Source organism: Argiope bruennichi, chromosome X1 (assembly GCF_947563725.1).
Source record: "Argiope bruennichi chromosome X1, qqArgBrue1.1, whole genome shotgun sequence".
In the NCBI taxonomy this organism is placed as follows: domain Eukaryota; kingdom Metazoa; phylum Arthropoda; class Arachnida; order Araneae; family Araneidae; genus Argiope; species Argiope bruennichi.
In genome coordinates this window covers 130,208,219-130,269,166 of record NC_079162.1, presented here as the reverse complement: position 1 = coordinate 130,269,166, position 60,948 = coordinate 130,208,219, and the positions used below count along the sequence as shown (strand labels likewise).

General features: G+C 30.0%; 2 protein-coding genes across 2 annotated transcripts; both read left to right on the top strand.

The window, feature by feature from the left end:
* The first annotated feature begins 1,893 nt into the window (after positions 1-1,893).
* On the top strand, positions 1,894-15,082 carry LOC129959470 (uncharacterized). Its single transcript, XM_056072314.1, has 6 exons — positions 1,894-1,968; positions 5,525-5,609; positions 9,169-9,342; positions 10,270-10,369; positions 13,155-13,232; positions 14,936-15,082. Exons 2-5 carry the CDS (start codon positions 5,529-5,531, stop codon positions 13,226-13,228), a joined length of 429 nt encoding a protein of 142 aa, XP_055928289.1. The 5' UTR covers positions 1,894-1,968; positions 5,525-5,528; the 3' UTR covers positions 13,229-13,232; positions 14,936-15,082.
* Positions 15,083-29,168: 14,086 nt separating this feature from the next.
* On the top strand, positions 29,169-37,175 carry LOC129959103 (uncharacterized). Its single transcript, XM_056071916.1, has 5 exons — positions 29,169-29,217; positions 30,560-30,606; positions 30,986-31,162; positions 31,889-31,988; positions 36,723-37,175. Exons 2-5 carry the CDS (start codon positions 30,568-30,570, stop codon positions 36,785-36,787), a joined length of 381 nt encoding a protein of 126 aa, XP_055927891.1. The 5' UTR covers positions 29,169-29,217; positions 30,560-30,567; the 3' UTR covers positions 36,788-37,175.
* Positions 37,176-60,948: the final 23,773 nt, after the last annotated feature.

Sequence of the window (60,948 nt, the reverse complement as noted above, 5' to 3'; positions counted from 1 at the left end):
CAAATCTATCGGGACGTCATTCTGGAACAACATGTACGTCTGTTTCGGAGCACCATGGGCGTAGAATTCGTGTTTATGGATGACAACGCCCGTCCTTACCGTGCAAACATCGTAAACGAATGCCTTCGATCGGAGGATATCACCTGTATGGACTGGCCAACTTTCTCACCGGACTTGAATCCAGAAGAGCATGTGTGGAACATGCTTGGCTGAAGAGTTGCAGCCCGTCAACCCCCTCCTACATGTCTACCGGAATTTCGGAAGCATTGCTTGATGAGTGGTGTAATATTCTCCAAGATCAGATCGATAGTTTGGTACTCAGCATGCCTAGGCGTTGTACGGACTGTATTGCATCATCTGGGAGACATACTATGTATTAACCATCATACCAACCATGTAACATTGGTTTTTGTAAATAAGTTTTTTTCTTTTGTAATTTGCTCCAGGGAGCAAAAGAATCGCAATTTTTATTAATTATATCAAACATATAGCATCTTTTTTGCTCTTTACCTTTTGTTTAATAAATAGGCTTTACAAATGAGCAAATGAGTCACATTTGTTTTGCTTCTGACTCTTTCTTTTCCTGAACTTGCATTATCCTTATTTATTAACATGAATGTATTTCAAGTTAGAAATTTCATTAATTGTTTAAAAGTATTGTGCATTTCTATGTGTACCTATAGAAACAACATCTGTTATTTCCATTTAAGGTTTCTCCATCAGTTAAAATATAAATTAAACGTGACATCATTAGTACACATTAATTTCTAAATGTGAAACCTAAATTCTAAACATGATTCCTTAAACAAGAACGATTATTGAAATCCTACTGATTGCTCTGTTTCTTCTTGAAGGCACACTTAAAATTTCATCATTGCCGCTTATCAAAAGTATCTCATTTATTTTATTTACTAAAGTTTCTTCACGTATTAAAATGTAAATTACACGTGACATAATTAGTACACATTAATTTTTAAAAGTGAGACCTAAATTCTAAACATGATTCATTAAATAGGAACGATTTATTGAGATCCTACTGATTACTCTATTTCTTCTTGAAGGAACACTTAAAATTTCATCATTGCGCTTATCAATAGCATTTTATTTATCATTTACTAACCTAAAACAAACTTTGGTATTGACAAAAATGAAAAATTAGCGCTTTTCCGAAAACCTGAGCTTTGAGGAGGAAAAGCTAGAATTTAATTACTAAAATGCTGGCAAATCGTACTTCTATTAGATTTATAAATATCTATAAACTACAGTAATTAGATTAATTTACGCATATTTTTTTAGTATACTAGACAGTAGAATCTTTTTATTTATTTCTTTTACCTATTAGTATCAAAATCCATTTTTTCTGAGATTCATATCGTTAGTTTCTGGGAATATTAGACAATTGTTTTGTCATCAAGAATACACATACGATTAAAAATTCAAAACGCTTGAAATCGGGAAGGGAATGACAATAAAACGCTATCTTTACCAACATTAAACAAGTTAAGTTAAATAAGTGTTTGAAAAGACCTTTCCATTTGGCACTCACATTTTCGAAAGATTTCTCAATTGGATTAAATTTCTTTCTACTCATTATTAATGAATATTTTAATTATTTGTTTTATTTCCTGCCCATATGTGTTCTCGCGCTCACAGACATGATTTATTTATTAATTTTATTATATTTTGGGCAAGCAGAAGGGTGTCACGAGTGCTAAAAACTCACCAAAGCCCTACTTTCCAAACTGTAAGCATTTTCAGTTGTCTTTCTGTGAATTGGCTTTACTAGTGTGTCAATGAAACGCAACCTAGTTTCTCCCTCCCTTCGCTGATTGCTTCAGGGTCATTACAAAAAGATTTGGAATCTTCAGGAAGACGCTTTGTTCTTTTTTGTTTCAAACACTTGGCAAGGAAGCGTTCAGTGTTACTAGCCATAAAATCTTGACAGTCGACTTCGATTTTTCGAAAGTGGTAAGTGATAAAATTTTTTAACTTATTTTTGGGGCGAAGCTATGCAGTCAGAAACATAGATAGATGTCATGCACCCTTAAGAATTTAATTTTGCTCCTACATGCATACTGTTTTTAAAAGTCTACTAAATGATTTCTTTACTCCACACATATTTTCTTCTTCAGAATTCTTCAAAATGGAAATAAGAAAATTTTTCCGTCATTTATCTCGTACATATTATTAAATAATTTAGAAAATTTTAAAACAGAATCGGAATTTTTAAAATTTTTTCCCTTTATCAACAAAATTTAAAGCAAATTGGAAATAATTTTTAAAACAAATTATCAAAAATCATGCATTTAAGAATGAGCATTTTTACAGATATGCTTTCCCATTGGTTAAACACTTTCGGAAGTGCATCATTATTATTAGAATTTTATTACTTGATCTTGTAAAATAAATATGTTTTTGGAACTTAAAAAATTCATTAAAAACGATTTTGAATAAATTTTTAATAACGCTAATATGAATCTTTAAAATAACAGTGGAAATTCTTTTTCTGCAGATAAAAAAAATGTTGAAAACTTTAACAATAAACATATTACATGATGAAATAAGATAAAAGCCTTATATAAGTGAAATGTATAAAACGTAATATGTTTTTTCTTAAATTATGAAGGCGATTGAAAAATAATGTTAAATTACTTGGGAAAATGGGAAATAACGGTGAATGTTTCTAATGATAGGATACTTAAAAGATTGAAAATGTGGAAAATGATAGAAAATATCGACTTGTACTTTACAACAGTTTAAACTAGATTTTTTTTAGAAATAAGAGATTTTATAGTGTAAATTAATTTCTCAATATCATTTCTGGTTCAATTTTAATCATGTATTTTTTTTGTTATGCATGCTTTTCTGTGTTATTTATTGTAATTTATACGCATATTTTTTTGTACAATTTATGTATATATATACAGAAATGCAAACACGAATACATACAATGGAATGAAAAAAAAAAACTGCTGAAAATAATTTTTGTATTATTGATAAAAGTGGAATTGTCATTTTAACGATGGAAACAATTTTATAGCTATTTATAAATTGTTTTGCTGTTCTTTATATGACCATTTTAAGTATTTATTGATAAAAATGATTTATTTAATATAGTTTGCAAAGTTGTACGGCAATTTTTGATGAAATACTTATACATTTAATACTTACATTTTCGAATTTGTTTCATCTTCTAATTTTCGTTTATATAATAAATGAAAATATGCAAAAATAAATTATAATGAACTGCTCATATAGCATGCTTTAAAAATTCTTAAATAGTTATAATGCTTAAAGACTAACAAATGCGTTCACCGTTTTATTACGGTTTTGAATGTGTTAGTTTGTCACCATTGTGAGTTTAGAATTTCAACAACCGGTTTAATTATCTTATGCAGTCAATATTTTCGTTTTCTACACTTTGATTTTCAATTATATTCTAAAGTAAATATTACCAAGAACTCATCAAGTATACTTCTATAATGAGATATTGACTTTCATAAATTATTTGGAACTAGCTGCCTTTGTTGACCAGCTGCCCCCCCCCCCCCCCTCGTAAATATTGATTATGTTTAATTTTGAGTAAATCTCTTATGCACAACTTGATGTTTATTATTCACTCCTTGAAGTGTTTTTAAGTATTAAATTATGATAAACATTAAAGCCTTGTTATTTTAATAGCTTACATCTTTTATGTTTGAATGCATAAACCTTCCTAATGGAGTCGAGTGGCATGAAATCATCACGCAATGAAAACCTCAGAATCTGTTAAACTATGTTCTAACGTTTTTGCAGCACTTAAAAGTTCTTTCTGTACCCTTAGTGGCACAATCCATTTAATGTCCGTATATTCTATCTTCAAATGTACGTTGTCTTTTGAGATACTCCAATTTCATTTTCGCATTCCTCATGTACACTGTGCGGATAATAAGCAGAATCATTTCCCCTTAGCTTTTAACAATGCAAAAAAAAGAACATAAATATTTGATGAAACATTGAAAATTATTTGATTTTCAATGCAACAATGAAAATTACATTTGAAAAAAAAGTATAAAAAAATAGAATAGTATGGAGGTGAATAATATCTGTAAACTAAATAATATGTGATGCTAAAATCGTTCGAAGCGTTCTGTGTTAACTCCTAAGTTAAGGCTTTTTTCCATTAACCGAAGAACTTAAATCTACCAAATGTGGCCAATATTTATTTTGGGGGACTAAGTGGTCACTAAAAAAGGACTTCTCAAATTTTTAATTAGATTCTTCATTAATTCAATATTAATAAAAATTTGAAAGTTTTTTTAAAATAAATTTTGGATCACATAATGATATAAGCACCATTTCAAAATTCAAAAAGTTGGATTTTCAATGATACCGTAATGACTTCTTTGATTTTAATAAATTAATTTTAAACACAATTTTGTAACAATCCTTTTCACTGTCGCAATGCAATTCAAACCAGTTTTATTATTTCATCGAATCTTCCGCTCGCGTGGTTTTGCCAATGTTAACATTATGATGAAAGAAAGAAGACGAATAAGACGATAAAAGCAGACAACTCAAAACTAAAACATTGTCTTCATAAAAAAATTTTAACTAGAAAATTACTTAATTGAAACAAGGAATTTCTTTTTATTATTATTAATTTGCCTTAAGGTCACGGTATGAAGAAGCAAATGAATGCGCAATATATGGCGCAAGTTATTGGATTTCCATTGATGTATACCATCATTTCAGTTTCCCAATCTTCCATTTAGAAAGTCGTAACGAATTTTAAGCACTTGGATTTATCCTGAAGAAGCGTGGAGGAAATTTCATTGACTATACACAGTCCATGGGCTTGAATATATATATTGTCTGTAATAGGAATAAAGTAGCTAATGAAATGAAAATGAAAGGTTTTAATTTGTCTCAATACCGAGTGGTTAGAATTGAAGTATCCCTATTAAAATTACTGTCGAGGGAAAGAAATGTTTTCTATCTTATGACACATTTTTTTCTCTTCAGAGCTCCGTACATAGATGTTTTAATTATAATTACGCAGTATTTTGATATATTCTTTCAAATTAATCATCGTCCTCCTGCTGATGTGGTGTGGAAGTTTGGAGAGAGGGAGATGCCAGCTCAGGTGTCGTCCGCGTTATCTGAAAATGGCTCAAAATCACAAGGTCCGTCCCAAAATAGATTTAGTGTTGCTTTAAAAACGGGACGTTAATATAATTAAACTAAACTAAAACTTCAAATTAATCATAAGTATGTTTCGCAATTTTGACAAATTTGTAAGACAGTCGATTATCATAAAAGAAACCTTTCTGACGGAAGCAAGTAGAGTTTACATATTTTGCAGGATGTATGAGATGAGAGGAAAAGAAAGGGAAAAAGAGATTATCATGGCAGTTATAAAATATTTAACTAACTCAGTTTTTATTCTATCATTCTTTATGATAGTAAGTAGTGTGAAAGCTTGTGATAAACAGTTTACTTATAGGAAACTTCTGTTATCATTTAACATTTCTTTCCCTTTCAGTACAATGACCGTGCATCCGTTAAATATACCAGTAGAAAGTCTTAACGAGGAGCCGCATAATGTGCAGCACGAGTTGTATATAGAGGTAAGTTCCATCTATTTATATGAATTTTCCACAAACGTATTTTTGAAATATTTAGGCATATTTAACAATCTAATGATATAATCACTGTGTTTGGTGTTAAATAAATTCTGAATTCTATTACTGCATAGATTTTTGTAGTTTAATACCTCGAAAGATTTGCTACAGCAAACATAAAAAATACATCATTTTTTTCTTACCTTTGTTGCTATATAAGATCCCTTTTTTTGTTTAAAACGCTAACTAAACTTTAATATTTATAACTACTGTAAAATATATAACCAACAACTTTTAATTGTAAATCAAGAAAATGAAAGTTTATCATGATTCTTCTGAATCTGATCCTATCTAACCAATTGATTCATCAAATATGAGGTATAACTCCAGAATAAGATTATTAGCTAATTTAGGAAAATAATGCTATTAAGATTTAGAGAGAATATTCATTTTATTTCAAATGAACAATATTATTTCACGGAAAAAGCGACGTCATTTTTAAAAGGATTTCAGTTGCCATAAATTTCTTGGAAACGAGGTGCAGATTTACAAACAGAAGATACAAAAGGGGGACGGATCGCGTTATTCCAAATAGAAGCGTTCTCGCTTCAGACCTCCGACCACGGTGGCCTTGTGGTAAGGTCTAGCCTTCGCAGCTGGAGAGTTTCAGGTTCGAGACCCAATTCCACCGAAGAAACGTTGTGTAAACAGGTCTGGGGCCAAACGTCCTCTCACTGATGTGGAAGCTTCGAGCTGGGATTCCAGCTCCGGTGTCATCCTTATCATCTGACCGTCATTCAAAGTTACGAGATCCGTCTCGAAACAGCCGCAGTGTTGCTTTAAAAACGAACGTTAACTAAACTACCAAAATAAAACATTCGAAGAGATTGAATGCTCGCCACGCTACAGATTTTCGGAGGAATCGGGGCTCCGTAATCGATGCAGGTCTTCGAAGTTGCATTGGTGACATCTCGGATATCAACTGGCAAGAGTTGCTTAACGATATATATTATCATCTGCTTTGATCCTTTGGAAAGTATTTGTAAATTTTTTTCCTTCAAAATTCAGTAAAAAAATCATTATCGAATGATTCTCTAAATGTTTGAATAAGTTAATTTATTTATTATAAATAACTGTCTCGGAATACAACTTTTATATAAAAAAAAGTAAACTCTCAATTAGAAGTAGAGTATTCAGATGTTCCATCTATTAATGAATGATTTTGTAAATTCTGTAAAAAATTAAATACTTAGTGAAGTTTCAACTCATTTAATATGTAGTATTAGAAGGAAGGAGAAATATATCAATATACGTCGAAATTAAAAGCATTAAGTTTCGATTGAAATGCTTATTCTATTACTTAAAGATATTTAATGATTAATAATTAAAATGATATGGAATTTTGAACTGTTAAGAATGTACCTCACAATTTTAAGTCATAATTATACAACAGTTCTCTTTAAGGTATATTATCACATCAACATACCTGCTCTGATGGGTGCCATAATCGAGGGAAAATCCTTTACAAGAGTCATAAAATTACATATGAAATTTCACAAAATAGCTTTTATCGCTCTATATATAATCATTTTAAAAGATCCTCTTTTATGGAAGGGAGTGATTTCCAGATATGTATGATCAATCCACTAATGCATCCATTTATGATCAATCTATTGTAGGTTGATGATAGGCACGGATATTGGTTCAAGTATCATCCTCATGATTTGATGACAGCAATTTTATAAGGGAGACGTTCATCTAATCGATCAAATTTCAATTGTTTCAATAGATACAGAAATTATTACCATCAATTTTTAAGCAAAATGAAGTTTTTCTTTTGGCGACAGTATATATATATATATATATATATATATATATATATATATATATATATATATATATATATATATATATATATATATAAGTGCAGTATATATATATTTTTTATCAGTCTTTCATATAATAAACTTTCTCAAGAGAATGTAATGATATCTCAAACAGTTTGTCACTGTTCAAAGAATTTAATTTTGGCATCGACAAGTTTTATGTGTTTCTAAATAATGTTGATAGTTTTATTATATTTATAAAAATGTTAATTTTAATAGGAGCATCTATCTATCTTTATATAGATATATATAGTATAAGTGCACAGAAATCGCATTTATTATATATCTTTCTTATTACAGTCAAATGTAACAAATGTAAAAAAACCCCTATTACATGAATTTCAGAGCACTTCTTTTATGGCTATGTTGAATCCAACTCTTCGCTTAGCTATTTAATGAAGCAGCAAAATATTATTATAAATTTTCTGAGGATGGTTCGCCGTTTCACTAAAAAGTACATTGAGTCACAGGAAAGAAGATGTAAAGTAAGTAAAAAAATATCGCCAAACAGAAATTTTAATAGAATTCGGAAAGAGGCTTAACGGCCGCCAAATCGTTTTGACTTCTTACGGAAATTGATATTCATATCTTCGAAAACAATTTTCTTACAAAAATTTTTTTGTATTATTTTCAAACTCAAAAATTTTCCATTTTAATGATCCTCATTTCTCTCCAGATAACCCCAGAACCAGAAATCCATAGGAATGAGTCGGGGGATCTCGGGGGCTACGAAACTGCAAAGTTACTAGAGATGACTCTATCAGCAAAGTGTTGTTGCAGCACTGGTCGAACACATTGGGCGACGTGTGGAGGAGCTCCATCTTGCATCCATACAATGTCCCTAATGACATTTCGTTGCTGCAATTCAGGAATAACAGAATTATGCAACTGTGTAAGAATTGCAAGATGCGATAACACGTGAAGTTATGCAGATTCCTCCTTTCATGTTACGTTCGGCATTGTTGTCCACAATCTCCCGAATGCAATGCGTTGTCGCCTGAGAAGATGAACACGTTGAAAACCTGTAATTATAACTTTCCATTCCAATAAAAACTTTTTTTCTCTTTCCTTTCTGTGTTGTCATTTGTCCTTTATAATGCTCTTCTTTGCATATGCTTTACGGCGGCAATTTTCGTCACACGCTAATCGTTCTAACGCCATTTGTGGTTTTTCAATACGCTGATCAATTTGCGCAAGGAAAAAGTGGGTGTTGCCATTCGAAAATTTCAAAATTCTCTCACTGTAACCGTAACCATGAACCCAGTGTTGTTTAGAATCATCACAATCTCCAGCGCATACCTTCAAACAACCATGTCTGAAATTTTGGTTCGATTGGTTGAGCGGATAGGCCGCTAGGTTTTCATATATAAGGGAAGTTTGTTTTTTTTGACCACCCTGTATATATATATATATATATATATATATATATATATATATATATATATATATATATATATATATATATATATATATATATATATATATATATATTAATTTGCAACAAGCTGTTTCAATTGACTTCATTGCTTTCAGTTGTATCAGATAAAGAGGTGAAATTTTGTTTTTAAATTCACTTCATATTAATAACTTAACAACTTGAAAAGTCAATAATCTGGATGAAAAAACTGATCACTAAAGACGGCAAGTTTTATGAAAGCATATTTTTATCTTTATTTCAGTTTTATTACGTCGATCAAGTTCACATTTTCATTACCGGCAATCGCAGACATTATTATATGACAATGAGTGAAAGTGACACTGTCTACGATGTCATGTTCAAAATTCAGAGTGATACAGAACGTTATTCTGGAGGCATCCACACTGATTGCCAAATCCTGTATAAGGATGGAGAGGTAAGCAATCTCCTTATTTTTATTTCAATAGAATATACGAACTAAGTATTCTCTGAATATTTTAATCATCAAAATATTTGTTTTAGAATTCCTTAGCTTGTGTTGACAGTGTACATTTATATTTCTTTTACAGTATTATCATTTGAAAACGATTTTCTTTTCTTTCTTTTTTTAAAACTTTGATGTAGTAGCTTCAATCAAAATGTTTTTCGCAAATTTTCCCCTTCTTAGATGACTCAAGTATCTTTTCAACAGATAAATTATCATAATTTCGTAATAAGCTTCAGAAATATTATATAAATTCTTAATTTTGCTGCTTAAATATGCAATACAAGAAATTCGATATTCGCCGATTTTTATAAAGATAAATAAAAACATCCTTTTGGGATGTTGCATAGTTTTACATTACATATAAAATAGTGACTGCACTAAAACAAAATAATCTTTTAATGCAAAAATAGCTAGATTTCCTTACAACTTTATTTATCCCAAAAAATAATAATTCAGAATACCACTCAAACTAAGGTGCACAACTATAATTTATTAATAATAGAAAAAAATGGTAACATTTTAATTTTCTGGATCCGCTATCAAGTAGTGACTCGGAAATGTTGCTGTTTTTCCTTTAAATTAACCAACAATGAAAAAATAAAGTGAATCGAATGAAAATAGCCATAACATTTCAGTAGGGAGGATTAAAAGTAAATAAAAATATTCTGACATTTAATGTGGCTAAATTAAATTTGAAGTATTACGAAAGCTTCAGAGTGAAAGAGCTTTAGAGAAATTTTACTAATGTATTTCAAATAGTTATCCAGTAAGTTAATAATAAGTTTGTTTTAAGGGAACTTACCTTTTTTAATCATAAATAGAATAATGAATCATTTCCATTATTTATTTTGTAAAGATTTGCTTTTTTACTTCCAGATCATGGATTTATTCCAACCCCTGTCGCATTTTAACATCCTTCCAGAAAATACTTCTCTTATTTCTCCAGCACGACTGCAGATATCATTCAAAGACAGTGGTACGTTTCCCTTAGGCTGATGTAGTTTCAAACTTAACACCACACCACACCTCCGTTTCTAGAGCTCATGTGGCCCCTTTTTGGTTTGGTATAGATGTAAGTGGATTAAAAAAAAGAAAAAAAAAATTATTAAAAAAAAGAAGAAAAAGTTACACTGCAATGGATTGGAATAAAGCAAACAAATGACAAAATACGAATACATATAACGTAACAAGGGGAAAAAAACACTAGAATGAAAAAAATATCTTCAGTACGATAAAACTGGATGAATGAACATGAAAATGTTCAGTATGAGTGAAAATATAAAGGAATTATAAGAATTATTTACTTGAGGGGGCTTAAAAGGTTATATTATGAATAGAATGCGAGGTGTATTAAATAATGAATTAAAAATGGATAGGGTTAATTTAATTGGAACAGTTCTCCTTCTTCAATTAGGAATCTAATCATGTTTATGATACTTTTTTGGAAGATGAATTATTAAGGACTCTTTTGTACCAAAGACTTTCTGGCGGAGATGAGCGTTTTCGGAGGTGCCATGATAGAGTGAAAGGGCAGGACGTTACAAAGTGGATGGGATCGTCGACTTCTCCACAAGAGCAATAGTTATCTTCTAATAAATGGAAAGGGTGAAGAAAAGAAGGGAATGGACCCTATGCTGTGACAAACCGGATTTCTTCACGAGTCCAGGAGAGTGGTTGCAATTTTACTGTTTTGATGACTTTATAAACAGAACGGCCAGTGTTTCCATTTTGCCATTTTCTTATAAATATTTCCTGGAGATGCTGTTTAAGATAGCACCGGGGTTTTGGAGCGTCAATGGAAAAATCTTCGGTAATGGTAATCTTCATTTCCCCGGTAACCAGCATGGACTTTGATCCATCTTAAGAGAATATCTGGGTTGGAGGACTGAACTAGTTGATGAGGAGAATGAGGATCATGTATTGCTAGCAAACTTGAAAGACTTCTGTCCAGATTTGAATCGTCTCATTTTCTTAATTAGCTCGCATAATAGGGTTTTTCAGTCCAAGCAATTCGGCTTGAAACACAGTATGGAATTCCTCTAGTTTTCCTTTCCATTCAAGGACTTTAATGTCATTTTCGAATACACAATATTAATAACCTGTTCCCAGCTCTGTTTTAGACCCATCTGTGTATAATGCCAGGTTGTTATCCTCTTCAAAGGGCTCTATTGTGGAGACTTACTTTTTTTATATCTCAAACAATGAAGGGTGGATAATAATATAATGTAGTTTCAAACTGAGTTCTTTCTTTTTTTCCCAAATTTCAGAAAACTTTCAACAACAGGAATTTAGATTTTCGACCTTCCTAACACTAAAACCAGTTCTACCAAAAAAATAAAATAATAACATATTTTTAAACATCCCATGGTAAAAATCTATAATTTGATTTATCTCTGTGTTTTTTGTAGTAATAAGAGAAGGGGAAGGGGAAGAGGAAAACAAAAGTAAAAGCAAAACAATTGCTCATGTTAAAAAAAAAAGACAGTGCCTATTTAAATATACGGTAGAACTGACATCTATAGGATTTATATTATGAACTTTCATATCGACTTCAGGAGAACGGAATATTTTTTTTTTCTTTTATGTATTTTTACTTAACTTTTCTGATTCCACGCTTGTAGAAATGGAATTCTATGATTGATTTTTAGCTCATTTGCTGACATCATAGGTGTCGAATTTTGCACATTTGAACATTTTTATAACAATAGACTATTTTTACATTTTCCGAATTAGGTTATCAGTTAAAATATCTATTTAATAGAATCTTCATCAGTGGCGCCCCTCTGCGGGGAATTTTTACAAGGGGGGACTGATATGAAGATACCGTATGTTTTATAAATTAAAGACTAAATTAAGAAAGAAATATGGAGAAATAAAAATGAATGAAATGAAATGTTATACTAATGTCTAAAAAACAAAAAAGCATTAAAATATAAAATTCTATTTTTTAGTATTCATCCCAATTATTTAAAGCATTAATAAATATGTGTTCATAAAAGCTGTTTTTATTAATATTTATTTGCACCTATATACATTTACACATTATTTATTTTAAGAAATAATGAAAGGCTCGTTTGAAAGGCTCATTGAGACGTTTGAAAGGCTCACTCGAACTTTTATTTATTTATAAGGAACTTTAAAAAGTAAATTAATCTGTGCGATATTCAAGGGATTTAAAATGCTCTTTAAAAGCATCAAGCTTCCTTTCGTTAGAACATATTTGCCTGTTACTGGTTCGATTTCAATTTCTTCTTACAGCCTCCAGGAGGATTTTCTGCAACAGTTATTTGCAATCAATTGTTCGTTTTATTTATCTAAAAAAGTCTCTATTAATCCGTGCTCGATGTATAAAAATAAATCAGTATATATCAGAATTGAATGATCAAATTTGTTTTTAAAAGTGATTCGAACGATACTTAATAAAATAAATGCACTTAGAAGGAAATTAAACTTCGATTTTCTGATACTGTTTTATGAAAACGATTTTATTTACCTAAATTTTAAGCTTACTTACCTTGTTTCAGCTTCAATCAATTGTGCATTTTTTTTATCTAAAAAAGTCTTTATTAATCCGTGTTTGATATACAAAAATAAATCAGTATATAAAAGAATTGAATGATCAAATTTGTTTTAAAAGGAGATTCGAACGATATTTAATAAAATAAATGTACTAAGAAGGAAATTAAACTTAGATTTTCTGATACTGTTATATCAAAATGATTTTATTTACTTAAATTTTAAGCGTACTTACCCTGTTTCAGCTGCAGGACGAGCCAGTAGATGCCAAAGTATTTGGAACAAGCTTCTGGAATGCCCTGGAGTAAATTGTTTATAATGCGGTATGCATGTTTTCCATTGTATATTGTATAAATGATTAACATTTATATCATCTTTGGAAAGTCGGTTAGCTGCTTTGAGTGAAATGAACCTTTCAAAATAAACTTCTATGATTGTTTATTAATTATGAAAAACGGTGGCACATATAATCTAATTTCGCATATCCTGTAACTTATAACTATTCATTGTGCGGTAATTTATATTTCCAATAATTACATTTTTTGCCATTTTAAAGAAATTTTAAGAAATGTAGTAATTAATAATTGCATTTTTATTTGAAATAGACATTACATTGCATATTGCATTTTTACTTGAAATAGATGAGCAATTAGTGTTTTATTAAAAATTTAAATACGAAATTAATTTTTCTGTTGCTTTTCTTGTCATCTTTATTACACTTCTAACCATTTACTTATAACCATTTGCTGCTTCTTTATTACTTAACCATTTACTTACCAATGAATTTTCTTAAAAAACGTGATTGAATACTAAAATGTCAGTGTAGTAAATAATATATTTTTTTAATTTATAAATACAGTTTTTTATACAGTTTATATAAAAATGGGAGCAATCGAAAATTATTTAATAGTATTATAAAGTTTTTTCAAACTAAAATTCATTCTTCTTGTTCTATTTTCAGCAATAAGATCAAAAACTGTTACATTGATACTCGTATGATTATTGAAAAATGTTTCATTCGTTGAAATCAAAATAGTTGTATGTAATTTATCCCGATTTATAAAGAGCACTTTAGAATTACTTAATCTCTTTTAATATTAAAAAAACAAATTTCAAGTTATGGTGCATTAACAGCAAATGCGAAAATAAAAAAAAATGATAGACTGAATCTATTGCAACTATGTATCGGTGCACTGTAATATTTTTAAGTGTGAATAAAATTATTGATTTTCCATGAGAAATTTTGGTCCTTGGAGGGAAAATGATGAGTCCTTGTAGAATCGTGCAGAATAATGTTGAAGTAACGGAAAAATTTCGACAATTTACATTCATTAAAATTTAAATACGATGAAAATTTATCTTGACGTTAATCTTATTTCATTTTCTTATTTATTTTCACATTTTTGATTCACAATTTTTTCCGCAGTAGAAAGCATTTAAAACCCATTTCTAGCATCTCTGGAACAGCAGTTTTATGCACTGTCCCTTCTAATTGAAACATTGGGAAGGAGAGAGAGAAAAAGTGTTACTGCTCATGCGCAAAAGAAGAAAATCGAAATTGAGAACCAACATAATCCACCGTGTTTCTCTCTATGCACTCTTTGGATAAGGAATAGAAATTCATTTTCTACCCCTGTTTCTCAAAGTGTTGCGTTTGAAAATTGAAGGCATTTGTAGAAAGGAAGATCATGTTAGACTTTCAGGGATTTAAACATTACGTATAAAAATTAAATAAACTGATGATAAAATTTAATTATAAAAATTAGGATGCTGCAGTACTTTAGTGTCAATGCAAGAGATGATATTGTTTGTTAATCTGGAAAAAAAACCTGAAATAATTGCAGAATACAATTTTTAAAATTACAAATTTTTATCATAGTATGTGCCACATACGGAAACGTGAGAAAACGGGAAAAGAAGAATATAAACAATCGAGAGTACATAATTTAATATTTTATTTTACTTCTTCTTTTTTATTATTGTATTTATGCCAGCTTGTTTTTAATTAATATTTCATTTTCTCTAGAGATCAATGCAAGAAACATCAAACTCCTAGTTTTTTGTTTGGATCCTGATCAATGGAGAAGACTGAAATCGATATTGTCAATGCTGGTATAATTTTGCAGGGGATAAATTGTTTGGTATACAAGTAACTCATATGTGGTCAATAAAAAATTCTGCATGCCATTTTCTTTGTTAAATTCGTCAACTGTTTCGAATCTACCTTCCATATTAATCATATTAGACAAGTTAATTTATCCAATAAGATTATTTTATTATCTTATATTCCGTTTATAATTTTTTTTCAATCGGGATTCGTTTTGTAGGAGGGGAAAGGGCCGTAATAGAGATTTCAGAATATAAATTTGTAGAAAAAAAGAAAATATTATAATTAAGAATGCACTAGGGGAAGTTTTAAATAGCAATTAAGAAAGTGTTCATAAAATGCGTGTCAAAACGATTTTCTTCGATATTTTTCTTACAGTTGTAAAATTTACTTAGGAAGCAACTTTATAATAATTTATTCTTTATCAACAGTGTTAAACGCCAAGGATTAGTTAATATTGGTTGGAGATAAATTGCACAATTCTATGATAACAAGAATCTCACTATAATATTAATAACTACCTATAATAATAATCTCACCATAACTGCGATGAAGGTGTAAAAACAATATTTGTACTGTTCTTATTATTAAAAAGATTTTTTGAACGCGAATAAGTCAGAGAAACTTCATTATGCTAATATATTGCTTTCATTTGATAAGCTTATGTAGTTAAATATTCAATTAATATTCATTTATCTTAATATAATTAATTAATTTCATTATTAATTTTTATTAATCCATATTGTTGAAATTAATGATTTGACTGATATCAGATATACTGCATGGTTATTATTTAAAGTTTAAATCTTTACACATTAACATAATTTGTCTAATATGTTGCTGTCGAATACAGGGGACATTTCCTAACAAAGTATTTCTACACTGTTCGTGAGCACATACCCTGTGCCGCTGTTTGCAAAAAATAGAAGATTCTACGCAAGAAAAATCAGGAAACAGTTTTCTTGACTAGTCATCCATTTATTCACATCGAGACACACCTTATTTTTATACAATTTCCAATAAGCAATTCCATATCACGGTTACGAATATTTCTTAAAGACAATAAAAATTATTTTCTTAATAAACTACTAATTTCACAAGAAACTCGCTGGGTTTCAGCGTGATCGTTAAAATAAATTTGCTCTGCTTTTCCTCACGAGCTACTGATCACTCACACTCCTCTTGAACGTCTACTTTTCCTGACTGCCAGCAAACAAGAAATCTTTTCTGCATGACTGATAGGACTAGAACTGAATAAAAACGTTAGATTTAGGAAAAATTTGAAAAATACATTTATTGATTTAAACATAAAATACAATTCTTCCTGTCATTTAAAGAATTTTTGCAGTTGAAACAATGTCTATCTATTACGATTTAGAAACCAGCAGCTCAGAAGTTTAATATATATATGTACGTTTCTTTTAATATTAAAGTAATTTATAGAAATAAAAAACAGGCTTGTTATAAACATTTAACCTTCAAAGCACGAGATAAGTTTTTTTTTTAAATATGCTATGCCTAATTTTATTGCAAAAACAAGCAAAAAATGTTTATTTTCCTGATATCTTAAAGTTTATCTTCATATAAAAAGAAAGAAATGAACACTTTGAAATATTCACAAATCAGCAATCGATAACTTTCAACGAAATGCTTTTAAATGTAAATTTATCTATAAAACGGAAAAGGGTGCTTGCTATATCAAAGATCCATTTTATTTCAAAATGCGAAGTTATAAATAACATTCTCGCCCCAAACAATATTCGCATAATTCAGAGGAAGTTGTCTAAAAGGAAAATCGCTGTTGTTTTCGTCCCAAAATATATCTTTGTGATGCTCAGAATCAACGATGGGCTGAGAATCCGCCCAAGTGCGAAAGAAGAAAAATAAAAAAGATTTTAGGATGCAAAGCGTAAGTGGCACAGAGATACTGATCCATTCCAAAACCTTTTAGATGATGCGAAACCCGATGCATTTCCCTAAAACTCGCTATCTAAATCAATGGTCCCGAGCTCACAGAGTGGTTTCTTATGCTACTGGACGAGATCTCAAATCGGATTTCAACAATTTTTCATAACACCTTTTTATTTCAGGCTCTTCGATAATAATGTTAGAAAATATTTTAAAAACTAATTGACATAAAACAATACATAAAAGCTCGCCAGATAATTATCTCACATTTTATTTCTCTTCCTAGATATGTGGTTGATGCTCCATTTTCTGATTTATTTTCCAATTAAAAGGTCACAATAGTTTTTTTCGCTCCGGCACAAACAGGATGTTTAAAACGATTCTTGGGGTGACGAAAATTCTGAAATGCGTCTATTATACGATTCATTAAAGTAAATAAAAAGGAGAAAGTAAAGCAAACATAATATAAAAAATGATTTCAATTTTTTTAATAAATTTTTTTCTCCTGAATATTATCAGATAATCATTTTTTGTCATTTTTCAATTAAACGTTCTCCAGATGGTGTCTGGAGAGGGTTTAGGTACCATCCTCATCTGTTTACGGTTCCTGACAGAAAAACCAATGTGTTGTAAATTAATGTTAAGATATGATGGTGGAAATGGTGAGAGGTTGACATTTTCATTTCCCATAGCTTCCTTAAGATTGAAGATGGAAAAATAGATCAAATTAGACGAATTAGCGTTCTATCAAACCGAGCAACTTCTTTATTTAAAATTTTTCCATACTTGCAATTGCTTAGAAGTTAGGGGCCAAAAAGGGATTTCCAATTCCTAATTTTGACTGTTTCTATCATCAACAAATTATGGTGACATTTCTGAAAAAGATGAATGAAAACTTTTGCTTTTATTTTATCAAGCGGTTGACCCTGTGCATGTAAACGCCATAATTCATAAACGAAATGACTTAAATCAATAAAATTCGGTATATTGTCTTGTGACCACAACTGTTGTCCCTTATCGAATTACGGTACCAATCGATCGGCAAAAAGGCGTTTCAAACGCAAAGATCTGTATTTCGGTACTGTCGTTCACAAGTGCCATACAAGGTATTCATGACATTACCCAAACATTACTGCTAGTTTTTATCTAAGGAATGAAAGGAATTTGAAAACGGTAACGTAGACGATAAGGAATCTATCCTTTGCCTTCCAGTTTGTTGAGTATTGTTTTTATTTTTTGCATTTTTGTGGTTTTACTTTTCAAAATAAAAAGAGCAAAAAACAAGCGATATTTTTCGTAAAATGGCTGAATACAAATTTCAAGACTAGAGAAATTTTATTTTGATGCTTTTCCGATGGTACATTACTGATAAACAACCAAGAATTGCATCTAAAATCATCCATAAATTTTGTTTAGTTTTTAAATTCTGTAATAAATTTTTGCATTAATAGAAATAATAAACAATTTTATATTCTTTAATATCAAAGACAATCCTTCATACTCATATAATTCCCCCTTCTCGAGTACCGTACAAATAAAGCAACATACTTGATAAAAAGCTTTTAAGGCTAAAAAAAGATCCTTGCTTGATGAAAATTTTGAATTCTGGACATACTCCAGGATTAAGCAACTTTATAGTAATTTTAACAAATCCTGTATGGATTTATAATACTTTTCATACATATATTAATCCTATTCCAATCTCTTCCTTTTCCTCTCATGGCCTTCGTCATTTGGTTTCCACATTCATCTGGCAATTTTGTATCCATTTAAAATGATGTGCAAACAGAGATATGCACCTAGTATTCTTTGGCAATAATTGCTTTTAATACAAATTTTAATTTCATGTAATTTCTTTTTATATAATGACTAATGTAATCACGGTTGAAAATGCGATGATTAGTTCAAGAGCAACATCAAACTCAACAAATTCCATACATAATTATTTGACGCATCCAGATTTTAGACGATATGGAGGCACTTTTATATAATATGTTAAAAGCATGCAAAAAATAAATGCATAGTTTTCGGTATATTTGAGTCCTTTAATGGATAAAAAATGGTTAAATAAGTGAAATCAATTTTTTTCCCGCTTTCTTATTATTTTTATTTTTAACATTGCGCACGTTTGATAAACATTCTCTAATTATACATAGGACGAAATTAACACTGGCACAGTTTCAATCATTTGTTCTGTAATATATAACAAAGTTGATAAATAAAAGATTAATGCCCTTAAGAGAAAAAAAATGTTCAATGATATGACGCACATCACTCGGAAATTTCTGTGTTTCTCTCAACATATGTGTTCATTCTTCGTTCCTCTCTCCTCTCTCCACACTTTTCCATCCTTTCGAAACAAAATTTGGGTCAACTTTATGGAGCGTATCTTAGAACATTGTTGTAAGTGAAAGGTATAAATCTTCCACCCGGTTTTACCTTCAAATGTCTTTCCCCTCTGTGATTAATAAGAGTTTGAAGGCGCGCCATTATGGCAACTCGGAAAGTTACCTATTTAGGGCCCCTTTAGCCTTAAGGTACCACATATCTATAGCGCTGTATTTGATCCATATTAATTATTTTCCTTGTTATTTACTGAGAACCAAGTTCAAATCACTAAAGCCAAATGGAATCAAAAAGGGAAAAAAATGGAAACCGTTGCAATAAAATCTTTGCAAAAATATTTAAAAATTTCTTTTACTGTTCAGCTGCAAATTCAGAAAAAATAAAGTCCTTACTATACCCCAGTTTATCAATATTTATCGGAGACAAATTTCTGAAATGATATATCAACCCTTGTACTTCTAAAGGTAATGTGGAACTCTAGAGTATATCACTGTTATTCATGCGAATTTTTTTTTGTTTAAACTCAACAGATAATGGTTTTTTAACCCTTTCTGGGGCCATGCTGTATTACTGAAGTAACATGCCTTTCTATGCATTTCGGCTCTTAATTTACTCTGTGGAGGGCTTCAGGGATCTAGATGAAATGTTATGTGGCTGCAAAAGAATAATCTAGATATAATTTTGATTAATTAAGTATTTTAGAAAAAAAATATGGATTAAAGGAAATATTTCAAATATGAAGTATTTCTAAAATACCTTTCTCAATTTTTATTTCTTTTCCTACTATCAAATAATTTGAGACGGAAAGAGGAAAAGATAAAAATGACATCCAGTAACTTATGACTGGTTACTGCTTGGTGAAGGTATGTAATTCTTTGAATTTTCTGTATCTTAGTGTTTAATAAGTTGAAATAATTTCTCCTAATCTCTTTCTCCTGAAATAATTGGCAGTATCTTTAATTAAATAATTATTCCACTTATTAATAAATTTGAATATAAATAAATACGAATACAGTTTTCAACGTTCTCGTTGATACTGCAAAAGTGATTCACATAATTTCTAGTCACAGTGCAATATCGAAATCAGATGAAAATCACCTAAATTAAACCAAGCTGCTTTAGTTCTTATATAATCCTAGTATAAAAAGAGGGCATTACTTTCTGCTTTTGACTTTTGACTACCTGGACTTGTCAATTTTATACATAAATGAGAATTTTATTTTTAGGAATATAATAAGGATAAATTTTTGTTCAATTAAATGTTCGTCGTGTGGAATTGATGCATCTTCTCATAACGCGAATTCAATATTTTGTAGTTGCTTCGTCTTTAGTCCCAAAAATATCAATACCACGTTTACAACCAGCAAATCTAGATTTTCTTCCATAGCAGTTATTTTAAAGATGTTACCAACTTATATCAATATTTTAAGTTTAGCTCATGCATTTAAAATGAATCAACTAATAAATGGTGCGTGTTTTATAGTACTAATATTACGAATTGCACTTCTCTCCACTTTTTAATTGCACTTCTCCATTTTTAAAAAAGAGTTCTAATGTTCGACAAATGCAAAGAGAAAGTGGATTCGAAAATAATCTTTCAGTGTGAGGGGGGAAAACATGGTCTTCAAGGAGAAAAAAGTCGAGATAGCATTTTCGAAATAAGGGACAGTTTATCTCTGAAAGGATGAAATATTCTGAGGATTGCAACATTTGACTTTTGCAATAAAAAGGATGGTGCTGCAGAAAGAAGTATTTAAGTATTTATCTAGATTGCTTCTCTGTGCTTACTAGAGATTAATTTACTTGAGGACAAAATGGAAAATAATGCCTCTCGAAATCAAGGTTAATAGCACAAGGATGGATCTCAGATAAACATTTTCTTTTTATCAGGTTTTTTTTAAAGATTTGGGATCACCAAATTACGGACTAAGGAAACTTATTCCATAATGCCATTTTTTTCCGTACAAGAAGTAAAACTATGCATTCCAATATTATCCTCGCAAACTGAAACATGATAAATGGATAGAAAATTTTTAGTTAAGACATGAGCTATAAGGATGGCGTTACATCCAAATGACATATAATAAATATAAAAAAAGAATTTCTTTATGAAATGTATCATGTTCTATTGCAAAAGCTGTTTACTTTGGCATATGCGATCGCCGTTAAAAGTTTATGCGCAAATGAGAATGGATATAAAGCAGGGATGTACTATTACGTTCAAAAAGTTCATTTATCATGGGAAAAAAAATACAGTTAGAAAATATGTACTTGCAGTTTCCTTTTAAGTAACTTCCCTGTGCTTCTGCCTTTTTTGCCATTGCTTATACAGATATATAAATGTGCCTCCTTGTACCTCCTCCACCAGTGCTTTGTCATTGCATTTCTTCGGAATTTTTGACCCTTACGAAAATTCTACTCCATTGGACAAATATATATAGGGCGATATTAGAGGAATAGTTTGGTTGTGGAAAGAAGAAAATGGGATGCTTTTGGCAGATAATTGATCATCAGCAGGAAGCAGTGAATCGGCAGATTATCGTGATGGAGAGTTTACAAATTCCCCTCGATGAAAAGTCTTGAATCCTTGTAATAGCAAGCAATGTGAATGCACTACAAATATTTGAATGGAATGAAATGAATTATTATTAGTTGATCATAAGATATTTTTCGCTTGTTTCTACGGTAATACCATATCTATTTAACATTCTTTCCCAGAACTCCGAAACTTTCTGAACGTATCATTACAAAAAGGTGATAAATTTTGTGTATAAGATAAGGGAAAATTCTATTCACAATTTACAATTCTTATTTAAACCAAAATTAAGTTATAAAAAATCATATATGAACGGCTTAGAATTGTCGTAATAATTAAGTCGATTCATTCAATATAGTCAAAGAATTTTAAAGGCCGGGATAGCCTGGTTGGTAGAGCGTTGGATTCGACTTCCTTAGGTTGCGAATTCGAACCCCGCCGGCCGAAGATTCCCCGCATGCTTGGTGGCTGACGCGCGTTAGGTCTGTCGTGGTCACAAAGTCCTCCATGTCGAGAGTAATACCACTGTTGGTACTGGATCAGGGGTGATCGTTCTCTGATTCAGATCTAAATTACGATCTGTGAGTAAACGATATGTGTGAATGAAGTCCGCCCATAAAAAGGGTTGTGACGTGTGTGTAGTTAAGTCGTTATCTTGGCCCTAGATGGCGCTACTATTGAGACAAGAGACGCTCCCCCTCAGGCTAAAATCGGCTGTCTTCGAACATCGGGCTTGTCCATGGCAAGTGCCATAAAAAAAAAAAAAAAGAATTTTTTAAAAATTTCAAGGAAACATGGTCCATTGCGAGAGATATTTTAAAAAAGAAAAACTAATACATTTTAAACATATGTTAAGACTTTTTACTGTTAAAAAGAGAATAAAAAACAGGCATGCAGGAGAATGAAAACAGGCATATTCCATGTGAATATGCCTGTTTGGAAACTTCTGAATTGACCAATATTTCATAGCCATAATGTGGCAACTCCATTAGAAAATATTCGAACGGGACTACTGCCAATAAGTTTATGCCTCAAATCAGAATGTGGCCAAGATATCGATATCCATCTACTTATTGCCAAACAGTATGGGAGCACACAAGAAGTTTCTGAAGAAGCATCAAACCACATATCAAACATATAAAGAAAAATGCCATACCTTATAAGAAAATTGGTTCTCATGATGTATGTATATGAATGATATGATGTATGTACATGTATGATATATGGATTTATACTGCACCGAAAGTGTTAGTTCTGATGCTCGATGTACTCGATTTGTTTTGCTAGTTTGAATGGCATTTCCAAAAAAAAAAAAAAAAAAAAAAAAAAAAAAGATTTTAATCGCGATTTAAAACTAATAACATTTGGTGATCTAAACTTAGTTGATAATCCAAAATTCCCATCGAATTTTAAGACCTTTTTAGGTAATATAATTCACATATCTTTATAATTAAAATTGAATATCAGTGATTTATGAATAATATCTTAATATATTTGGAACATTTCTGGAATTTTTAAGATACAATACTGAAATTTTAACATCAACCAACTAAAGTATGGGGATATTTAATTTGCTGGAAATTTATAAGTATGAAGAAGTTAATAATCTAAATTTTATATTTTTCAAGGAAACCTCTGCAATTTTCAATCTGTTTGAGAAAGACATTCAATCTATTTAATCCCGAATTTTTTGCTTAAAGAAATATCAATTTCTTAAACAAAAACGCCAAGTTTTTGATAACCTATATATCAAGTGAAATATTTTCAGACCACTTTTAATATGTGAATTACATTACATTATAGTAATATAGAGTACAATAAAGTACAAAAATAATAAGCTATTAATAGGTGAAAAATGATTTAAGGAGCTTATAAGATTTTCTGTAGAAGATCATCTCAAGAGTCCATTATAGACCTTCGAAGCTGACATAAGACATATTTCAGTAGAAAAAATGTATGCTTTAAGGTAGAGAATATATAGAGAAAATGTATGCTTTAAGGTAGAGAATATATAGAGAAAATGTATGCTTTAGAAAGAGGATAAGAAAAAGACACAATTAACCAGTTCGTTAATGGAATCTACCTACCTGGAAACTAGTTTAACCAGTAACTGATTGCCACTAATCTATTTCAGTCGCTAAATGTGAAACTTTGATGATAATAGTTGCATTGAGATCATATTATTATGAAAGTACAATTGTTATCAGACTGGTTATCAGAGTTGTTTTTACTGTGCTTTGTCCTACAAAAACTTTCGTAACTTTTAAAGCATAAGATATATGAGGATATCGTTTTGTTTTATGTTCATTTCTCTCAAGAATTCACACTATTCTGAAACATTATACCCGCTCGTGTCCAAAAGTTAAGCATTTATTCGTAAGGAGCAGAAAATTTGGAACAAATATGGATACAATGGTTCAGAATAGGAAGAGAATCGTGGAATGAAAAAAATTTGGGGTCACATATTTTACAGTGAAGATTCGGTCACAAAAACATTTAAGGGATCGACCTGAATGTGATGAAGAAGAAAACGTTTAGGACTGAGACCATTTAATAGAAAACTAATAATTATTTGCAATTTTCATCAATAATTTTGTAAGAAATGCTTGCATGTTTTTCGTTAAAATAACACGAATATTTTGAAAAATATAAAGGATTTTCAAGAACAGCACATTTTTTCTCGTGCCTTTTGTTTCTATCATGGAGGTTTTTTGATCAAATTATACTAAACAATGAATACTTGGCAATAGTCATATGATAGCGAAACATTATATTAAAATTCAAAGCATTTGAAAAATTGAGGAAATTATGAATATTTGTAGAAAGGAATTTTTAAGTTTGCACGTACGACGCACAACAAAATTATTCTTTCCTTCAAAAACAAAAAAATTCATAAAGCTTCTATAAAAATTTCAGTTGAATGCCGTTAAGAATCAGAAAGATATTGATATTGTATGAGCTGAATTTCAGTTTGCAAAAGGTTACATTGAATTGTATTAAGGTTAGAAATATACCAAATACTTACAAATAAGGTTAGAATACAAAATGCATTCTTAAAAATTAAGTTCATAATATAAATTATATTCATGCTTTAAAAATGATGAAATTTTATAACAAAAAGGGCATAACCTATAAAAAAATTTTGCTTTGTATATCAATGACGTTAATTTTATTTTGGTTAATACAAAGTTCTCTATAATATTCTGAGGTGGGAAATGTTGATACCAAAAATGCACCTGTCTCTATTCACCAAAACATGAAAAATTTAATGAAATCTATGCGTAAGTAGACAGGAACAATAAGAAGCAATCTTTGCATCATGAAAGAACTAAATCTTACCGAAAATAGTTTTAAGCCATTTAAATACATCAGAATACAAAAGAGCTTCATGTTTGGATGCTACACAGTTAATATTGGAAACCTTCCTGGATGAAATTTCCACCAAAGGAAACGAAATGAACTAGCTTTGTTTTTGATGTGCTTCAGTACAGGTGACAAAAAGGGAATCAAATATGATAACAATAAATGAAAAATATATTGGTTGATGCGAAGGAAAAAAACTGAATATCGTGATAGCAAGAAAAATTACGTGTATAGTGAGACTGGAAAGAACTGATGTGTCCTGAGATACTGCGGTCTCTTTAGAGTATAGATTTAGAATTCCGTCTACGGCATCTGCTGAAAAGAGACTAGCTGTATTTAATACACATACCACTTTTCTTGAAATTCTAGCTTGTTATTTGTTTCATGCTCTGAAATGTTCTTTTAATTATATAGTACTTGGGGGCTTGAAAACATGGCTTTGACAGACGCAGAAGTTTTGAACTAACGAGCTTATACAAGGTGGCCATAAAATAACTTTCCCTGTTTGGGGCATCTGCAGCTAAAACGAATGAACGAAATGAAACCATCTTTCATATACAGACGGTGAAAGGCGTGGGATGATAAGTTCTGCAGGGAAAAAAAAATAATACCAAAAGTTGCGACTACGGAAAATACTGGCTCTGTGGGAGTACAGTTATGAATGAATTCATGAAACTCACAGAAAATAATATTTTATTCATCCATAATAGGCTTTCCTGGAAGCCGTGCAACATTTTCAATATGCTGACTTTCCCTGTGTACAATATACTAAATGACGTTCTCCAATGCTGCGTGTAAACTGTCAGGTCCGATGTTTATAACAGCCCGTCTTATATTCTGCAAATAAGACATGCAGGTTTGATTAAGAGCAACCACGGCATTACACTGTCTAGTGTAAAACAGTTTAACCAGTAGAGCACGCTGAAGTAAGGTAGGACCCATGTTAAGAACACATCCACAATCAATCACGAACAACAGTTAAGAACACATCAATAATCAAGAACGAACTGTTAACAGGTCATTTGTTCTTCCCTTTTTAAACAGAATGCATAACGCTGCAGTCACCCACGCACTAGGAATTTCACAAAATCCATCCTCTTGCAAATTTTCTCTTTCATATGTGACAGCAGCACCAATGTTTCTCCTATCGTCAAATGTTAGTACTAATTATATTTCTGCGGATTTTATCTTTCCATGCCCTCCATAGTCTGCATAGGAAATGTGGTTTCATTTCGTTCATTCGTTTTAGTTGCAGATGCCGCCAAACAGGGAAAGTTATTTTATGGTCACCCAGTAATTTGTCATAAAAATGGGAAAATTGCCAATCAAATCACCGCATAGTTGTTTTAAATAAACAGTCAAATAGTTATTTAAATTATATTTTAAAATTTCAAAGGAGCATCCTTCTTTATCCAGTCTGATATTTAATTTAGTACTTGTCAAAAGGATTCTGCCTTATGTTTTTCATTTTTATTACACAGACAGCATTTCCAAGTATATATATCTATACTTATATAAAGCTCAATGTGTGTGTGTGTGTGTGTGTTGGCTCTCTACAGAAAAGACCATTTGACCTACAGCTACCAAATTTGGTACGTGTATACCTTGGAGGTCGGGAATGTGCACCTGGGGTCCCTTTTTTGAAATTTTAATTAGAATTTTAATTATTAATTAAAAACTAACTTTCCCGCCAAAAAAATCTTCATTTCCCCATCACCAAATGAGTAAGGTTCCCCACGCTAGTGTGGCTTAGGCTTAACATTTTTCGGCCGATTATTTCAAACGATTCTGTTTATTTTCTTAATGTTTGATGCATTTAAAATTAAACGTTGCTAATGAATCGATCTTTCAGATTCATTCTGAAGTACTTTTGAATTAAAATAAAACAGAATAAAGGAAATTAAAAATTTCTAATCTGCATAGCGTTACCCCAACTGGCGCAGAAAAATTCACTCATTTGCGTTACCTAACTGGCGTTGAAAATTCAAGCATGCGCATTGTGTTCTGATTGTTTACATCTATTTTCAACGGAAGCGGACTAGATTTAAATTATTTTTAGGTTAGTTGTATGCTTTTGCAATTATATTGTATTTATGTTAGTTTAAGTTCATCGTTTTTTAAGTAATTTTTTTTATCTGTTTTCGACCGATTATTTTAAAAGATTCATTTTATTTTCTTAGTGTTCGATACATTTAAAATTAAACATTGTTAATTAATCGATCTGCTCATGATAAATCTGAGAAAATTTTGTTGACAAATTCTTGAGATTTTGCATAAATTAAAAAAGATATTCTTTAGTGCCCATAAAGTTTAAACTCTCAGTGACTCTGTCTTCAGTAATCATATTATAAAAAAATGCTTTGTTTCAGTAAAAAATATTATTATATTAATTGCAGATTAATCCTTTCCACTTTAATTTAAAGCATAAATTCTACGGGAGCTAACAGAAAATTAGAGAGATGCAGATTACGTTATGACTGAAGGCCTTTATAATATTATGAGTGAATTGAAATTTGAAGTTTTAAAATATTTTAATGAAGAAGCTATTAAAGTAGGAATTACATAAAATATTTAATTATTAAAATTTTAACGAGCATTAAGATTGGCGAACTGGCTGGTATATATGAAAATATAAATTCCCAAATTGTTCTAAAGTAATTTATAAGATATCTAATTAGATTTTCTTTGAAAAGATTCAACAATTTAATGTTTGCAATTTGTTTTATCTCAGGGTAAAAGCATTTTACTTATTATATTTAAATTTTTACTCATTATAAGTTTGAAAAGGAATGCTTTCGGGTTTCACTTTCTTTATATGGTTCAATTTTGCTTACAATTTTTGCATTTTATAACAAAATTTTAGAGGATATTTTTATTCGTCCATGACTGAATATGTAATTTGTGTTTAATTGATTTAATCCTATTTAATTGGTTACTTAACAGTATAAAATTTTAAGTAACAGCCAGAAGTACAGTAATTTTTTAAAAAAATTTTTCTTGGTATTAAAAGTTGAGAAGAACTGGTGCTAATAGCGAAGATAATAATTAGTATAAAGATGTAACACTATTAAATATATTCTTATATTTTATGAAAAATTTCAACATTGAATATGATAAACGATACATTTTTGCGTTTTTAACCCTTTGAGTACGCTGCTATGAACAGATATTCAAAACACAAATTAATTGAAGATGAAGTGATCATATTAAAGAAGTTGCAATTGTTTCAATTCAATAAGAAGTTATTTAAAGTTTTCTGTAATTATTATTATTATTATAGATGAAAGAGTAGTTTTAAATATATAGAATTTTTTTAAATAGTTCAAAGTGGTCATCAAACAGTAGGGATCATGGGTAAATGTTCAAAATCGAAAAATTCTGCAACGAGCTTCAATACTTTCGAAAAGAGAATACTAGTCACCTATCCTCATTTATCCTTTTATTGAGATATAGGAAAAATGAAAGCTTCCTTACTGAAGATTTACTAGAAGAAATTTGACTTGTGATTCAAACACAAATCCATCATTTTTTAATTTAAATGGCATGGATAAGAAATTAATATTAAAGGTATGCATTGATTGAATTTATCGTATCATTTAGTACATAAAAATTATGGCAAGAAAACTAGTTTATAAAAATTATTCATTTCTTTTTATCTGCATTTGTAATCATTGTGATGAATTTTGTATAACTGTATGAAAATAAAAGATGAAACCATTCTAGATGAGGGGGAAAAAACTGATGCACTAATGAGAGAATTCTTTTAAAAAATTTCATTATATATAAAGTGTATGTACTATATGCTATTTATTCTATCACCTTTCTTTCATCCATATAGAATATTAGTTCCATATAGCTCCTCGTTTTTCCTCGAATCGAAGGCAAGCCCAAAGGCTGAGAAATGTGAAACCTTTTGAGAACAGTTGATAAACCAGTTTCTGATGACATTTTGCGATGGTTATAAGGATGATATTAGACAGATATCTTATTTTTAGCTGTATCAACCGTCCAGTGAAACCTTCAAGTTCCCTTGCAGGATTGTTTTGAGGTAAGGTCAATCCTTCTACATTAGACAGCTTTCCTGCCATCTTCAGTATGTAAACTCGCTTTGCTTATTTCTTTTCAAAGTTTCGAATACTGAAGAGTTTTATGTTTGCGAAATTTATATTCAACTCTTGTGACTTAACCTAATTAATAAATTTATTTAAGTTTCACCATTTAAAACATTAATTCCTGTTGAAATAAACAATTAATTAAATGACTGACGGAGCTTCCAATAGTTAAACTGCAATTTTAGATTTTTTTTTTTTTTTTTGAAGTTTACAGGAGATAATAATGTCTCGAGTTTTGCCTTTATGATATGGAATGGTCAGAGGAAATAAATATTTTTTTATTTTGAATTGGTATTTAGCAGAATTTTTCAAATACGACAATTTCAAAAGTAATTCAAATATCTATTTTAAATTTTTTATAAAAAAATTCATCTGAAAATTGGACAAAGAATTTTATTCAATTGCTATTTTTTGCGAAGAGAAGAAACTGAAGCAGGTGGTTTTCTGAGATATTGTTCCTTCTCCGTAAAACGGCAGAAATCTCATGTGTAGCTTGGGTAGTATTAATGCCTTTATTAGCTGGAAAAAGCAAATGTCTTCATGTTCGTCCATATTTATTTTAATGATTTGAAAACATATAAAAAACGGTTAAATTGAAAAACACCAAAATCATCTATCCAATTGAGTATAAAATTCTATTTCAAAGTTAATGAAATAGGGTGCAAACAACTTTTATCTCAGCATGTATTTTTAAATTTGGAAAAAAAAACTCTCAGGAATAATTACAGAATTAATTATTTTCGATGCAATTTTTAAAGCTACAGTACAAACGCAATAGATAAGCCTACAGTTAGCATTCAACGAAATTACTGAAATTTTTCAAAGAGTACTGTATTTTGCCTTTAACTTCTATAGATATTTAAATTTAAATAGTCATTTCAACAATAAAAAAAATCAACAATTTTGGATGTTTTTAACATTTTTACGCATGCGCATTAAAATACTAAGCTCTGATTATGGTATGAAAAATGAATTGCATCCATAAAATTTCTTTTGCTGATCCTGATAATGTGCACTTAAATTATTTTATAAAATTTTGAAACAGGTAAAGAAATATATTATTACTTTCGGAAAAGAACCCCTAATTATAAACATTTAAAGCGAAAAAAATTAAACCTGATTTATTTGATAATTTTAATTTTTTGAACAAATTCATTTTTGTTTTCTTTACTGGTACATAACAATTTTTTCTACTCACTTTATAAAATTATGAGATTTTCAAATGAATCTTTCATTTAAGTGAATTAATTTCAGTTATTTCTTTTATTCTTATGATAGTTTAAAAGATGACAGTCAAGACTCTTTACCGATTTGTTGATGAAAAAGTAAGTGACACGTATTTTCTTAAAGTTTTTTATTTATTGTGTGTCATTTTTTTAATGTTAATTTCGCTATTCATTTTTAATGCTTTGAAATATTCTTAAATTAAGTTTTATTATTATACTATAATACATGCATATGCAGCCCACACGCCGAAGTAATCTTAAGACAATTAAGTGCATTTGAAATGTGTGTCAATCTGTGCATCGTATAAACTTTTAACGTCACAGTTCTCCCTGATGTAGAGTAAGAGTTTCGAGAGGAATCTTCTGACCACGATTTAAAATAACGTGTTCATATAATTTCAGAATGCAACACTAATCAATCTTAATGAAACTGAATTAACCATTCATATATAGAAGAAGAGTGTAATGCTTCATTCAGTTTCAGGAAGGCGAAGTTTTCCTCGAAGTTATTTGTGATTACAAAATCATCTGCATGACATTTTCGGAAAACGATACCATTCTAGAAGTCAAAGAAAAGATAGCAGAAGTCGCAAGAAGGTCTGAAAATTCGAAAATGATTTTGCCAGACTGCCAACGTCTCTACAAAGATAGCAGGGTAAGTGGTTTAGCGATGAAATTATTATATTCAATAAAATATAATCTTTGAAATTCTCTTCTATATTTAAATTTAAAGCTCATGCACAATATACTAAGCACATTTTCAGTGAGAGTTCAGTGGACATTCTGGAATATCTGGGAACGGTTTTAATTCAAAAATGCTTTACAGCTTATCTAGAATAGCATGCAGTTAGAATTAATAACAACAAAAATTCATTGAATTACTTGGAAAGAAATTCTAAATAGTTCCACTTACGCAAATTGTTGTCTTGAGAACAATACCCCCTGAACTCCATTTGTATGGTCCAATTTTTAAAAAAAGTATGAATCAAAGATTTCCTTATGCAGTCCTAAAATGGATTGTTTTGTTGTCATACATTATTAAGGAAACTTAACGCTATAGAAAGTTTTTTTTTTTTTTTTTTTACATATGTTTAATATAGGATAATTATTTAAAAGGTGTTTTTATTTCCAACATTACTTTATGCATTAACTTTTAATATTTAAACTAACTCAAATAAATGTTATTCATTTTACACGTTTAAATAGTGTAATAAAAGATTTTTTATAGACATTTCACTTTAATTTTGATAGAATCTTCAGCAAATACAGTCCTTCTTGTTCGCGATTTTAATTTTTTGTGCATTAAGAAGTGATTAAGGGAATGCATTGAAGACGCTTTCTTTTAATAGCTTTCATCTACTGAAGTCAGTTTTTATTTCAGCGCATGTCCAACAGAAGGACTCTGGCGTCATATGGAATCAATCCTATCACGTCTTCCCAAATGGAACCCAAAACCATCAGTCTGAAGTTTAAACGCTGTGGTAATTTCAATATAATTATTAGTTTTGGAAGCAATTTTCATTATTTTATACATAGTGTTACAGTATGTAAATGATATATATATTAACGTTTTCTTTAAAAGAACTGGTCTGGTTTTATGAATTAAATTAAAACGGCACATCTTGCTTACTAATCCTTTTTTTAATCTTAAGACGAAGTAATGTTTTCATTTAAATTGGTATATTTAATTTAAATATTAGCATACTTGTATTTTAATAAATATTAAATGCCGGCGTCCTTGCATAGGGGTAGCGCATCTTCCCCGTGATCTGGGCGTTCCGGGTTCGAATCCCGGTTCGGGCATGATTGATCTTCATGTGTGTTCTATCTGTGAGGTGTGTGAATGTGCCCCCCTGTAAAAAGGGGTTCTGCAAGCGAATGTGTGAGTTACATCTTCATATGAGCTAGAAGTCAGACTTCTGCCCTCGGGTGCTCAGGGGTCTTTACCCTCAGAAGCTACTGCATCCCCTTTCCGTGGTAACGCGGACACGACATCATCAGCAATAAATATTAAATACGTAATTTATACACTTTAATGTTACTTGATACGATTATTGTTTGTAAAGATGGTATTTTGCAATCGTTTTTCACTCAATCTCTGATATAACGTAAACTGGCACAACGTTGACACATTTTTTTCTTTTGCAAACTAGCAGCATAAAAATATTTCAAAATTATCATAAACCATTAATTTTCATCTCTAATTTTACATTTTAAAGAAATATGAGGATTTAAATAAACAATTATATATAAATAATAATAATATAAAAACAGCCTTAGCAAGGTCACCTTAGAAAAGGACAAGTTTGTCAATGGTTAAATGAGAAAAAAATTTAAAAAATGATTTTTTAAGCAATAAAAACACATAGTATTATCATAATTTACACGTTAGTATTAACTTTTTATTGTTAAGAAAGATATGCAAAACTATCCCAAAGTATTCAAAACGCAAAAATATGCACATTGGAATGGAATTCATAAACCCCTAAGTCTAATTTTTTTCTTAAATTAAAAAAATAAATTTCGAGCCATTTTCTTTCTAAGGAGATTGATTATGTGCACAATATTTTGTACAGTCAGTAAAACTTCATCATGCAAGTTTGGGTGGTAATTTTTTTTCTGTTATTCGTTCTAAAACATGATACCTAAACCGTCTTTCTCTTTCTCCATACAATTTTATCAACAACAGTTTATCAACAAAATATTGAGCAATATCCTTTTTCCCAAGAACTTGGTCGAAACTGACGCTTGGAACAAATGTTCCAAGTTTCAATTTCCAAGAATTATACTATCCATCTCCTGGCTCATGTTGACCTTTAATATTTCATCATGTTCCTCAGCGTGTCATGCAATGGAAATGCTCCACCAGATTCATCTCTGCTGTTAATATCTATTCCTCGTTTTGTTCTTTCATTCACGAGCCTCTATTTGATTTACTGTAGAATTACATGGACCAGATGGGTCGTTTTTCATGAATCATGAAATTGTGAAAGAAAGCTGTCAAACTAAAATGTTTATTCCCAAATTTATTAAACCATGATTAAATTTCACTGCATGCAATTCCTTCACCCAAACAACGTCAATTGAGCTTTATCGTGGAAACTAGGATTTACTTTTATCATTTAGAATGCTATTATAATTTGTTTATAAAAAGTCTTTAAATACTTAACACTTATTCTATATATCTGATTAAAATATGGCCAAACTGTAGATAAAATAAATTATTCAGTTTAAACAGTTTCCCCATTTCATTATCGCTTCGGTTAGAAAATAAAATCTGTTTAAATAGAGATAGATCAATTATTTGGCTTAAAATGTCATAACGGTAATACAATTCTTATCAATAAACCTCTTTTAAACACAATGGAATCGGTTAGGGATTGCAATACCGGGATACCGAATACCGGTATTTTGAGACATGTGTACAGTTTTGTAATACCGGTATTCACAAGTTTAAATACCGTTTTTTCGGTATTTACTAGAAATTTTTAAAATTGTCTCCACTATACGTCCAGGGATCGCCAACGTAACAAAATAGTATACGTTTTTGTTTTTATGTCACCTTAACGGGCGAAATGAATTAGACTGTGAATCAAAAGTTGCATCGTACAATCAAGAGAAGTGAAAAATACTGTTTGACAACGGATTTTAAAACCCTCCGCGCTTTTGTACATGCGTTAGGATGGATTCAATTCGACAAAATAGGGGTGAGAGGAAAAATGAAAGGAGGAGACTCGCGGACTTTAACAATGAAGACTCGCGGTTTTATGAGACGTAAATATTACAGATAATTAGTAATACAGAAGGAAAAACGTACTAATGCACAGTAAAATATTTCAGAGCAATTTTTATTTAATATAAGGAACATAAACATTAAATTATGAAGAATAAAAGAAAAATTTCTGTTCTTAAAATTTGGTAATTACTTTTTTACGAAATAACAATGATCTTTTTTATATCAAAATGTTTTTTATATGTTAATAATTTCCAAATACTGTGGATATAGAAACTCATAGAAACCGATTTTGAAGAGAGTGAGAGTGATATTGACAATGAAGATAATGACAATATAATTGTTGAAGAAGATATTGCCAATGGGATGAAATATTAACCCATCAAGAATTCCTTCCTATAATTTATAAAGTTCGAAAAATTGTTAAAATATTTAAACGTTCCCCTACAAAAATGCCATATTACAAAAATATATATTAACTGAAAATAAAACAGAATATATGTTAATATTAGATTCTAAAACACGTTGGAACAGTTTACTCCTAATGATGGAGCGATTTTTGAAACTGAGAAATCCAATCCAAAAAGCAATGATCGACTTAAACCTGCAAATTAATTTTTCAGATAGTGAATTCGACTTAATATCCAGAACTGTATCAGCTCTACTTCCAATAAAACTGGCTGTTGAAGTATTATGTCGGAGAGATTCTAATTTATTAACAGCTAATGCAACAATAAATTTCATGTTGCAGTCACTGAAAGAACAGCACTATCTGAAGAATTATATATTACATTGAAAAATCGCACAGAAGAAAGACATATATAGAAAATGTCTTACGGTATTTACATAATTATAATGATTTTAAAAATGAAAATGAAAAAGAAGAAAAAAGACTAACCAATTCAAATCTGATCAAGTTTATAGTAAATTTTCTTAAAATTTTTTATCCGCAAACCTATCCACATTCAGAAGAATTCGGAACAGTTATCGAAGATTATGATGACACTAATGTCGATATGAAAAGGAATTGTCTCTTGAACAAAAATTAGAATTAGCGATAAACAAAAAATTTCAACAAACCAAAATACATACAATACAGAATTCAGCTATATCCAAAACCATCCGACGAGAAATCGATTTATTTGAAGATGAGGGATTTAAATGTAAATACTTGGAAAAACTATATCGCGCATTGTTAACAATACCACCAACTAGCGTAGATGCCGAAAGAGCGCTTTCGACAGCTGGTAATTTTTGCACAAAATTACGTTCCAGGCTTGATGGCAGTACAATTGATGCAATATGTTTTTTAAGATTACATTTCAAAAATTTGTAATAGTACTACAGACTGAATAGTGATATTTACACTTTTTTGTGATTTAACCCTTTCTAGGGCCTTGGGAAGTATGCTTCCCACCAAATTTATCAATCTTTGTATGAAATTATGTAGGTTGGCATAAGTTCTGACAAATTTTTTTAGTAAGTCAGAAACTTAGATGCTTCAGTTCTTTATCTCAGACCAAATGATGTGTCTTCATTTGTTACTTAATTATTAATTAACCAAATTAATTAATTAATCAAATTAAATTTATCTAATAAGCTAAATGAATTCCTTTTCTCATTCTAATTTCAAACCTAAAAATATTTTAACATAATATGACTAGAAAAAAATGGCCCTTTAAAGGGTTAAATAAATAAGATGTTTCTCTCCTTTTTTGTGATTCTTTATATACCGTTATAATTTATAAGTTACAAATTATTTTTTGTGATATTTACAGTCTCTAATAAAACTGGCAAATAAAACAAAGAAACACCTGTATTTTCTTCTTTTCCTAAAATTTCTACTACCATACCAGCGGTAGGACGCTTGACCCCGCCGGATTTAATGTGAGCTATACCCGCTCACACGACGGTTCTTTAGTGAAATCGGCTCTCGAAGAACCTGAAACCCTCCGGTTCTGAAGTCGTGACTTTACCACCAGGCCACCGTGACCCGAGCAAAGAGTGAGAGATAGCACTACATCATTGAGAATTACAATGATCATCAGAATTAGAAGTGTAAAATAATAAAATTAAAGGCTTCCAATTATTTAAACTCCCGTATATATATATATATATATATATATATATATATATACGGGAGTTATATATATATATATATATATATATATATATATATATATATATATATATATATATATATATATATATATATATATATATATATATATATATATATATATATATATATATATATATATATATATATATATATATATATATATATATATATATATATATATATATATATATATATCAGATTTAGTGCCGTTCCTCCAGTGTTGTGAGGAAGACTCGAGAGGTCTCAGAATGCTATAAAAAGGAATTTATCTAAAGAAATCAAATGTGCCAATTTTTCAAAATTTTAAGATGAAACTTGTTGCTTTTAATGTGAGTTAATTTTTCCTTCATGTAATTTTAGCATTTATGAAAGTTCTTGAATGCTACATTATCTGGGACGATTTCTTTACCTATGAAAGTAAATGATGCCGGCTGCTTCTTCAGAAGAACATCTTAAACCCTGTGACGGTGAAAGTTTATAAAGGATCAAGGACTTGGAAGTAATGGAAATGTGATAAAAGAGATATACTTCTTGCCTTCGAAGGAAAATATTCAGAACTTTTACTAAGCCAAATCTTGATCATTATATCTCATTCTAAAGATAATGATTTTGTATATAACATACTTTCTAAATAGCTCTAAATAATAATAATTATTATTAAGAACCGAACTGCTTTTCTAGTTCATTATTTGTTCCAAATCATGAGCTTTTAAACAGCAGATTGCTAATGTAATTTTATTTCTGTGCTTCAAGTAAAATAAAATAAGTGACTTATAGTCTTTGATGAATATTTTATATACTCAAATTTCATATAGATATAAGCATGTTCTTTATTCGCAGGATACCCTAAATAAAACAGTGCCATGCCATTCAGTATTTTGTAAATAAATGTTCTGAAATATTTGATGCTTTCATTGGTGCACTAATTCTTTGTGAACTGTGATGTGAACAAACAATGTTAGGGAAAGCAGAAATGGAATACTCAGAAAACTGACATGGGTTTGGTGGTAGAAAGAAGTTCATTTGTTTAATTTAGAACAAAAACAAAACAAGCGTCTTGCACTATACATTATCATACCTACTATAGTTATAAAGTTTTTCAAAATAATTTCTTACAATGAGCTATTTAACTGACTCTTTAAGTTTTAACTACAAAGAAGATGATGTATTTTATTATAATCCTATGCATCATTTTCGAATAAATTTTTGTATTCTATTAAAGATTCCTCTCTCTCTCTCTCTTTCTCTTTGATTCTAAGCATATTGTTTTATAGATTAAAGGATGAATCAGTTTTAAGACACTTTATCGGAAGCTTCAAATACTCAGTAATAATTTATGATTTTATATAATTATTTTTAAAAAATCCATTTATCTAGAGATTCAGGCAATTTTATTTTATTCAGTAGTAATTCTGAATAAAATTTGAAAACCAACAACAAGGAATTAATATAATAACATCTTTTTTATTGTAATTTTCTTATAATTTTATGTCTATATATTGTTTACAGAATTCTTTAAGTGATAATGAATTGTAAAAGGTTTCCCAAGTCAAAAGGAAGGTACAAAAATAAAATAATAATAATAATTAAAATCCTTAATAAAAAAGTATTAATTTCTTTTGAATTTAAAAGGAATGCCTTCAAGATATCGGCAAATTATGCATAATATATACAATCGACAAAATAAGGTATTTTTTGTGAATCGTCCTAAAACTGAATATTGCGTGTATTTTGAATTGCATTGAATTAACTACTAGGTGGGTTAAAAAAAAACTGATCAGCAGTAGGAAATATAACTACAAGAATATTGTTTTAAAAATTTTTTGCGTTAAGTAAGCTAAACGCGTCATATTGATCATTATAAATATGGATAATTTAAATGTAGAAATTTCTTGAAATAGATCAATATCCTTCAGTTATAGTTCTGCAAAAAATTCAATTAAATGCATATTATTTTGAAATTCATTTTGTTTTCTTTTAAAACATGATTTTATCTTTATGATAAAATCAAGACCGCGTTTATAATTTCTTTGAATATTTCAGATATCCTTTGGTATATAGGTAAAAATCACTTATGAACATTAATATTGTCTAAATCATAAATTATGCAAAAATTTCTAAAATTAATTCTTTTTTCTGAAACACAAAAGGAAACTTTGAACTATTTAATTGCCCACATGTCAAGAAATGTCGTTATTCATTTATTTATCTTTTTTTTTCTGTCAAAATTAAAATATATATATATATATCTTTGAGCTCTTAACAGACTTACAAAAATTCGTTTTCTTCTCACTTCTTCAAAAAATTTCACTTTTATTGCTTGTTTTTTTCTGCAAATATATTGTAATTTGTGTGTGTATCTATTGATATTTTATCAGTGCTTTATTTTTAATAATTTGATAGAAATCAATAGGGTTTTTTTTTTGTCTAAAATCTTAGTGCTGACATTGTTTCAGTTAATAATGTGAGCTTACGATAATGAAATACTAAATTTCGAATACATATCTGAATTCTTCAGATTAAAATAGCTGCAATATAACATTTAGCAGTTTTGAGTAAGCAGTTGATGAGTTAAAATTTGAACTCCATATATTAAATAAGAGTTTCCATTTTTTTCAACATATTTCATGATATAATAAATCTTTGAAAATAATTCCTACTGGATATTATAATACTCAATAAAAGACATGAAATTTATATATATTTAAAATTATGAACGCATGTTTTATATTTTTAATTAAATTTTCAATTCACAATTTTAAAAAAAATGTTTAGAAATTCTTTCAAATGTTGATGCCATTCGAAACAGCAATATCTACAACATCACTGTCCCAAATTTTATATTTTGCCATCAAATAATTTTTGAAATATGTAGCAATAACCAAAAGCTTTCAGAACAGATTGAGTTTCTCATTTTTGGGAGAGCATCTCAACTTCGTAAAATGATTCCCTGACAAAAGAAAAAAACAATAAAATTGATCTAAAAACATAAAAGGTCTTTCAACATTGTTGATTATTTTTATTTTTATTTTATTTATTTATTTTGTAAAATAGAGGCTAAGTTTAGGGGAAAAAATCGATTCATGCAACAGATTCTACTCCGATTGCATTTCAAGTGAAGTTTCGTTTGGGACTCTTTGTGAACTAAGTGTAACTGATAAATTAACCAACACTCTTGACAAGAGACATCCGAGCATATTTTGATTAAACAAATCTGAGACTGGTTAAAACCGCTGACGTTAGCAAAAGAAATAGACATTTCCTAACAGCGCAAGAAACAAAAGTTTGTTTTGGGAAGAGAGCAGACACACATGACTACTGTTCAAGGTCGCGCGTCAATAATTCCGCCAAAATAACGGTCATGTACACGATGATATACTTTGAACTGATAGGAAACTGACACTGATAGAAAAACTTGTTTTAAATGTAATTCTACATCGCATTTAATAAAATTCTGCCTTCAAAATGTTGATGCTAGACAGCATAACAATCAGAGAAGATCCGATAACTCAAATCCGGTAAACTCCATGTTTAAATCAAATGAAATTCCATAAGAGTTAATAATCGCTGAGCTGGAATACGTAGATATCATTGTTCCTTTTAAAGCTTTGGTTGATAGCGGAAGCGTGTTAATGATCATTAATCCTAATTATTTAAAGAAATTGAATTATGTTGGCCGTAGCACAAAAATTAAATTAGCAAACAGTTCAATTGTCGGTTATCCGTTAGTGGCGATAGATATAAGTCATGTTGATAAAAATTCAGAAGCGAAAAGAGTTCTAGCAGCTGCAGATACAAATATTTCTTTTGAATGTATTATACCAGCTAATAGCTATTTAGATCTTAAAAATACTTTTTCCAGTTAAAATCCTACAACGGAATCCGTGTCTGGAAATAAATCCGCGTGAGTCATCAAAAGAATACCAACATTGCATAATTCCTTCTGTAGATACCAGAAACGAATCGAATAAATTAATCCATGTGAATAAAAAAGAAGCAAAACATATTTCTTCGCATTCTGCTTGTTGTATAAAAAATGATAATAATTCATCTTCTATTCTAAATTAAAATAAAAGTATTACTACTTGTTCGAGTAGGAATGCTAACTCGGATTTTTTTTTTTTTTTTTTACAGAGTGATGATATATCTTTGAATTAGGATAATTTGTTGACGTTAATTTAATAAGTGATACTTATTTTGAAAAGAGTTTTTCTGATGTAAATTCTGAATGGTTAGTGCTCCATCGAAAAACAACAAATTACAAAACAAATCGAGGAATGGCTTGCCCAAGGTGTTATTGAAAAAAGCTATTCTGATTATGCTTCTCCAATTATCTTAGTGAAACATAAAAATCGTTAACCCAGACTGTGTATTGATTTCTATTCTTTGAACGAAAAACAATCGAAGATAAATTTCCTCTACCAAACATAGAAAATATTTTTGATAAGTTACACTCAGGCAAAAATTTTTCTCCACATTAGATCTCAAAAATGTTTACTTTCATATTGATTTGACTCCAAGCAGCAGAAAGTACACGGTTTTTATTAGCCATGAAGGATTATTTCAGTTTAAAATCTGTTGTTTCGGACTTACGAATGCACCTGCTATGTTTCAACATTACATTCAAGTAATTTTTTAAGAATTAATATATGACGGAACTTTGATTGTTTATTTGGATGATATTATCATCCCATCCCAATTATTTCTGAAGGTATTCAAAAATTGGAAGGCGTCTTACACACAGCCTCTGAATTTGGTCTACAGTTAAATATACATAAAAAAATATCAGTTGTTTCTGAAAGAAAAAATTAACTTTCTTGGTCAAGTCATCGAAAATGGACAAATTAGGCCATCAACTGAAAAAACTTCAGCAGTACTAAATTTTCCTCAACCACGTAATGTAAAACAAATCCAAAGTTTTTTTGGGTTTAACGGGATATTTTCGGAAGTACATTAAAGATTATGCTTTAAAAGCTAGACCTCTAAACGATTTACTTAGACAGGATGTAACATTTAATATCGGTCCACCTCAAATAAAAGCTTTTGAGACTCTTAAAAGAGCATTTATCGCAAGATCCAGTTTTTCATTTGTACAAACCAGGTTCCAAACTGGATCTCCATATAGATACTTCCAAATTAGGTTAAGGTGGAATTCTTCTTCAAGCTGACGACGATGATAATTTACATCCCATAAGTTATATGAGTAAAGAAACAACACCTCAGGAAGAAAATTTACCGAGCTATGAACTAGAAGTTTTAGCTGTTATTAAAGTATTAACAAAATTCCGTGCTTACATTTTAGGAACTAAAATTAAATTTGTTACTAACTGCTCTGCGTTCGAACAGACTATTACTAAAAAAGAATTAATCCGTAAAATAGTGCGATGGGTTTTATTCCTCCAAGATTTTGATTATGAGTACATCGCTCGGCCAGTCAAATGCGTCACATTGATTCACTTAGTAGATACCCAACAGTCATGCCTGCACTTTGTGATGATTTAACAGCAAGAGTGCAAATTGCACAGTTGTCAGATGAATACATAAAAAAATTGAAAGAACTATGTAAAGATAACAACCAAGTTGATTTCGTCGTAAAAAAAATATATTTTGTATAAATGTCAGGACAAGCGTCGATTGCTTGTAATACCTAAACTAATGAAACATGAAATAAATAAAAACGCGGATTCAAAAAGGCACATCGCCGCGTAGAAAACAAACTAAGAACATTATCGAACGTGACTATTTTTTCCCGAATATGCAAAATAGTATAGAATCGGTTATACAGAACTGTGTCGAATGCATTTTAGTCAACCGAAAGCGTGGTAAGCCTGAAGGGTTCTTACATCCGATTCCGAAGGAAAACTTTCCTTTAAGTACTTACCATGTTGACTTTATTGGACCCTTAGTGTCAACCAACAAAAATTACAATCATATACTCTGCATAATAGATGCATTCTCAAAGTTTGTTTGCTTATATCATGTTAAAGGTGTGTCATTGCAAATGACGCAATTACGAAACTGCAATTACAGGAAGCAGTGCTCGGAAATCCCATGCGTATCATCACGGATAAAGATTCGGCCTTCACTACCAAGGAATTCGCAGACAATTGCGCGAATCAAAATATAAATCACATTCAAATTACCACAGGAATACCTCGAGGAAATGGACAGGTGGAAAGAGTTCATGGAACTCTTATTCCCCTGCTTGCCAAACTTTCCATCAATGATCCCACGAAGTGGTACACTCATGTTCAAGCAGCACAGAGTGTATTTAACTCTACTGCTCCACCGAGTACTAAATTTACTCCTTTCGAACTCATGATCGGTGTTCAAATGAGGCATAAAAATGACCAGATAATTATCGACATCCTACAGAAAGAATATGAGCAAATGGTTATCGACAGCCGCGAGGGCATTCGTGAAGAAGCACGACAGAACATCTTGCGCCTTCAAGAAGAGAATAAAAGAGCTTAAAACAAGCACAGAAAGAAAGCGACCAAATATATCCAGGCCATACAGAGGACCCAATTCGGCAGTGGTTTGAAGCTTCGCCCGAAGTTCCATGGTCCCTATCGCATCACAGCCAAGAAGCCACACGGGAAGTACCTGGTGGAGAAAGTGGGAATCCACGAAAGCCCAACCATACCTCTACAGCAGCAGATTGTATGAAGCCTTGGTCTACAACTGCATAAAGCACCTATTTTTTTTTCTGTTTTATAAAAAATCTAAATTTCCTTTTTTGAGTTTTTCAGATTCTTTCTCAGGTTGATGAGGGTGTCAAGTTCATCAGGACGGCCGATTGTGGTGTCCGGAGCATCATCCTGATGGCTCCGCTTGCATCATCACTTAACAGCTAATACGAAGCCATCTCATTCCCGCCAGTAGAACTCTGTATTCAGTTATATAAAAGCGTTCGACGATGTAAAACGGTCCAGCCGTTCGTCAAATTCATTAAATTCGTTTGTTATCATATAGTGTGTGATTCTTGTAATATGAGCCATCTCTAAGCATTAATCTCAACCGGGCTTTCCCCTAGGGCCCGTGAGAGATATTTGATTTGATATATATTCCAGTTAGTAGAGGCCTGTTTTTCGAGCCAGAGTTAACATGTCTCTACATATATAAATAATAAAATATAATTGAATGAAATACAAAATCAATTCCTTGTGTATGGATAATGCATTGTTTAAAAACTTTCACAAAGTATCAATTTTTTTTGTGAAACAAAAACTTATAAACATTTCCGTAAATTTTTTGTTTAATAATTTTTCTGATAAAAAGAGATTACATATAAAAATTATTCCTAAAACTGATTTAAAATATCGTTTGGCGGAAACTTGAACATGTAGATCATTAATACAATGTTTAAAAATTCAATTATAAAAGGAATGTTTAAGGGAGAAAACATTGCACCATGAACTATTAATTTAACTTTGTTTTATAAATATTAATTGCTAAACTTATCGAAAATGTTATGTTATTTTAAACAATATTTCTAGAAAATATATTTTACATGTAGATAAATATATAAATAGAAGCATGGATTTCGGATTTTCATTTAGTTTTATTTCATTGCTAATAACAGCAGGAATAAAAAAAATTAACTTTTCTTAAAGAAAAGTTGCTGTATTACCGGCTGAAATGAAAACTTGAATAAAGCAAAATATTAATGGAGTGACTTATTTGCTAATATTGCATACGGTGAAACAGCCCTTAAACATTTTCTCTAATGTGTAAATTTGTTTTTACTCATGTGCGATATTTTAAACCGATTGGTCTAAAATTTTATGGCTGGGAATTTCTCATGCAAAATCAATTGAAAGATGAAAAAATAACGGTTGTGGTTGGAATTATGAAATATAAATATGTAGATCTCCATTAAGCGAATGCATTTTACGTATTTTTAAAGAGAACATTTTCCAAATCGAATGATATTTTTTACTTTAAGTTCGCTTTTATAGATTATGAGCAGCAACAGGTATCCGGATCCATTTTTGGCGAACTCTACAAATAAAAAACAATCAAATGACTATCAAATTAATGATAAATATTTTTTGTTTTATTCCATGGCATAAAAGAATTAAATAAAAAAAATTGACGAAATAAGCCGACTTTCAAGACTTCGAAAAAATAGGCACTATCAAAATTAAATTAACTTAACCTGTTTGGTTTCAGAAGTTCGGCAAGAATACATTTGATAAATACCTCATCATCGGTTGTTAATTTAAATATTTTAAATAAGAAATAAATTTTATATAAAAAAAAGAATTATTGTAGTCATTCAGAATTTCACCATAGTAAGAAGTCTTTTGACTGGAACCTTTTATTGATGCTTAAATTTTTTTTAACGATGTTCATTCATTTCTTTGGAGATAAAAGGTTATGAAGAAGAACACCATTTTTGGTTTTTACACTCAAAGAAGTATTTAAGTCCTTTGTATTTGTTACAATGCCTGGCTAAAAGTTAATTTTAGTCAGGCATTGTAGGATAACTTAGTTTGAATAAAAATAGTAGAACCCGTTATTTTTCAACGCTTGTTAACACTATGATTTTATTAATAAGGCAAATGACATGGCAATTAAATATATAAACTTTCTCTTGTCGTCTTAGTTTTCACACAGTATTGTGTGATAAGTCTCAAAATAATTTTTAGATAAGTTAGTCCGAACAATTTACTCATTACATCGTATTATATTAAAACCAGAAAAAAATCCTACTTCATTATCACTATGTAAAATCAAATATGATAAAGGAATGAAGTAAATTGATTCCTTATTGAAAAGTAATCAAATCCTTATCATGGGAGTGCATACAAATCTCGTGCATCCTGAAATAATTTACTAACAATATCGATAAAACATTTGAGATGATTTATTTATCAATAAGGATTTTATTGAAAAAACTATTGATTTTTTTAAAACATCGTGGATTCGAAACCTATTTCCAATGAAGATTTACTTTGTAATTGGTTTAAGTTAAATATCACATATTGAAGGATTTTATAATTCATCAAAATGTAATTGCTTAAAATAATGAGGATGCATGAAAGGCATTTTAGTTTTCCAATTAATATCAAATCACACATCAAGGAGCATAAATATTTTTTAAATATATGACTTCAGAAATAATTATCGAAATTTAAATTAATTATTAATTTAATTTAATAATTAATGAGGACAGGAATTTCGCGCTGCTGTATTCTAAATAGCTGAAAATCTCTCCGAAACACATACAAAATTTGAAACTACAAACAATCGGTTATATATATAAAGGAAAAATTCAGAGACGTTCCGAATGTTAACTGTATTTATCATGTGCCTCATTTTACTTCAGAACACGCAAATTGTAAAGTTGCTTTAAAGTCACCGATCGAACATAGCCGCCGCATTTTATAAGTTTAGAACTCGCAAAAACATATCTTTAGACTCTTTATCAATTGAAAGGCATGATTCAAAAAGATGAGAGAAAAAAACAGGTTCCTGATCTAGTGGTGGGGGAAACTGGTATTAGAACAGATAGTTACGCTGTTGCGAAATACAACCGTCGATGGCATCCATGGGGCTATTGTTGGTAGTGGCAGAGCAAGGGGAGTAGAACGACATTCAGATTTAAATCTTTTGACGGTATGAAAATTCTCTGGAAAAGATCCTCACTTCTACTCGTTCAAAATAAGTTTCATACAGGAATTTAAACACAATGATTACGATAAACTGGCAGCATTTGCTCTGCCATTTCTTGCCAAGAGGGATGTCGATAAGGCATGGCCGGGGAGTTATCTGTGGGAATATGCAATTCATTCCCACCTAAATGAGACTGTTAACACTCATAATTCTAAAATTTGAGTATCCGAATAAAACCTTGTAGTTAAGAAAATTTCATTGCATTTACCAAAACTCACTGTTCGGTGAGGCTTCATAGCATATTTTATCATCATACTTTATTTTTTTTTTTTTTTGAGAACTTAACTCACGCACTAGCACAGACTTAGACCGTTACAACGCAAGTATATTATATGTTTACTAGTTTGCCATTCCGTAACTTCGACAGAAGCAATGGCTGGATCAGCTAACTTTCATGCTGGATAGAGCACCATCGCACATCTGTCTCTAGATACAATGGTTTTGCAGCTAACATTAGATAAGAAATAGTCATAAGGGGCATTTTTCTATTCACACGGTCATCTCTCTCCCCGAATCTTACCCCAAGTGATATTTTCTTGTAGGATTATTTGAAGTACAAGGTCTGTCTAGGCGGTGTCCTGACCTTCACAACATTAAAAAACAACATATAAAGGACCGCGCTGAACATTCTGGTGAACTTTAAGTTCGGCCGTTAAGAAAGTTTAATACAAAATACAATGAGTAGTCGAATAAAACATCTATTTTTTACATTGAAAGAGGTCTATGCCCTCACTGAGGAATTGAATAAAATACTTTATTGAATAAAATGGCGTGATATACTGAAATATCATCTCTCTAGCCCCTTGAGGCAGTTAATTTACTGCATTAAAGCGATGTTAATTGAAATTTCTTCTTTATTATTCATTTTTCTAATCCTTAATTGTGTAGGCTATAACAGAACCCATTTTCCCTTATGAGCTTCGGAATTAATTTTTTCACGGAATCTTTTTTCCTTGCTATCATTGCCCCCTTGTCGAATTTGGCAATATCTCGGTTGGTAGATTAAGCTACGATGATTCTAAACAGCATCAGTTTAAAAGAAAGTAAATATTTTAAAAGAGAATATAGTAAAACACCTTCTATTTAAAAGCATTTCAATTTCACGCACTTTTTTTCTCTGATCGCTGACAAAAAATACCAGAAAAGGAGTGTCGATTGAAAGACAGTTTGATCAAAATCTGCGAAAGGGAAGAGAATTTTCATGCTCAATGTTCTTCACTCGACCATAGCCAAAGCAAATTTTGGGAAGGTGAGTTTTATATTTATTAAGTATACTTCAAACTTATATTAAAGTAGCGATTATGAGCCACCAAGAAAAAATTATTGAAACAACAATGCTTAAACACAAAAATAATACATCAACTTTAAATACAGATTCAGTATAGAATGTATTTCGATGCTAATTTATTTAAAATTCCATAATTAGTTAGAAAGAATTACACGACTAATACTAATAAAGAAAACTGAACTCCATATATTTCAATATTGGAAACTGCTGAACTAATGTCAGTAAATCTCTATTTATTAATAGAGTAGAATATGTGTATGTGTTGCCGCACTACAAAACAGACCGTTTTACCCATAGCTACAAAATTTGGCATAGATATGATTTGGCAGGTACAAATGCGTACCTCGGAGTGATTTCGTTTTTCGAAATTTCAATTATTTAGAAGTTAAAGAAAATGCCGTTGTTTCTTGTACGCCATAATTTCTAAAAATATTATAGCATAAAAGCAGTTTTTCTACCATGTTCAAATTCAAAATATAAATTTTCAATTATATGAATTAACTTGATGTAAAATTTTTCGACTAATTTTAGTTAATTTTAAAAAATATTTTTGTTTGTACAACCAAATTTTCATTGTTGTAATAAAACTCAAATTGTTCTCATTATTACTACAGTTGTTTCAACCAGAATTTTTCTTCCATTGTTGATGATCAAGAAATGAAGATTCAGCTTATTTTTATGTATTAACTCTTATATGGCACAATTGCTCAGAAACAACATGTGTTTTCATTGGCTCTTATGGGAGATCTACAAGTTTACATAAGTATTGTAAGCATGCCATGGTATACAGATTTCAGAGTAACAATCAAAATTAATTAATTATTTTAATAATATAAATTAATTTAATTATAATACATTTCTAAAAATAAAATAATTAAAATAAATTTCTAAGAGCATGTAAATGTATTATAATATCCTACTTACTTAGTACCTGCACATAAAAATATTTTTCTACAACTTTTCACTGTTTGCCAATTGAAGGGTCTAATAGGTTTTTGTGCTTAAATGGTGATTTAAATTAAAATTTTGAAATTATTTCTTATCTAACTTCAGAGGTAAGCAATGATGAAATTTTTTTTAAATCACCCGTTTTTATACACTGTGGCGTTTTACTGTAATATAATCAGATGCATAAAAATATATTGTCTTTTTTTTCTCCTAAAAATTGTTTTACTATTGAAGGAGATTGGATTTTTTTCAGTCAGAGTAATTGTTATTGAATTTTCTTCTGAAATATTTCTTAAATTATGAACTTGAATTTCAATACATAACGATTCTATTTTCTGTTCTACATTTTTTTTGTTTAGTTTCAACAATTAAGTTATTAGATTAAGTAAAGTTTAAATATTTAATTATTTCCCGCTTTCAAATTTTTGGTCAGAAAATTGAAGGAAGGGGCTTAAATCACGATGAATAAAATCGCATGAGTCAGATGGCTATCAAAATTTGAAGTATAAAAAGGATTTGGTGATTAAGGCTTTAGACAAAGCTTTGAATAAAAGATTGAATTGAAAATTTTAGTTTAGTAGTAGTTAGAATTGGAAAATTTTAGTTCATGTCTGTAAATTTAGCCAAAGGTGGCTACAATGTCACATGTTTTAAAAATTAACTATCAGGTGTTCATTTCACTTGGTTTGATTATAATATTCGAAACATGGAAAGCATAGATTTTGGATCGTTATATAATAAATAGCCTAGATGAAATTAATTATCATAAATGAGGCACATGTTCTATTTATCTTCATTCTCAAGTCAAAAGTTTTTCGTTCTACATTCAAACGTTCAAACGTGTCATCAGCAATAAATTAATGATTTAGAAATTTTGAACCTTTTAAAAAATTTCCCTTGATAAAACTTTAATGAAATTCACAAAAATTAACGAACTAGTAAAGCTTTATTAAATTAATAAACTATTAAACTATTTATTGAAATAATAATTGATAAGACCAAATCATTAGAAGTTGATTTCACGTGTATTTAATCCTTTATAGTTCTCTGATATACATTCTTACCACCTGCAAAAGATTTTTTATGAGGGCGCAAAAAATATTGTAAAATGATAAATAGGATAATTAGGTGCTTAAAATTCAATTGCGCTACCTTAATAGCTCAGAAATAAATTCAATCTATATTTAAATATCATTTATATTCAAAACTGGTAAATATGCTTACCACTGTTTGTTCACGATGTAAGGATTTTATTAGAGACATTAAGTTTCAACATTTGTCATTAAATTTTAACTCCTGTAAAAGTTTTCAGAAATGAAAACCACTGTGTTGTTTTCCTTATTGCTAAGATATTCTAATATTTAATTATCATTATTTGTTATTGAATTTATTTAATTTAAATTCAACATTAATTTTTTAAAATGAACAAAAACTGTTCGATTCAGTTGAAATTTCTTAAAATTCGGAATCCTGTTAATGATTTTATGCATATTTTGACTTTATTTTTGATATGTTTATGATTTGAATACTATAATTTATGACATTTTAGCTTATTTCTTACCGCAAAACGTGGCTAAGATATTATTAATAAAATTGCATCAGATTGGAGCAGTTTTTCTTTTATGCAATGTAGCAATCGGCCCAGCCAGCCTACAAAATGCTAAATGGGCCTCAAACTTTAATATAAGACATTACTGAATTTGAATTCCAAACAATTCCATGATTTAGGATTAAAAAATGTATAAAGATGTTTTAAATTACCTAAAATTAAGTGGTAAGCATATTTATCATTGAACATTCCATGGTATTTTTTACTCTTAACGCTCAATGGTAAATATGCTTACTACTTTCAGTTTCCCCTGAACGATCTCCGGTAAGTATATTTACCATCCCTTATTTCATAAATTAAAAGACAAATCAACATACTTTTGATGTTTTAGAATTTACACCATCAATTTATCATGATATAACCATAAAATTTTTTATTTGTCAATGCCCCGGAATTATGCCATATTAAGGGTTAATTTAATACTAAGCACACGGAAATCAGCCGCTTAGGATAACTGCCACCCTAATCAACCCCCTTAACCTTAATAATAAAAGGAAGCGCATGCCTTATTCAGCTTTTTTCTTAACACTACTAGTGTTCAGTAACCACTTCATATGCAAGGGGCAACAGTTTTTACATCCCTCTTACACCCCGCGGAGACAGGTAGGCTCTGCCAAGCTTTTTTTTAACTTAACTCACCCGCAAAAACAAACAAACAAAAAAAAAAAAAACCAGATAAGTAAAAGTAACTTTTTTGTGCAGGGCAAAGAGAGGGATAAGGGACTATATATACAGAAGGAAAGTCAGGTTGGACACATTGGGAAATAACTGGAACCCAGCGAGTGAAACCAGTTTATTTCCTTTCTTGCTGTTGTTTGACACGCTGCAGAGATAGAGTGTTGTTTGGAATAGCTGGTGGGAGAGCAACACACATCTCAGAAAGCATTGATTTGATTTCTTCTAATCCGTCGTTGATCTTTTTCAAACAAATGTAATGAATTTAAAATTGGCTACTTAATTTTCAAGTTCGCTCTATTTTAGTTCATTCATTCCGTTTATTAGGGCAAGGTCATTGTTCTCTTTCCTGCTTTAGGTTTAGAATGTCTTTCTACCTGCATTTATTGTGAAGAGCACTTAGAAGTTACAGGTAAGAGTTTTATTACCTCTAAATATTAAGTAACTAATAGAGGATTGTTTATTTCGTGTCATGAATGTTAAAAAATACTTTAAGTACGATAATCATTCTAATAAGAACATAACATTTATATTACATATTATTTTTTTAAAAAAAGTTATAGTTAAAATACAGCAAAAAATGCAAAAATAATTTTTATAATGTTCGAAAAATTCCGTAAGAAACCTATTAAAAATTAAGTACAGGTTGTTAATGCCAATTCAAAATTTATTTGAATAATTAATTAATTAAAGCTTGGTCATGACTTAATTTTTAAAAAATAAGTGCATATGAAAAAAACTTTTCAGCTCATGGAATGTTAAAAAAAAAGAAGAATGGCAATTTCATTTACAGTCAAGATCGTTACAAGTTTTAACTGTAGCAGAAGCCAAGATATAACAAAACGTACATAAATAATTACGTGAAATTCAATACTGTTAGCAAGGATTAATACGAAACGGCTTTTACATAATTTTGTCATTTCTTTTCAGGATTTCTTTGAAAAATATGCATTGCTTAATAAATGCTGAAAATTAACAGTCTATTATGCCGAAATGATTTTATTATAAACTTTAGGCATCATAACTCTTTTCAAATGGGAATATTTTGCAATACAAACCGAAATACCTATCAGAAAGACTTATTTCCTTTTTTTAGGTCAGTCGGAAGGCCAATACAAACAACCAACTGTAGCAACAGCATAAAGAAAGGTAAATCAATATTTTCAATAGATTTTTTTTTATCATGGTTCAATTTTAATTGAATCAGAGCTTCACTACTATAGTGTCATTAAAAAAGGAAATTTTCAATCATAAAATAGTAACTTGATATGAAGAGAGTATTTAATTGAATCGCAATTCTTTGAAATTTTAATGAGTCGGGCAAACAGTGGAAAAAGTACAAAATATGCATATAAGTGATCTTTTAAATAATGAAAAATAGCATTTATTATAAATTCTTGTTGTATTCAAATGTACTTTTATAGATAGTAATTAAATCTAGTTTAATGTGCGTAGCTTTATTTACTTTAATATAAGCGTTTTTATTCCTATTCATAAGAGCATTATTATTATAATTATTTCATTTGCTAATAAAATTTTTATTTAGAATAAGCAGTTGAATTGAAAGTGCAAACTCGGTTCTTAGTGGCCCGGGTCATTGGCATCTGTGGCATCAAAGTTTTTCTCACTTTGAAATTTTGAATGATTTGTTGAGAAATTTTGATTTTAACCTGTAAGATTTATATCCAATTCCTTCCACAAACGTAAACTGTTTTATAATACCCAAAATAAAAATATGCATAACTCGTATATACAAAGTAAAAATATGTATATTAAGAGATATACTTAAAAAATATGTATATCTCGTATCTCATAAATATGTATATCTAAGTAGTGAAATATTTAAATGATCATTCACTTCCTTTACACTGACTTCCTTACAACATCTTTATCATAAAGATGAATAAACATTTACAGAAACCCTTTCCTACCGTCATCTGGTTTATGGATAGGGTTGAAGGTTATTCACAGAGGAAGGATTTTTCAGAAATTTTTCTTTTCGTCACTTTGAATTTTAGTTTCCCCCAGATAGGATGATTTTGCAGATACTGATGTCTCTATAATCATTGATTTTTTATGTATCATCATAATTGATAGTTTTTTGTGCAGTAAGGTTTGATATTGCAGTAGTTAAGAAAAGCTAGATTTTTAATCAAAAGTATTACTAAATTTATTGATTGTACGATACTTTATCGTTCTAATCTGTATTCAATTAGAATATGCATTTTATGATGCGGATAGTATAATTGGGAGTATATTATGAGATTAATTTTATTTGAAGCCTTTCACTAGAATTCATTTTTAATACGTACTTAGATTCTGAAAAAATTTTTATCCTTTTGAAAGTATCACAATTTTTCCATAAAAATTAAGAATTTACTCGATTTAAATTAGACTTTTTAAAATTAAACTGTTTGCTGGCCAGAAGTGCTGGATTTTTTTATAATCATACGACTGACAAATAAATCTGACATTATTTACTTTCTTAAAGTTATAAAACGCAATAAGTCATACAGATTCTATGGTTATTTAAATTTGTATGCATAAATTTCAAAAAGTGTAAAAACCAATTTAAGGTTCTAAACTATTCTACAAAATTGAATGGTTAAAACTATAATGCAATGTGTGCGTTTTTTGAAATATTTAAAAATGCATATCTATTGACTTATTAATTGTACCTTGATCTTTTTGATAAGAAAAAATTTCAATTTTTAGTTATATTCGAAAGTGTTTAAAAAGTATTGAAACGACGGCTTCTGGGAAGACGCACAGTTGATTAATACTGTACTAGCATTACGTGAAATTGAAACAACGAAATGCATGTACAGTATTTTGTTAACTTTGCGAAATAGCTGCTATGTATAGTCCATATAAAGTAAGTATGCTACTATTTTCTAATATTTGTAATTAATCGTATACATTTTCTAACATTCATTATGATCATTTTAACTTTGAATAGAGTTTAAATTAAATTCTTTTTTGCTATAAAATTTACCTTTCACTCATTCCAAAAATACTGAAATGTATTTAATTTTCAATCTTTTAATGGAACTAGAAAATAAATGTAGATGACAGTAAGTTCTGTTTGAACTGTTAGGAATTTTTTCATGATATTTTTGATATTCATCTATCGTGATTTTATGTATCGATTTTTCGATATCGTGATTTTTGGTTCCGCCTGCTGATATAAATTACCTATTTGCAGATATGTATATTGCCAAGAATGCCAACAAAATGCACAGGTACAAAAGTTTTCAAAAGAGTGAAAAATTTTGAAATGTTTTTTATGCTTTCAGATTTCAGATGCTGGAAATTTATTGAAAAAGATTTTAAAACAGTTTGCTTTTTTCCTCAAAAGTAAGTATTATAAATTCCAATAAAGGACATTTTTGAATTACAGCTAGTTACCCCACTACCACAGAACTAAGCCGCATAAATAGGGGTAACTGTGACTGGGTGTTATGCTCATTAACAATCAACATTTTTGCATAAAAGGACATATTATAATAGGGAATTTAAAGGTTATTAAATCAAGATTAAGAGAACTAATGGAAAGGAGAACGACATTTAGATTGAAGAAACAGTTAAATATTAAAAAATAAATCTTAATTTCAATTGGACAAGAATGGGATATTTTTATTTCTAAAATATCTATAAAATACCATTGATCATAAGAGGGATTCGGCGAATGGAAAGTAAAAATTACTTTTTAAATTTAAGTGAACATTAAGTTTGTAGTATTATAGATGACGAATATCTAAATAAGAATTTCATTACAAAAACTAACTGGCTTGAACTGTGTAAATTTAACCTTTCAGGAAATTATCTTTTTAATGGGATGAATTTTTATAAATAAGTGAAAGGAATTCCCACGGGAACAGCTTTTTCAAGTTCATTAGCTATTTTTCTGCATTACTATGAGAAAAAAATAATTAAACACGAAATAATAAATGGTTTTAGATATATTTATGATTTACTTTTGTTAAAAATAGATAATTGTAATATTATAATTAATTGTTATTCAAAAGAAATAAATTTAAATGAAACCAATAAAAACCAGTGGAAAGCGACCTATTTAGATTTAAAAATAGAAACTTCTAAAGGAAAAGTTTTGGTAAATATTTACGATAAACGAGATGATTTTAATTTCAAAGTAATAAATTTCCATTCTAAAATTTTCATAAACTTGATTTTCTCACGATTTAATAGGATCAAAAAATTTATAACAATAAAGTTTCTTATATCGAGGCAAAAAATAATCTTATTAAAAATATATTTTTTAATGATTTTCCTAAAAACTATTGTAATGTAGAAGTTTTAATAAGGGAAAGTTTATTTATAATCTAACATTATTTCACAACTAAAGATATGCCTTTTAGATTTTATTTCAACTTTATAGATGGCACTGTAATCATTCATTTCAAATTGTGTGGTGACGATGCGCTTTGACCAAACTTTGGAGGCGTTTTTAGCCTTAAATGTCGGAAAATTTAAATGTGATAGTTACACGTATTCAGGGGTAAGTTTAGTTTTTTCATTTTGATTTTTTTTAAATCTTTTTATAGGATATTTAAATACAAACTGTATGTTTTCTTAGCAATTATATTCGAATTTCAAACTTTTTGGTGTTTATTACTTTTATGGTTTGGTGCTTATTTATAATTTTGCATTTTGCTGTGGTTGTATTTGCCTTGAATGATTAGGTTTGGATTTGAATTTTTGGAAATAGTTTGTTCACTAAATTAGTAATTTTGTTTTTTTAATTGTTAAATTTACTATCTGTGCATTGTATAAGCTAGTTCTTACCTTCTAAAAATCTCAATTGCTTGGGATTTTTGGGTCACGATAGGTCAATACTTGGACGAATGTCGGATCTCTCATAGAAAAATAATCCTTACTTTGAATCCCACTAATGTTTATGCGAACGAAAGAAACGAAAATCTCTATACAGAATGTTATTAAATGCCAATATTTTTTAGACATTAGAAGTTGGCACTCGATTACTATTTTAAAATTTTGTCGACTCCTCATGCTTTGAGACAGTTATACTGGAGTTATTTCCTCAATATGTTTTATAAATCTCGGCCATTAAGTGAGCAGCCTTTCATTGATCAATCCAAAATCTTGCTGAGAACAGGAATTTCGATTGATTGCAGATCCAGATGAGTGGTGTTTTTTATCATCCACTCTAGGAAACGCCCCTACCAACGTGTATAAACTATTTTGCACATGTTAATAAAAATAAAACTTCTACAATAGTTATTCAATAAATCTTTATCTTTGAACGCAATCGATATTCTGATGATATTAAAGTTTTTAGAGAGGGATATAAAACGGATGAGAATATAGGGTTTTTGTGTGATTATAGAAGTATTGCTTGCATCCGCAGATTTTCGTAACTTTTTTCCATCTACAGTGCAGAAGTAGTGGCAAACTTTTATGCCTTACAAAGGATTTATAGTCGTCATTTTCGAAAATTCTGCATTTATAGTAATAAGGATGTTTATCAGCATCTGAATCTTGTTGATTCTAATATCTAATTGTTTGAGATATAATATAATTTCTATTTGCTAAAAAAAGATCAGGTGCAATATTTTGCAGGGTTCCGAGTCATACTGGTATTGCAGGTAATGAAAAGGCAGAAAATGCTATTCATTTGGCTTCAGTCCCTTTGAATTCTAACATCTCTTATTTTTACGTTCACTATGTGGATAAATGTATTTTTGCCCACTGGCAAGTCTCATGGAACATGCAAGTAAATAACATATATAGCATCAAATCTTCTATTCTTTTACCGATTCGTCATGCTGATGTGAAATCAACTTGGCTCCAAATCGGGCTTATATGCTATACACATAAACATACTGTTGAGAGATTTAGCATCAATTTGTACCTCATGCAAAATGGCTGATACTGTTAAACATCTTTAAACAAAATGCTTCGATTTTAATTCTTTATCTTTACACTTATTTAATACAAAAGTTTTAGAATTAAAGAATTTTTGGGCAAGAGACCTGATTTGAGCTTGTTTCCTTTTCTTGAAGATTGGGTTTTTTTCAAAATCCAAAATTTAATCCTTTGCGCTCGACTGGTGATTCTCACTAACCATTCAAGATGGTGTACCATTTTGACACTTTATTGATTTTAATTTTGATTGTAAAAATTACCTGCAGAGTAGTAAGAAGATGCAAATTAAACGGGAAAATTCAACTTAAAACTATATATATTTTTTTCGGAGCAATAAACAAGACTTTGTATTAAGTGAATAATTATGCATCACATTACTTTTCCAAGTGTAACTTTAACCGTGTGTTTGGCGCAGCATAGCCGACACCAGCTTTTGTGCCATAAAACGCCAAAATCCAATCCAATCCAAGTGTAAAAGGTTAAATGTGAACTTATTTTATCAGGTAATTATTGGTCTATATAGTAGTTTTGCAATATCTTTTATTTTATTATTTGATATATTTTTCTCTTGCATGTACCTAACTAAATAATTATTTTATGGTTTAATATCTTATTTTATTATGCGTACTAGTTTGCGTACTTTTCAATTTTTAATCATAAACAAGGAGCAGCATTACCAAATTTGGCCCTTGTGCTGTTAAAATTTAACATATCTATCCTATAAAAACTATTTGTCTCATTTCAACTGTACAGAGCATTACTTTAGAGCTTACCTCTGAATTGTTTTTTTAGTGTCAATAAATTTGACAAAAAGTGGAAAAATCAAAAATTATGCAATGGAAAATTGAGATTATGATTTTTAAATATTCATATGAGTATGAAAGTTTTAAAAACAGTTAGGTATACAATTTTGGATTTACTATAACCAGAGAAAGTATATTTAAATTAGTAGAAAATTTTAATTTATTTGGCCGTATAGTATTGATTTTCTAATTGCTTTTTAAAATCTGAACATGATACGTAAATGTTGCCCATGTGATGTCTCGGCTTCATATTTGAAATCCGATTGCACTAAAGATTCATTATGTTCTCCAATTTGGTTCACGTGAATAATTTAATCGCTTAATTTTTTTACATATCTAACTAAACGGCACCTTCCCTTTGAGAATGTGTTGTCTTAATTATTCAATTAAAAATTTTATAGTATACTCGAGTTATTAGTGAAGCGTGTGGAAATTTTGCATAGTTATAGCGTGTTTAAATGATTTAATTTCAACTTGTGTAGTTGAGAATCTATAATTCTAGTATGATGCAAGGGTACGACTTTTAAAAGATTAAAGCTCGCATCATGGATCAAACATCCGACCATCGGTGTGGTATGAAATCTGAAAAAGAAATAGCAAATTCAAGTACCGTTTTCGCCATATGTCCTCAGCTCAAAATTACGAGGTCCAAACTCAAATACTCCTAATGTTGCTTCAAAATGGAACGTTAGCTTAAACTAAATCAGATCATGCATATTGATATTGCATTTGAACTTAACTGTGGTAGTCTGGTAGCAAGGTTTTGATTTAAAGACTCAAGTGCTCCGATACAATATCGAACTCCAGGTTTGATATTGTATTGCACAAACGGTCCATCTTTTACGTTTCCTTGATACTTATTACGTGATCAAATACCCTCAGAGTTGGAACTGAAATGTTTGTGCACGTTTGCTTGTCGTCCTTGCCATTTAACAAATGTTCAAAATTGTGACTACCGTTAAAATGTAGTTTTTGTTTTGCATATACGTAAAAGGTGCGCTTATCTAATTGAACTAAACAAGAATATTTGAGATTTGAATAATAACTTACGCATATCTCAAACTAGTAGAGCCAATAAAGAGTGAAAAAACACTTTAAAAAATCCAGTTTGAGGACTGATTTTAGGATATCCTGCGTACAAATTTAAATAATCAGAGAAAGAAACTTTACACTTTGTTAATACTAACAATTGCGAATAATACTGATTCAAATTGTGCAGGATCTTTTGATAATCCGAGAGAACTTTAAAAAAAGATTATCTACTGCGTTTAAAACAGTAATGCGAACTTTAATCTTTGATGAAACACTGTGAAAGGAAAAACAACCTAGGCATACACAAAAAATCTTAACGCTAGAACGTCCGTCGGAGTCAATTAGACACCGGAATCTGTTTAGTTTGTTCTTTCCGCATTTAAGCAGGGGATTTGAAAATTTCTCATGATTTTTAATCATTTTCCATGGTGATTACACAGAAAGTTTTGTGGTTCTAGGTTAATTAGGAGAGATTTTAATACAAAATAAACCTAAAATGTCCGCTAGTGGCATTTCGATACCAAGTCAGTTTATTATTATAAATAGCTGTCGTTCAACAAACGATAGTTCATAAAGTAAAAAAAAACTTCCCAAATTACTATCGCGCTTTTTTTTACCTTGGATGCAGTGTTATTGGGTTCACAGCGGAGATGAATCAATTATTCAAAAATTGTTGTGTCTAAGTGTTCCGTTACACAGCATTTGCTTATCTGCTTAGAAAAAGATTTCATTCGATTTTTGAACCTTGTGCAGAGCAGACAGACATTTTCTACGAGCTATCGTTTCAGATAAAGTCCTGATGAAATTGCTAATTTGTTGCAAGAGTTTTTTTGAGAAGAAAACGGGTGGTGATACGCTGTTATGTTCTAATTTAGATTCCGATGAAGACATAAGATTGCTTGAAAATGACTGCGAAGAGCCTGACAAAGTAATTTGTAAGTAATTCGTTTTGTTACACTTTTTGCGATATAAAGCGTCATAATATATAATAATTACACGAAATAATAAGTCTTAAACCCTACTGAACAGTAGTCCTGCAATTATTTATTACAATCATTTTATATCGCAGTTTCGAAACGACAGCGGCGGGCGTTTAAGGGTAATCGAAATCTCGGACGTTCTAGTGTTAAAATAAAATGTTTTTATATAGTGCTGAGTAATTATCAAGATCAGGGGATCGGAGATTTTCTGATTTTGAATGGATACATAAATGGTAGGTTCTAGTAGGAGATTCGGAACTTAATTGAAGTATTTAAGTATAATATTTGTTTGATTTTTTTTTTTTTTTTTTTTTAAAGTATGTCACTGAGTGCTTTTTGAAACATTCAGTTTCGTTCCGTACGAAACCGAGCTGCGTCTTAACGTTCAGGGCAATTGCTTTGGATGTTATCCATCTACATGATATGCCGACGTTGCCAAACGATTTAGGAACCCTTGAACTAATTCAAATCGCGATTTTCTTATCAGTAAACAGCAATATACTTAATTGAAAAAAAATTCATTTTGAAATTTATTGACATTAACATTTTATTGATATTTAACTTAAATGGTTTCTTCCTAGGAAGGATGTATTTGTTCCATCCCTACAAAGCCCTGTGCATATAGAAAAGCATTTGAAAGGAAAATTTTGATCAAAACTTCTAACGAGTTCTTCAGTAAGATTTCAAACATTGTTTGACACAGATATCACGAGGTTCTGTCGTAAATGCAACTGATAGGAACTCGTAATATTTGTATCAAACATTGTGATATGCCTTCTGTAATTCGTCACAATGGTTGCTGAGAATCGGAATCTTTTATTCATTACAACCAGATACGGCTTGTATCGCAGGCTCGTTCAACTTCAGGATGGGATAAGCAATATCCACTTGGATGATCTACCCCCTATCCAAGTCGGAGGGAATTCCTGTGGTATTATCTTCAAGAAGATCTGAAGAAACATGCTTGAATGAAAGTAAAATGCTTTTCTTTTCTTTACTGCAAGCTAGTTTATCCTTTTTCTATAGCCTTCTATAGATTACATTCGGGAAAGTACAGGGTGCGACAGAAAAACCTTGACTAATAATTTAAAAAAAAATATAACAAATAATAAGAGTAGACTTTTTCTAATAAATAAATTTTATTGGTTTTAAAGTGGCCGCCTTTTGCAGCGATGCAGAGGCGGAAACATTTATTGAAATTTTCAGCAATGGGTCGCAAGTCTTCTAAACTTTAATCTATCTCATTCTCGCCGAAGCAATTGCCTTAGAGAGTCCAAACTTTTGTGTGGTTTGTTTGATTTAAACTTTAGGGACCATACACTGTAATCCATGGGATTGCTATTCGATGAGTATTGAGGCCACTCTCCAGATATCACGCCCGGAAAATTCGCCTTGCACGACTCTTGTCTTTTTTGGCCTTGTGAGCTGCTGCGGAGTCTTACTGAAACATCCAATTTACATTGCCGAAGTGCTTTTTGGACTAAGTACAACGTCTTCTAAAATGCTCCACTGTACACTTTTTGATTTATTTTAACACCCTCGTCTACAAAATCCAGAGCTGTTTCGCCACTTTCGCGAATTCCGCCCCATACCATGACCGACTTTGGGGATTGGAGATGTTTAACAACTACCGAGGTGCTTGGAGCGTCTGCAGACCAGATCC

Bases quoted from the DNA above. Each gene is read 5' to 3' on its own strand.
- LOC129959103 (XM_056071916.1), top strand. From the start codon at position 30,568: ATGACAGTCAAGACTCTTTACCGATTTGTTGATGAAAAA. The intron at 30,607-30,985 runs GTAAGTGACACG...TGCTTCATTCAG, and splicing joins ACCGATTTGTTGATGAAAAA to TTTCAGGAAGGCGAAGTTTT. The intron at 31,163-31,888 runs GTAAGTGGTTTA...TTTTTATTTCAG, and splicing joins GTCTCTACAAAGATAGCAGG to CGCATGTCCAACAGAAGGAC.
- LOC129959470 (XM_056072314.1), top strand. From the start codon at position 5,529: ATGACCGTGCATCCGTTAAATATACCAGTAGAAAGTCTTAACGAGGAG. The intron at 9,343-10,269 runs GTAAGCAATCTC...TTTTACTTCCAG, and splicing joins TCCTGTATAAGGATGGAGAG to ATCATGGATTTATTCCAACC. The intron at 10,370-13,154 runs GTACGTTTCCCT...ACCCTGTTTCAG, and splicing joins GATATCATTCAAAGACAGTG to CTGCAGGACGAGCCAGTAGA.